Genomic DNA, 72,089 nt, shown 5'->3' with positions numbered 1-72,089 from the left:
AAACACACCCTTTCAAATTAATAAAACTTGATTAAGAGTAAAATTATGGCATAAACCAACTTTTATACAAAAATATATGAAAATAAACTCATAAAAGTGAAAATTCTTATAAAAAGTCTTAGAGTAACATTTTTTTGAAAAAAGCCAATATTTTTGCCCACTCTATTAAAAATTTCATATAAAATGTAATTTATTGCATTAAATACAAACTACATCCCCAGCTACTTGTGATACGAAAAACAATGTGGTTAACATGGTCAAATATGTAATTTACTTATATATATTTTTTATATAAATATAAATATTTTTTTTAAAATGTGCCTTAGTATTGTAGTTATTTTCTAGTAATAACTTATCAAAAATAGAAAAGCAAACTTGGTACCTTATTGTTGACTGCGTTTTTAGCCAACGACGTGAGAACGTCAAATACGACGAACCTTCAAGAGAATGTAAACGACAACAGACGGTATAAACAAGAAAAGTAAATAACACAGAATTTTTATAGTGGTTCAGCCCCGATTGTCGGTAATAGCCTAATCCACTTAGAGTTGTGATTTATAAATCTATACTGAAGATCAGATGGACTATGCCAACTGAGTTTCTTCAGTATAAATTGTGAAAATACAAGAATTCTCTCTAATTTCAGCACTTTCTCTCTCTAGAATAGACAGACCCAATTTTATCTCTCTAGAAAGAATAAGCAGAAGGGGTCCCTCTCTCATCTCATAAGCTCTCTATTTATAGAGATGGGATCCTCAACTGATATCCCCTTATAATAGGGATATTTTACTATATTTATTACATTTATATTACAAATAAACATTCAAAATTCAAAATGTAACAAATTCCCCATTTGCAGGAAGAATGAGAGATTCCCGCGCATGTTGTTGAAGTTGTGTCTGACTTAGTCTCCTCTAGCTAGTTGGTCCACCTCCTACTCACTACCCATGCAAGTGCTGGTTAAACATGCATGGTGGTAGGATATGCATGGTGGTAGGACATGCTTTGGGTGGGTTGAACGTGCATGGTTCTCCTCGAACATGTACTCTCCTCTAGCATGCCATGTTCCTCCTTGAACCAATCTCCTTGGCTTCTCCTCGGACCAAGGTGGTTCGAGGCAACTTCCTTGGCACCTCACCTTGAACGACATTGAGGCAACCTCACCTTGGACAACATTGAGGGAACCTCACCTTGGACAACATTGAGGGAACCTCACCTTGGACAACATTGAGGGAACCCCACCTTGGACAACATTGAGGCAACCCCCTTTAGCATCTCCCAAACATGTCCGATCGAACATTGTATAGACTTTCCTTATGAAAGTCTAAGTCTCCATTCTCTTGCATGAGACTCCTCCTCCTTAGCTATTTACCTTGGGCACGTTCGAGCCAACACTTAGAAAACCTTGGGAGGCTTACCTCCTACACACCCTTGGGGTCTCCTAGGACCACACCCTCCTTGGGGTCTCCTAGGACCACCCTCTTAGCCCTCCTAGGAGGCACTCTCCTAGATGCATTCTCCTTAGCCTCCTAGGATGCATTCTCCAATTTTTGGGTATAACACTTATGTTTTCAATAATGCACATTTGATATCATGTAATTTAAAATTATACATATATAGTACCCTGAACTCAAATTTGATCGATAAAATTTTATCAATATGACAAAACTGTCATCAATTATACGTATTTAAGTAATTAAATTTGAATTTGAAACCTATATAATTGAGAAAAGTTTGGTCATATTGCTAAAATTTTATTGATCAAATTTGAGTCTAGGGTACCAAATATGTACGAGTTCAAATTACAGGATACAAAATGAGTGTTATTGAAAACAAATGGTACCAAGTCTGTATTTTGATAAAACACAAGGTACCAACTTAGTATTTACTCTACTATTTATCTACACTTTCGAGGCCATAATTATATATATTAAGACAAAGTGGCAAGACATATCGGTTGCCACCAGTCACCACAAGGAGTGGCCCTCGCCACTCTCCCAACACTTAAGATGAGGCAGGTCTCGCAAGAACCAACCTACCTCTCCCATTGCGTGAAGCCAAATGATCCCTAGATGGTTGCACTGACACCAATTGTAAGAAGAAAAGGCACTATCCAATCGCCATAGTCGATCACACTAGCCAAACTGATACACTCCACAAGCCCCAGCTAAGTCGCCAAGAGCCATAGCTGGTCGCCAGAGACCCTCCTCGATAGCTAGGGGTGCTCGCCGCTCGCCGGTGACCCTCGCCACCAGAGCCTTCTTCCGCATCAGAGTGCGCCTTCAATCTTTAAATGAACAAGACACGTCGGATTACCATTTTTGGTGAGACAAAAACATGTCATCCAAGTGTACCGAAATTTAGTTTGGTCAAGAAACAAGTTGCCACCATCCGCTCTTCCCATCTCCGCGACTATAAATACTGCAAATCGAAATGTAACAAGGATCGAAAAACAAGTCAGTAACAGTTCATTTTTGGAGAGAGCTCATACTCTCTATTACTATAACAGTCCTAAGAACAAGATCAAACTTAGTGGAATTGTTCTTGTGGGCAAAAAGTTCATCACAAATAATACTGACTAAAGTGAACGTAGGTCAATTTTTTTTTTGCCGAAATGCTATAAATCTTTGACTCTTATATTTATTACTGCATTTATTCTTATTTTCTTTGGCTCATTGTTCACCATTAAGTTCTGCTTTAAAATTTTACACACAATAATTTTTCATTTAACGTTTTATACAAATTGACGAAAAAACAAGTCAACATTTGCAGTGGATGATATGAATGCAGTTTAAAAAAAAAGTGAGGATGATAGCTTTAAATTAAAACTACCATTGCCTCAAACCATTTTACATCAAGTAGGGACACAAACTCAACAATGTTGCATTTTAATTCAAATACCATATTTTCTATATATATATACACACAAAATATATATATTTAAGGACCATAATTTTATTTTTCCTTTAGCCCTAATATCAAAGGACCAACCTTGTTATTAGGAGAACATTGGGTGAAATTGTAAATTTTTGGATATAGGTATGGAATTTTGGACAAGTTCAGGTACCTTAGGCCTCATAGTCTTAAAAAACTCAACAAAAAATCAAGACAGATGAACAACACATATACACACATATTTAAAGGCTAATATTACAAGCACATATATATATATATATATATATATATTCAAAAAATGAAGTTTATGTTAGTAATTGTCATATATATAAGTATAGAGAAACCCTGAGAATAAGAGGATTATACTCGATCAAACCTGTAAAAAAAATTTATTTTAAAAATAAATTTGTTTAAAAAATAAATAAACATAATTCTTAAACTAAACATAAATAGCTGGCTGTAGCTATTTACAAGGAAAGCATTTCCCCCTCTTTTTCATTGATAATTTTTTTTGATGTAATTATTTTTATATTTTAGTCATTTTTCAACAAAGTTTTATAATTATGCTTCAACTAAATTTATTCTTAAGTATATTTACATGTAATTTTTATATAGTAGTCCTCGTTATGTATGTATTTATAATACTATTTCTAGATTTTTCTTTATGATTATATATTTTATATTATTAATATAATTATTTAGTTTTCATCAATATTGAAAAAATTCCTCAGTCTCTCACTATATATCCTTGTCCCTCTTCCCCCAATTGCTTTTCAAAAAATAATATAAAATTGCATACTATTTTTTAAATTAATCTATTTTTTACTTTTCCCCCCTTAAATTAGAGTTGTCTCTCCATCCCAGATTATTCAAGAAACTTTTTATGCTTTCTTTACATAGAAAATAAAAATATAATTATTAAGAAAGAGAATATATTTTGATTATAATTCAAATTAAGAATTTTTAGCAGGAGTTCACCCACAAAGAAACATTCATAATATTATTTAAATCACACATTTATGATTAAAGAAAAAAATTGTTTATTCTTGATAGAAGATAAATGTTATTCTATTTTCTTATGTAATTACACAATCATACTATTTGTACACATATGACATATATACATAATATATTTATAATATTTGTTGTTATTTAATTATCAATTATTTTCTATTTAACGCAAATATACTTTTTAAATAAATAAACAATATCATGTATTATAAAAAAAATTGACATAAGCATATTAAAAAAATTAAACCGCCAAATTATTATCTATAATTTTAATAAAATATATGATGATTTAAAAAAAAAATTGAATTCCCAACAAAAATAATATGAATGATATAATATAATGGTACATGCTAGTTGACATTACTATTAATTTTTATTAATATATTTTAAGAAGGTTTTAGTTAAAATTATATTAGCAACAAGTTGTGGTAAGGTATTACTTTTCTTTCACAATTAATTTTCAGTTTTATTTAACTAAAATTAAGAACAAATACAAAAATGTTGTAATCACTAAATAGTTTTTTTTTTGGGTATGATCTTCATATTTACATATGTTTAAAAACAAATTATTGATAAATTTAAGCTTCGTTAGAAGTCAAGTTATACAAAATAATATCCTTATTATTCATGGAAATTGGGATAGAGATTTTAATGATAATGTAATAACTAAAGAGTGTAGGTCTTTCAAAACTACAATTTCACTTCTTGGTTTCTTAATAACTTCAAGGCAAGTCAATCATATTTTCAACTATTTTGTTAAAATATAAGAGCATCATCAGCCAAAGTAACTTGGATGTTGCTTAGAGATTTCATAAATAAGACAATTAATTAAGGTCTTTTTTAGCATTATTTATATAAATATATATATAATATGTATATACATAATTGAGTCAAGCTAGCAAACTAAGAATCGCCATTGAAAAAAAATTCTCTACAAGTACAACTTTCTTATCATAAGATGAAGATCATATATACATATAATTAGATTCAAATATAATTAATTTCAACTTATTAAATTGCTGCACGTACGTATAATAATAATAATAAAGAATTCCTTGGAAAAATGACATATTTTTAAAATTATTTTTCACTCAAAGCTAGTTTTAATAATTTTTTACAAAATTATATCTCATAATTTAGATAACTAGTCGAAAATTTAGACACGTGGTCGAAAATTTCAAACAGCCCGTTGAAAATTTTAGACAGTTGGTCTAAAAATTTAGACAACTGGTCAAATATTAGATAGATGCCATTTTACAAAAAATTATAAAAAATAGATCAGAGTGCAAAATCACTTAAAAAAATATGTCACTTTTACCATTTTCTCTAATAATAATAATAAGGGTTCCTTGGCAAAATAACTTATTTTTTAAAATCATTTTGCACTCTAGCCTAATTTTAATAACTTTTTGCAAAACGACCTCTCATAATTTTGATAACTAGTCGAAAATTTAAACAAGTGGTCAAAAAATTCAAACAGCCGGTCGAAAATAATAAACAGCTAGTCGAAAAATTTAAACAATTGGTCGATTTTTAAAAAAAATTATTTTACAAAAAATTATCAAAAATAAATCAAAATACAAAATAAAAAAAAAAAGTAATTCTCACAAATTTATCTAATAATAATAATAATAATAATAATAATAATAAAGGTGTCATATATGGTTTAGAAAAACGTATGCAAATGTGTAAAACGTGTCGTAGAATAATTTAATGGCTTCAAAAGAGAGAACACGTGTTGAAAGGTATTTGTTTAGTTTTTGAATTATTAATAGAATAATAATATGAAAAAGTAGAGGAGATAATAAATATTAAGGGAAATATATATAAATAGTAGGTGGTAGTTGAGCTAAAGAAAATATATTTTCTTCACCTACTTCCATTTTGGCTGCCTTGTAATCTAATCTTCCTTAAAAAACAGCTACTCCGGCAGTCATGCATAGTAAGTTAACAAACTAGCTAGAACCAAATAGTTGAAAAAATAAACACAATATAATAATTCATTTCTATTACTCATCGATTAATGACTATCTAGATAAATGTGCAAATATGTTGATATCACATATGTCTGACTTAGTAGAATAAATTAATATCAGGTCACTAATAAAGTGAAGATTTTTTGTTTTGGCATAATATTAATTTCGAATTTCAATTTTTTTATTTACTTTTACCATAAGAAATGACGATTCCAACTAATAAGAGATAAACTCTCTTTTCAAGTTTTGACTTAAATGACTACTGATAAACGAGGTAAAATAGCTAAAATCTAAAAATGTAGCTAAAATGTGGTAAAATAGTGCCCCAATGGATGATCTTTAAAATTACCTTAGAGTTAGACTACCATTCCTTAGTTAAATGTAGGATGAACTATTCACTTAATTTTTTAAACTTGCGCGTATTCTCTCTCATTCCCTCTCTTTCTTTCTTTCTTATTAATGGGTGTGCATTTTTTATGTGTGTCTTTGAGTATATATAATTTTTTTTTTACGTATTTTCATGTTAATTTTTAGGCTATTTAGGATTTTTGCTTCCCAAACTATAACCAATACATTATTGTGCCCTCTTATTTTTTCGAGCCGTTAAAAATTATCCTCGAACTATTTACAGTGTTGTAAATTGGGACTTCTGTTAAGTTTTATCTTATGGCTAACGGATTGCTCTCTTGTCATTGTCACGTCAGTGTCATATGTATAATTTGAAATAAAAAATAATTTAAGAGTAAAAAATATATATTTCTTATAAAATATTAAAATTAAAAATATTTCAAAAATTAAAAAAAAATATTCTTTTTCTTTTAAATTCTTAAAATATTAATTAAATAAAATTTTCAAATATTAAAAAAATTAACCAAAAATGATATTTTTTTTACAAAACTTAAACTAATCTAATTTAAACTTTACTAACTCCATCATTATTAAAAATAAATAATTTAATTTTTTCAAACAAAAAAAATTAGATGAGTTTTAGTTTATTTTTTTAATATTTGGAAATTTTATTTAATTAATCTTTTAACAATTTATTAAAAAAATTATTCTTTTAAGAATTAAAATGAAAAAAATATTTTTGTATTTTTATTTTTAATATTTAATAAGAAATATATATTTTTTAAATTTATTTTAAATTATACACATGGCGTTGACGTGGCAATGACAAGTTATCAATCTGTTAGCCACATAGGATAAAACTTAACAGAAGTCCCACTTTACAACGCTGTGAATAGTTCGGGGGTAATTTTTAACTGCTCGAAAAAAATTAGGGGCACAATAATGTATTGGTCATAGTTTGGGGGGAAAATTCCTAAATAGCCTATTTTTTATGACTCATTAATTAGTTGTTTTGTTATTGTACGCCCTGATTTTCCAACGAGCTATTAGCGAGCTGAGATACGGCCTAAATTATAGTCAGCCACGTGGATTCCCCATGACCGGAGTTGTTGTCGTCAGGTCCTACCTCGTTAGCTTGGGGTATCCAAAGGTTCACCAAGATTACTTAAGGACTGAGTTTGGACTGTGAAGGCCACAGGTTGAGGGGAGCATCCAGCTCGTGGTACGAGCTAGAGTTGGAGGCTATGACCTTTTATAAAGTCAACCACGCAAGGTAAATGTGCATATATCAGACATCACGTGTCTGATATATCCCTGACTTCTCGGACACGCAGCATGAACGTGCGTATTCAGACACCCACGACTGGGTTGGGCCGTGCGGCCCATTACCCCCCTTACCTATTGATTAGACCACACTTCATGTGTCAGGTTTTAGGAATTAATCATGAATGTCACAGAGTTGACATGATAGGTAAGAAGGTCACGGGATGACCTTCTTACCAACTCCCAGGTGCCCTCTCCTATAAATATGGAGACCCTGGGAGTTGCAAAGGGTTGGATTCTATTGTGTGAGGAAATACCCTGTAAAAGAATACCAAGCATATAACAATAATATTGGCCGGTGGAGTAGAAAGATTTTAACCTTTGAACCACCTAAAAAACGTGATTGTGTCACCAGCCCATTTAAGAAGATCATTCATCTATTTCGGTTCATAGTTAAGCACTAATCCCTTCCTCTTATTTTCTTAATTATCTGTTGGCGAAGAACCGTGTCAACAATTATTTAGTTATTTAGTAAATTATAATGCATTATTTTTTTTTGTTATTACAATATTTAGAATGAATATTCTTATAATAATTTTATTATCTTTATATTTTTTTTATTAATTTATACTTTAGATTGTTTTAGAACGAGTTTGGAAACATCAAATGTTTACTTTGTATTGAATGGTAAACCAGGTTCTGGGCGAATATCAAGCACGAGGACCCAAGATGGCTGCCTACTTGGCAAAAGTAAAAGTTGAGCTGTCCGCAATTGGGCGAGGCTCAATCGAGCAGATACCTCGGGAGCAGAACGCTAACGCAGACGCTCTTGCTAAGCTTACCACCTCCGGGGAGACGGAGGCTTTGGGGTTAGTGCCGGTAGAATTCTTGGAGAAACCAAGTATAGAAGAAGTCAGGGCGGAGGTCGAGATGATCGACGCCAGGCCGACCTGGATGACCCCCATCCTTGAGTATCTCACCGAGGGGGAGCTACCTGAAGGGCGTAATGATGCGCGGCGGGTACTGTACTAGGCCCCAAGGTTTACGGTGGTAGACGGGGTGCTATACCGGCGTGGGCACTCCCTACCTCTCCTACGATGTGTTCTTCCAGGCGAAGCAAAGGCCATTCTGCAGGAGGTGCATGAGGGTTTTTGCGGGGATCACACTGGGGGGCACAGCTTGGCCCTAAAGGTCTTAAGGCAAGGATATTACTGGCCCACTCTGTCCAAGGACTCGTTCTCGTATGTCAAGAAGTGCGACAAGTGCCAGCGATTTGCCACAGTTGCCCGAGCTCCCCCAGTCGAGTTGAAGATGATCTCTTCCCCATGGCCATTTGCAGTCTGGGGCATCGACTTGGTTGGCGCCCTCCCTACTGGAAAAGGCGGGGTCCACTACGCCGTGGTGGCCATCGACTACTTTACGAAGTGGGCTGAGGCAGAACCTTTGGCAACCATAACTTCCAAAAAAGTCCTCGACTTCGTGGTTAAGAGCATTATCTGCCGATTCGGGCTGCCCAAGAAGATCGTTTCCGACAATGGGACTCAGTTCGACAACGACCTATTCACCGAGTTTTGTGAAAGGTATGGAGTTGTGAAAAGCTTCTCCTCCGTAGCCTATCCTCAGGCGAATGGCCAGGTCGAGGCCGTCAATAAGACCCTAAAGGCGAGCCTCAAGAAGAGACTAGACGAAGCCAAGGGGGTTTGGCCAGAACAGCTCCCCCAGGTTCTGTGGGCATACCGGACCTCGCACCGGACTTCTACGGGTCATACTCCTTTCTCCCTGACTTTTGGGAGTGAGGCGGTCCTCCCTGTGGAGATTAAGGTACCTTCGCATAGAGTCCAGGCATATGACAAGGACCGCAACCACCAGCTACTTTGCGCTTCCCTTGACTTGGTTGAAGAAAGACGAGAAGATTCGCAACTCCAGCTCGCACATTACCAGCAAAAAATCACTCGTTATTTCAACTCAAAAGTCAAAAAGCGTGCATTTAGCATTGGCGACCTGGTCCTCAGGAGGGTTTTCTTAGCCGGTAAGGATCCCAAAGATGGAGTATTGAGACCGAACTGGGAAGGGCCATATCAAGTCATCGAGGTCATTAAAGAGGGAACTTACAAATTAGCTCAGCTCGATGGAGGGGCAGTCCCACGAACTTGGAACGCCATCCATTTGAAGAGATATTATCAATGACCCCCTTGTAAGGCCTAAAAGGCCATTTTTTATGTATTAAGCAATGAGAATTAACTTTTCGTTTATGATTGTACATGTTTACAAGTGTAATCTAAAGTAACCACGAAAGACCATTTCCTAGTTACTTGGGGGGCAAATGGTGCCTGGATATAACCAGGTCGCCTTAAAGACTTAGAAGTTAATTCAAATTGATTGATCGTTGTTTTTCTTAAAAAACGCGAGATATTGATAAAGGATTAACGCGAACTAAGCTCTACCCTGGATATAACCAGGTTTTAAAACTTAGAAGTTAATTTAAATCGACTGATCGTTGTTTTTCTTAAAGAGCACGAGATATTGATAAAAATTAACACGAACTAAGTTTTCAAACTAACCTCCTGGACATAACCAGGTCATAAAACTTAGAAGTTCATTTAAATCGATTGATCGTTGTTTTTCTTAAAGAGCACGAGATATTGATAAAAATTAACACGAACTAAGTTTTCAAACTAAGCTCCTGGACATAACCAGGTCATAAAACTTAGAAGTTAATTTAAATCGATTGATCGTTGTTTTTCTTAAAGAGCACGAGATATTGATAAAAATTAACACGAACTAAGTTTTCAAACTAACTTCCTGGACATAATCAGGTCATAAAACTTAGAAGTTAATTTAAATCGATTGATCGTTGTTTTTCTTAAAGAGCACGAGAAATTGATAGAAATTAGCGCGAACTAAGTTTTCAAAATAGTAACTAAAATGCGTAAAGGCAAAAGGAAGTAAACCAATCAAAAGTAAAAATTGATAAAACCGATTGTCTCGAGGTAGAAAAACCTCATGCAAAGTTACACAAAAAAATGAGAATATTAAAGGAATGGGTGCGAAAAAGAAAGGCCCTAAGCTCCACCAGGCTGCCCCGTGGAGGTCGCCGTCTCGCCCTCTTGCTCGGCTACAACGGATGCCTCCCCGGTTTCAGAAGGTGCCTCTTGCGGGAGGCGAGCTTTGAACCCCTCCAAGAAGACCTCCTCGTCCGCTCCTAAGAAGGATAAGTCGCCATCCGGGTTATAGGCCCAGCAGTGGTAGAGCATGTCCTCCATGGCGGTGCTGGAAGCTGCCTTCTCCGTTTCCAAGGCGGCCTTAGCCTCCTCAACCCCGGCCTTCGCAGAGTCTAGCTCGACCAGCGTGGCAACAAGGGCGGGTTTGGTAGCCTCGGCCTCTTGAAGCTTGGGGCGGGATTCTTCCAGCTCGGCCTGCACGGTCGCCAGGGCATCCTTGGCTTCTTTTTCTTTCTGTTGGGCCGTCTGCAAGGAAGTTTGATGGGTGGCCACAACCGCCTGATGCTCGCCCCTCATATCCTCGAGCTGGGCCTTGGTCCTGGCTATGCTCCGGTGAAGGGCCAAGACGCTCTGCAAAAACGGAGAGGCAACTGCCTAAAAAAAAAAAGGAAAGGCAAAACAGGGCAAGGCATGATAATCAAAAATCATAAAAGGGTAAGGTCAGCTTATCGTTAGGGCCATGCCCAATGAAGATTCCATTACGCCCACCGGGCTCCTTGTTTCGATGGCCCGCAACTCTCTCTCATTGAAGCGGTAGAAGTGGTTGACGGCGTAGCTCGCCGTCTCATACAACGACCCCCGAAAGACATCTGGAATCTTCTCCAGATCCTGGGGGTCCACCGGGATACGTACCTCGGGGGGCGCAGTTGCCGAGGACCCGAGCTCCGCCCCTGTATCCCGGACAAAGGCTGGTGTAACGCCCTGGCTATCCCAGAACAGTTACGGTGAACGGTGGACCGGAAATTTGACTCATTGCCTGAGTCCTTTGGTCAAAAATGTGCTCTAAGTATGATTAACAGGTTAAGGTACAAAACCAATAAAAAGGAAATGGAGATTTTATTACAAACTGCTCTGCAGAGCTAAACAAAACATTTACAAGAGGTTCTCAGTACAAAATGGTCACTAGTGTTTGAAATTTACAATCCCGCCGACCTAAGCGGCAAAAATAGGGTAAACCCCCTAGTTCCTCTGAGAACGCCTTGGCCGTGGTGGTCAAGCGGCCGCATATGTACACAACACCACATCAGCTCTCCACTGAAGGCTAGGTGAGCTTTTCTTTCCCTTTACCTGCACCACATAGCACCCATGAGCCAAAGCCCAGCAAGAAAACATAACATTTCTCATTAACATTATCAAATGATTATCATTATAATCATACTGAACATAAAGATTTCAAACAAGCAAATGAGCATCACATGATTTTAGCGGGAGAGTGGCTGTTGAGTAAGCCACTAGCCTCCAAGCTCTCTTTTCTAGCGGGAGAGTGGCTGCTAGGTAAGCCACCAGCCTCCAAGCTCTGTTTTGTAGCGGAAGAGTGGCTGATGGGTAAGCCACTAGCCTCCAAGCTCTGTTTTCTAGCAAGAGAGTGGCTGATAGGTAAGCCACTAGCCTTCAAGCTCTGTTTTGTAGCGAGAGAGTGGCTGATGGGTAAGCCACTAGCCTCCAGGCTCTGTTTGTTCATCGACCCTCAGGGTCGGTCAGGCATTAATGCTCCTTGAGTCATTCAATGCTAATGGTCGATTAGATCTAATCTCTGTTGGCTTGCATGATTCACGCTAAGGCCGTTCTGACAAGTAAGTCAGCGCTTCCTGACCTGTGTCCAGTAACACTGCCGAGCCTGACAAGTAAGTCACAGCCTCACAGCTGATACTAACACTTTTGTCGATTCTGTATTCAATCCATGTCCATATTTATACAATCAACATGCCTCACAAATATCCATGCATGTCACACTTTGGGTGCAGTTTTCTTACCTTTGATTCGAGCTAGAATGAACAAAAGAACAACCTCTGAGAGCAGTTTAGCTTTTAGTCCTTTAGCGGTTACCTAATCACAACACATTTGGGATACCATTAATAATCAAGATAATCAAGAGTCTCAAACCATTATCTAACCTCCAAGAGATCAATCCAAGCTAATCCAAGTAGCAAGGACACTCCCGAGGCCTAAAACTAGGTTTTCGGGGTCAAAACGAGCAAACGGGGCGAAAACGGGGCAAGGGCTGCGGCCCTAGCACCTTGGGCCGCGGCCCCCAGGGTTCCCAGAGGCTAGGGCCGCGGCGCCCTTCATCAAGGGCCGCGGCGCCCAGCAGGCACAAGGCCTCCACCTGCTTCTTCAAAGAAGGGCCGCGGCGCCTCAAGAACAGGGCCGCGGCACTCCACCCTGGGCCATTCCCAACCGCGTTTCTAACACTCCAAAGCCTCCAAAATCATCCCTAAACATTCCCCAATCATCAAGACAAAGTTCCCAAGCTTCCCCATGCATCAAAACCCTCAAAACCCAAGGCTCGAACAAACCGAAAACTCGACAATTCACAAAATCAATTCAAAGCTTAGAAACTCGGAAAAACTCAAAACTTAAACTTCGATTACCTTCAATTGGGTTGTTTTCTGTCGAATCCTTCGGTTAAGAAGCTTCTAATCTTCCCTAGGATCGCTATGCCTCGATCCTCACTCGATTTCGACTCCTAGAACTCAAGATTTCGTCAAAAAGGCTCAAACGGTAAAACGAACTTTGAAAAGGGAGAACGGAAGGTTTTCTATCGTATGTTCTATCTGACAAGCTACTTCAACCTTAAGTAACCTCAAATAAAACCTAATGCTCGGGGTCCCGAAAACACCCCCGGGGACATTATAGTCAAAACCTCCAAAATTTCACCCTGATCTCAAATATTCCCAATTTATCATCAAATGAACATTTCTATTACCCCAAAATTGACCCCATTATGGTAAAACCGCTAATCCACTAAAAATAACCGTCTCATGTTGCTTAGCTCGAATATATCTCCATAATAATAGAATCTCATTCACAAATCAAGTTATGCACCCAAATACACAAATTACCCTCAACGGGCCAAATTATCATCATACCCTTGTAATGGTAAATATGGACTCATATGCATGCATTTCACATCATATCATAATATAATCAACATATACATGCATTTAATCGATTAATAACATAATTAAGCAAGTATGGCCCTCCCGGCCTACTATTCATGCCGTTAAACTCATCGGGGAATTCGGGGCATTACAGCTGGAGCTCGCAGAGGGGGTGGGGGCATGTTCTCCACTACAGCAAGAGGTATAGTTTCCTCGGCCTGGGCAGCTGGGGTTTGCTCTTTCCCCTTTGCAGGGGATTTGGTTGGGGTCCCAGCGGCTTTCTTCGCCACCCGGAGCTTCTTCATTTTGGGCCCAGAGGCCCCAGCTGAGGGGTTCCCTCCGGTGAACATAGCTCGCAGATTTTTTCCCCCGGGCTGAGACATCTCCTCTGGCAAAACAAAGACAACATCAATATGTCAATAAGCAGTCATGAAAAAACAAAAACAAGGGGGGAAAAGGAGAAACTCAAGTATATATATATATACTAAAAGGAATCCAACCCCCGGAGCTAGAAGAGGAATCTATGGTCACGACCATCGGCCCCGGAGCTTCTGCAGAGGAATCTAAGACAATTATTTCCCGAGCTGGCGCGGGTTCTGGATCCGAGGCTGTCTCAGGACTAGACTCTTCTACGTATTGCCTAAGACCCGGAGCTACGACACCCTCCCGGAGTGATGGCCATGACCGAAGGTTGGTCCCATAATCCTCGAATAGGACCGACCTAAAGGCTAGGGTGTTGTCTACAACTATGGTACCCCTAGGGCGGCTACTTTCGTAATCCAACACGAGCTGGTCGACACAGTGGAGCAGGGTTACATCAAAGTCTGGGTCACTTCGATGGCGTTGGACGAGCTGTTTGGGATTGAACCTAGCTAGCCGGGGGTTTGCAGTGGCCCTATCTAAGTTCCTAAACATATATAGGTTGCCTTGGCCAGAGGGACCTGCAGCTGCTCCGGATCGGATCCTCTCCTCGTCCGTTCTTTGGGCGACCTCCAACCCCCGCTTCCTCGTCCTCACGAGGGACACCTCGTCCTCCTCATCCTCATCCCCCGCGGCCTCCTCCACGGGGATAGGCCTCATCTCGCCAGCTGGGGGAGGCACCCAGGGCCTCCTCAGATTCAGAGTCTGGCCTGGGGAGATCAGCTTGCAGGCCAGCATCGTCTCGTCTGCACGAGCTGGCGATAGTCCTTTTCACTGGGGGGCAAGCCCGCCAGTGTCTCGTACTGGCTCCCGAGGATCACAGACTTCTCTGTCCTCGCAAAGATAGCTGCAAAATTATTCTAAGTCAGAAATAGATACAGGGGGAGCTAACCGATACTTAACTTACGAGCTAGAGATGAAAGGTACTTGCGAGGACGGTTGAAGTAGTGCAGGTCGCAATTGCAAAACCCCTTGGACATAAAGAACTGGTTTTTGAAGTCGTTGGGGTGGCTAGGCAGCTCGATGACCGCAGCCGTATTTGGAAATCGGGTTAAGTAATAGAACCCGTCGCCTCGCCCCCGCTGCTCCGGGCTGGCTTTGAGGCAGAAAAAGTATAAGATATATGCCGGAGTAGGGACCTCCCACTCCTGTTTCAAGAACAGATATCTCAACCCTGCCAACAAACGATAGGAGTTGGGGGGGAGCTGGAAAGGGGCCAACCTCACATAATTGAGGAAGTCGGCGAAGTATTGATCCAGCGGGAGGAAAGCCCCAGCTTTGAGGTGCTCGTCACTCCAGGCTGCGAACTCCTCGTCGAGCGGTGCGCAGCTCCGCTCACCTTCTGCGGGAGGTCAAGTGATCAGGGCGCCCCTCCCCAGTTCGATGCAATGGGAAAGGAATATCTTATTCACTTTCCCCTGGTCAGTGATCTTCGAGATGATCCTTTTAGCCTCGAAGAAAGCATCAGGCGCCACCTCGAGCTCCTGCTCCACGGCCGGCCCGAAGGCAGGGATTGGGGAGTCCGTCATCACCTCTTTTCCCTTGGATTGTTGGGAGAACGAGCTGCCAGTGATCCTCTTTGGAGCATTCTTCTTGGGTGCCATCTGGTCGCCTAGCGAACAAAAGAAAAGATTTCAGAAAAGGCGACCTAAGCATAAGGAAGAATCAAAAGGAGTGTTTCTTTGCACGAGCTGAGGTAATCTCAACCCGTGGAGAGTGAGACCACGCGGTTCTATGAAAACGCGCCTGTGCTCCCAACAGATCTCCGATTACTCGGAATTCGTGTGTCAGGAGGGTCAGGATAGAATTTTGCCTTTGAATGAAAGTTTCAGTAGGCAAGAGAGGCAAAACTGCCTGTGAAGCGTGTCCCCTAAGCTACCCGGTTTTGCACCCAAAGTACTGGATATTTTAAACAAGCATACCAAAAGTCCTACCCAGAAAATGCACCCTATAAACCGTGTTCCTAAATGGTTTTCTACTACAAGAGATACCCTAACCTAAAGGCTTTCTCCCTTCATACCCACAAAAACCAACAAAACCTTGCATGCGGCTACAGTAAATATTTACCTAGGATATAGTGAAAAATAATCTCAAAGCATGCACGGTCAGGAGACTTACAGAGTGTTCTGGTTGAGAAGAGGATGAATGGGTCGTCTGGGTTGGGGCTTCGTCGGAGTAGTTGATTCCAAAGCTTCAAGGGAGCCCTTACACCTGAACTTCTTGAGTGCTGGGAATGGCGACCGAAGAGAAGAAGGTTTTTCTTTTGGAGACGAAGAAGAGAGAAGAAGAAAGAAAATTCTGAAAAATTTCAAATAAACAGGTGGCCCATGCGTAAGGTGGCCACCCCTTTTATATACGTGAAAGACCACATGAGGAGGGCCGTTGGATTGCCCTGATGTGGGATCCAAGGCTCTCCACTCGAAAGACGAAATGACGGCTGAGTATAGGCTAGGCCATTTAATGCGGTTCTCGGAAGACGTACCGTCACCAACCACGATGTTCCACGTATTCGGCGCCTGCGTACAGTGTGGAATATGAAGAGTTCATGGGGAAGCCTAAAAGCCCCTACTGTGGCCCTACACGACGTCGTGTACCACGAGCAGGGGCTTGGGGGGCAAATGTATGCCCTGATTTTCCAACGGGCTATTAGCGAGCGAAGATACGACCTAAATTATAGTCAGCCATGTGGATTCCCCATGACCGGAGTTGTTGTCGTCAGGTCCTACCTCGTTAGCTCGGGGTATCCAAAGGTTCGCCAAGATTACTTAAGGACTGAGTCTGGACTTTGAAGGCCACAGGTCGAGGGAAGCATCCAGCTCGTGGTACGAGCTAGAGTTGGAGGTTGTGACCTTTTATAAAGTTAACCACGCAAGATAAACGTGCATATATCAGACATCACGTGTCTGATATATCCCTGACTTCTTGGACACGCAGCATGAACGTGCGTATTCAGACACCCACGACTGGGTTGGGCTGTGCGGCCCTTTATCCCCCTTACCTATTGATTAGACCACACTTCATGTGTCATGTTTTAGGAATTAATCATGAATGTCACAGAGTTGACATGATAGGTAAGAAGGTCACGGGATGACCTTCTTACCAACTCCCAGGTGCCCTCTCTTATAAATATGGAGACCCTGGGAGTTGCAAAGGGTTGGATTCTATTGTGTAAGGAAATACCCTGCAAAAGAATACCAAGCATATAGCAATAATATTGACTGGTGGAGTAGAATGATTTTAACTTTTGAACCACCTAAAAAACGTGATTGTGTCACCAATCCATTTAAGAAAATCATTCATCTATTTCGGTTCATAGTTAAGCACTAATCCCTTTCTCTTATTTTCTTAATTACCTGTTGGCGAAGAACCGCGTCAACAGTTATTTAGTTATTTAGTAAATTATAATGCATTTTTTTTTTTTTGTTATTACAATATTTAGAATGAATATTCTTATAATAATTTTATTATCTTTATATTTTTTTTATTAATTTATACTTTAGATTGTTTTAGAACGAGTTTGGAAACATCAAATGTTAACTTTGTATTGAATGGTGAATTGGAGTCCTTCATCAAGGCTAATTACATCAAACTCAAATACACCACAACCATGTCTTCAAATGAGATTTAGCAATTAGCATAGATAATGTTACTTTTTAAAACTTGTTTTTTGGCATTTCTTCTTTTTTGTTAAAAATGTAAATTGAGTAGCATGGTCATCACAATAGTGAATGAGTAAATATAATTACTTGCTTTCCATATAGAACAATAGTATGTTAGTACATCAAGGTTTCTCAAACTACTCATTAATTGAAACTTTTATGCATTTAAACACCCTAATTTTGTATGTGAATTTTACACTAAAAGAATTGTTAAGGGGTACCAGTGGTGCCCAACACCACAAGGAGGTAGCATACCATTATTAGTGCAATCCAATATCGAGTCCCACTTATTTGAATTTAATAAGTATTATGAGGTATCGCTAATCAATTATGTGGTACCACCTTATGTAGTGTTGGACAACTTAAAGTGCCGAATATCAACACTCTTACACTAACCTTTTTTACCTATTTGGTAATTATCCGTTTCCATTCATTTATCTCTCAACATAAGAGTATGAAAACCATTTATGTCAATGTTGGAGAAATTTTGATAACTTTTTATGTAGGGCTTTGGAAACATGAGAAAAATGTACTATAATGATATTTGTACAGGGCTTCGGAAACATGAGAAAGTTCATATATATACTTTTTTTTTTCTTAAAGGAGATACATTCATGAACTCTTTTTTTTCTTTTCATTTTAGATATACTGTTTATATATATATTTTCCTTTAGTCAAAGAAAGAAAGCTAGCATAGGAGAAAAAATATGCTATCACATATTTGTAAAAAAAAATTAAGAAGAAGATAAAAGACAAACATTCTATCATTAATTGGTCATATATATTATCAATGATAATTTAATATTTTACATATTTTCCAAGATCTTTGCATAATTTCCAAGGCATTGTCAGAAAATAATATTTTTACGTATTTTTTTTTAAAGAAATACTAAATTGTTCCTACTTTGTCCAACAGTCTAGATTGTTATTGGTGCGTGTCAATGTCAAATTTCACATATTTCAATTATATTAATTTACAATTAAAATATGTGGATTCCGATATTGAATCATAACAATGACAATATGTCATGTTTATGTTAAGCACACTCTAATTTCTATTTATCATCAACATACATGATAGATATTATATTGTAAAATTGAAACTATTAATAAGATTGAATATATAATAAATTATGTGTATATTTTTCAAAAAAAACATCATAATCAATACAAAATACATCTATTAATATTTTCAATCTTAAAAGTAGGAAACTAAAATTTTCATCCTCGATAGTACAAATAATTTTGAGTACTTAGTTTTCATATATTCTTTATTCTTACTTGTGATTTTTTTTTAATTTTCAATAATTTGTAAGATCTGATTTTTTTTTTATTTGACCAATTAAGAGCAATCTATTATACATATATGTGGCAGAGTTAGAATGTTTGATTCCCTTGTTCTTGTCAAATGTCAAAAGGAGAAGGAGAAGAGTGGATGAGGGTGACCGAGAGAGCACCAGAAACTAAGAACAAGACATTGGAAGTTGAACTATGGAGACTCTAAAAATTGAATAAAAACAAAGGGGTAGCTATGACGAAAGCCACCCTAAGAAACAAACCACACTATGATGACGCAACGTAGTGTGGAGTCACCCGAACAAGAATTATGAACTTTCATCTAAAAATTAATTGGTGATTAGTGGAATTACCCGTGTTCTTATCAATGACTCAATATTCTTACACTTATTCTACGTTATTGGAGTATGGTGTCACACATAGAATAAGTATAAGAATATTGAATCATTAATAAGAATATGAGTAACTCTACTAATTACCAATTGATTTTTAGATGGCGTCTCATGATTCTTGTCATTGTATCATGAGTCAATTCTTTTGCGAACATTCGATCCACACCGATCCAAATAGTGAGTCAAGTCACACGAGATCCGCATAGTGCAAAATGACACTCGAGATAAAAAAAATAAAAAATAAACAAACTAAAAAAGAGTAATTTGTGATCAGGTTATTCAAGATTGGTGAGTAAAAAATCGTCACCATCTTGAACATGGGTAACCCCACTAATCACCAATTAATATTTAGATGGAGCTTCGTAATTCTTGTCGGACGTGAAAACAGAAAGTACACAAACCAATACCTACGAAAGAACACTAACTATAAGACATTGGAAGACATTCGATCCACACCAATCCAAAGAGTGAGTCAAGTCACACGAGATCCGCATAGTGCAAAAAAACAATTGAGATAAAAATAAAATAAAAAATAAACGAACCGAAAAAGAGTAACTGTCTAACTTGTGATCAGGTTATTCAAAATTGGTGAGCGAAAAATCGTCCCCATCTTAAACATGAGTAATTCCATTAATCACCAATTAATTTTTAGGTCGAGACTCATAATTCTTGTCACACGTGAGAATAGAAAGCACACAAACCACTACCTACGAAAGAACACTAACTATAGGCTGATATTGAGCTTCCTTTCCTAGGGGGAGAGCCCACTTGGCTTGGTTAATTGTGAGCACCGAAATTCGCATATAAATTGTCTGGGAAATAAGTATGAATAATTAATTAACTTTTTCTTAAAATAATATAAAATATTTCTATTATGAAACTAACATCTTCCTTAAGTAATTATTAATCATATTTTTAATTACTTTTTATTTCTAGAAACGGTAATATATATATTTAATTCCTTATCTTTTCCAAGACAATATAAGATTACAACTTTTTATATTTCCCATGTCGACGCAGAGATATATTAGATATTGATTGCAAAAATTTATTAATACAAAATATCAATAAAATTAATAAAGAGAAATGTTGGTGTGTAACACTACATGAAAGTAGCATACTGCGTGACCCATATAATTTAAAGGGTTTATATTTTTTTGGACCTTGTATTTTGTTAAATTACTTGTTTGGACCCTGTATTTTGACAAATTACTTTTTGGACTCTATATTTTGTAAAATGGTTAAAATAGAACCCTAAACTCAATTTTGATAAAGAAAAAATTGAATATAACAACACAATTTTTAAGCAGAATGATTTTATTTTTGTTCTTAGTTATTAGTTTGGTAAATTATTTGTGATTTTAGTTGAGAAATCATTGACCAAAATCGAGTTTATGGTTCTATTTTAACCATTTTACAAAACATAAGATCCAAAAAGTAATTTGTCAAAGCACAGAGTCCAAACAGGTAATGAGACAAAACACAGAGTCCAAAAAGGTATAAACCCTAATTTAAATTTAGTATGGAGTATCGTTAACTAATCGTGAGATTCATCTCATGTGGTGTTGGAAGGCTTAAGACACTAAATAACAACACTATTTAATAAATTATGTGCATATTTCCCGTAACAAAATATCATAACCAATACAAAGTACAATTATCAATATTCTCTATCTTAAAAATAGAGAGTTAATTAAAGCCTTAAAAAAATTCATTATTTCAACCAATAACAAAATTTGGTAATCAATGAATTACCAAAATGACTTAAAAAAAAAATACGTCAATTTTTCTATTTTTTCTTTATATATGATTATTTGATGACTTAGAAAAAAAATTATAATATGCAATTTAATTTTATTAAACTGATCCTAATTTTGGACTAATCTTTTTTACAATTACAAGAAAATTATTCTAATATTTTACGAACGTTTTACTTTATATAATATTGACCATTATCAGTTTTTGTAAGTAGGGAAATTAAATTTGTGCTTTTACAGCATTTTCATCACTATATCGTAACACATACATTTTTTTCATACATAATATTTGTAAGTCAATAAGAAAAAAAAATATTGCACATCTCCATATCTTTATATATTATAAAAGTGAGATTAATAAAAATTGTTCTTTTTCCAGTAGATTTAACAATTTTTTTTTCTAATATTGTTAGTTTTAAAATTATCTAAATAAGATAAATAAATTTTAAAAAATAAAAAGTACAAAATTTATCTAAATAAGGTACATAAATTGAAAAAATAAAAAAATTAATAAATTAGCCATAAAAGTTTCTTATCACGTATTTTAAATTTTCATATTAAAGTATTTAAATTGCTCTATCAATTATATATGTTTTTAAAACTATGACACAAAATATTTATGTGCTTAAATTTATTATTTTTATTATTTTATTAATTATTTATTTTATCATTTAATGTATTTTGTTTATCCAAATATATATGTAATTGTGAAATAAGACATAAGTTGTAACGCCCCAACTCCTGGGACTATTACGGTGTGCCTTGTAAACAGTGCTAAACTCGCTAATCGAGTCATTTGGCCAAAATCGTGAACTAAGTGTGATTAGCGGTTTAGGGATTAAACATCTTGGTTAGGGTGTAACGTTTCACTAGAACGTTTAATACATATATTGGGATCCCGAAAATATAAATTTCAGAGTTTATTACAGAAAATATTTACAACAAGCCGTTCTAAGCGGCAAAACAGGGTTCAACCCTAGTTTCACTTTAAACCTCGGCCGTGACGGACGAGCAGCTGCATATGTACACGTCATCACCTAAGCCCTCCAACTCAAGGATGGTCTAGCTTCCTCTTGCCTTTACCTGCACCACATAACACCCGTGAGCCGAAGCCCAGCAAGAAAACATAACATTATACATAAGCACTATCAAATGATTATCATCATAATCACACTTAGCGTAAAGCTTTCAAACCAATGAGTGAACATCACACGATTCAAGAGGGAGAGTGGCTGCTAGGTAAGCCACTAGCCTCCAAGTGCTTATTTCATTCATCGACCCTCGAGGTCGGTCTGGCATTAATGCTCCTTGAGCCATTCAATGTTGATGGTTGATTAGATCTAATCTCCGTTGGCTTGCGTGAACCACGCTAAGACCGTTCTGACTAATGAGTCAGCGCTATGTGACCAGTGTCCAGTATCACTGCCGAACCTGACTCATAAGTCACAGCTTCACAGTTGATACCAACACCTTTGCCAATTCTGACTGATGAGTCAGTGCAACGTGACCAGTGCCCAGTACCACTGCCGAACCTGACTCATAAGTCACAGCTTCACAGCTGATACCAACACCTTTGCCAATTCTGACTGATGAGTCAGTGCAACGTGACCAGTGCCCAGTACCACTGCCGAACCTGACTAATGAGTCACAGCTTCACAGTTGATACTAGCCCCTTGCCAAATCTGACTAATTAGTCAGTACCATGCACAAGTAAGCAATGCTATCAATATGTATCATATGCCAATTATCCAAGAATAGGGCATTTAGCATGCTTACTAAACAGTTGCCAGCATAATCATGATCATGCACAAATTCAGAGACTCAAGCTCTGGCCAATCTCATATTCATCACTCATGGCATGCCCTAATCATATGTTCCTCGTGCATCACATGCATCGCACTTAATCATCCAGCATGCCTCAATAATAATCATATGCAAATGGGCAAGATTGCCAGGCATTCATTATGCTATCAATGTTTACATTTAAACATCCAACATGCATCAAGAATAGCCATGCACGTCATACTCAATAGCCAATCAACATGCATCATAATAGCCATGCATGTCATGCTCAATAATCAACCAACATGCATCCATAATAGCCATGCATGTCACATATACACAGGGTGCAGTTTTCTTACCTTGGGTTCGAGTGAGAATTAATAAAAGAAACGACCTTAGAGAACGATCAACCTTTAAGCCCCTTAGCGGTCACCTAGTCATAACCAAATATAAAACCTTATCAAAATGAGTAATTAAATACTTCCAAACCCAACCCAAGCCTCCGGAACATCGAATCCCACTCAACTAAGTAGTAGGATCGATTCTAGGCCCTTAGAGTTAAGTTTCCATCACAAAAACACATTTTTGGGCAATTTTTCCCTTAAGGACCGCGGCCCTACATGGACCATGCCGCGGCCCGCCCCCCTGACAGAGCCTCCACCACCTTCTTCAAGCTAGGGCCGCGGCGCCCAAGAACAGGGCCGCGGCCCAACTTCGCACCAGCCATTTTTCTTCGTTTTTCCACTTCTAAAACCTTCCAAAAACCCATCTAACCATCTCCAAATCACCAAACCAAAGTTACCAAACTTCCCAATGGTCCAAAACCACCAAAACCTGAAGATCAAACCAACCAAAAACTCAACAATTCACAAAGTCCAATTCTAAGCTTAAAAACTTAAGAAATTCAAAACTTAACTAAAAAACAGAGCACACCATTAAATTTATAACTGGAACTCACCTCAAACACGGTTTTGAATCCCCTTTAATGGCTGTGGCAAGTTCCCTAGCTTCCCCCTTTGATCTCCATGCTTAACTCCTCAAGGTGGCTCTCAAAATTCAAAGAGAAGGATGAAGGAAAGTTTGTACGGGAGAGAAAGGAAGAAAGGACTCACCCCGAGCCCCGAACTTAAACCCATTATGACTAGACCGAACTCTTACATCTCATGATCGTCTCAGTTCAAAAAGCTCGAACCAATCCACCTTAATATGTGGCTATATTAATTAATCACAATCATGCACCCAAAATACACAATTATGCCCACAATGGCCAAATTACCAAAATACCCTTATAATAACAAATACGCCCATATGCATGCATTTACTATCATATAATAATATAATTCACGTAAACATGCATATATTCATTAAATATCATAATAAATCAATTATGGCCATCCCGGCCTCCTAATCAAGGTCCTAAACCTTATTAGGAAATTTGGGGCATTACATAAGTATACATATTTTCTTATTTTTGATGTTTAGTTTTTTTAATGATAAATTACTTATTTTAATTGCTCTATCCATTTAATTAAATAATATATATTTATATATAATTTTTTGTTGGCTTTAAATTTTTTAAAATTAAATAATAAATTTTGATCAAATAAACTTTTTGAATTCATAGTTCCAATTTAGAATTTTTTTATATTATTATATTGAAATTCATAAGTATTTTTTAAAAGAAAATTAAAAAAAATATTTAATTTTAAAACTAAAATTTACTATATTTTTATATATAAAAAATGTATATTTAATAGATTCCTGATTTAACGATTTTTTATTTTTTTAAAAAAAGAAATACAATCTTATTTTTTATTAAAACTATAGACAATATTTTGCTTTAATTTATTTTTAATATGTTTTTATCATTATTTTATAATATATAATATTATTTATTTATTTAAAATTTATATAACAATTAAAAAATGTAATAAAAATAATTAATATATTTTTAAAATAAAAACTAAGTAAACGTGCATTGCACGTTGGTTTTACCTAGTGTATATATAAATACTAGATACAAACAACGTGCAATGCACATTTACTTAATTTTATTTATAGAATTTATTAATATTTTTATTAAATTTGTATCAATGTCATATAAATTTAAAATAAATAAACAATATTATATATAATTATTAATTATGTCTTGTATTATATATATTATTAAATAATAATATTTTATAACATTTGAATGTGATCAAATCTGAATCTGAATTTAAATTTAAATTAATATAATTATTAAATATGTAGTCTTATATTAAAAATTATTATAATAATATTTAAATTTATAATAATATAGTTAATAAATATTTATTTTTTAATTAGTTTTAATGGTATATTCCGTTAAATATTTAGAATATTTTGCTAAAATTAATTTAAAAAAATCATTAAAATTAAGAATTTTCGTTATCTACCTACTTTTTATATAATAAAAATATATATTTCCATTTATATATGTTGGAAGAAGATTTTTTTAAATATTATTAATGTAATAATTAATATTAATTGTTATGTATGACCTCTCTTAAATAAACCCTTTTTAAGGATTGCGAAATAAAGACTAAAGTTCTAATAATGATGCTCATTAATATTTAAAAAATAGTGAATAAAGATTTATATATATATATATATACTAGGAGAAGGATAATATATAGTTATATGATGCTATAAGTAATTAAAACAATTAATTGTTACCTTAATATAATTATAAACAATTTATGATTATACATGAACATGCAAATAAATTTATTAGTTAAATTAAAAGTTGAAGTTTGTCCAGTTTGATTGAGCAATGATGGGAATGTCAATATAATTTTACTAAATTTCAAACAGCTTTGACATTATTGTTTTTCGGTCTAAGAGAGATGTCTGTGTCCGAATTTAAAATATATAATTAATTATATATTCATATAATTTTAATCCCAAAATAAATAAAAGTTTAGAGTTTACCAACCAATATATTTATTTTTATATATATATATTATATGATGGTAATTGTTTTTCTGAAAACAAATTTTCTTTCTATAATATTAATTTATTGATCAAATAATTTTTGTCGAAATACTATCCTTTTTAATAACATACATATTAATTAAATATAATTTTTCATATAAATTGCTTGTTGGTTTTATTTATTATATAAGTAATAAAATAAAACATATTTATTGAACAACTTTTATGTAATATATAGCTTGTTCTATCCACATAGTAGTGTATATTATTCACTTTGTTTATTTTAACAATTGAATGACAAATTTTTATTAGCTGCAACAAAATTTTGTGATATAATGACTAAAAAGGAACATTTACTACAAATTTTTTGATGAAGACATAATTATTATATGGTAACCTAAAACTATAAGAATATTTGTTACTTTAGATCTCCTATTAAAATAAATTAAAAATTAGTGAAAGGAAAATGTTAGATTTAAATAAGTGTGTTTGGACAAAAAAAAATTAAAAAATTGCAAAGAATGACCATTCCATGATATGGATTTGATTTTTGGGAAGCTTCTGATGTATAACTAGAAGTCAAGTCAAATTTCATACATTAAATTTTTAAATATTGGAGTATTGGTGGTGACATTAAATGAATTTGCTCAAATAAGTTGAGTGGAATATATATGCAAATGTCAAAGGCCATCAATATATTATTATTAAATATATAAATATGTATTGTGTATAAATATTTATTATAAAATATAAAGGGATCTAAAGTTAGGTCTCGTATTCAATCCCACCCAACCTTTTTTTTACTTTTTTTTTTCTCTTTATGCAATAATCAATTTGGACCATGGTTCATTGGTTCCTAAATGGCATGACTAGGTGATAATACAACATTATTACATAAACAAACCCAAAGAAAAGCTAATCAAATAGAAAAACTAAAACAAAACTAAGTAAAACTAAACCAAATTGACGCGTCCATACATCGGATTGACTCATCGTGCACCATTTGGTCACCCCTGACCAAAGTTACAACTTGAAGAACACCATTTGGTCGCCCCCGACACCACCAGCCACTTGAGATAATCACGATCCCAGAGTTGCCAAGCCAACACTGGAGCTACCAACACGACACCCCGTAGCCGCTTGAGCAACCCATACACCACCTGAATGGCGTCGAGTTGATTGCCAAATCTAAAGCCCAGGCAAGAAGCCCACCATTGGAGAACCAAGGAGAAGGTGGAGTGGTAGAGATGAACCAAACGCAGAGCACGAGCAAAACCATCACGACCTTAAGCATCGAGTTGCAAGGGGGATGGCCCCTTGGCCGAAGCACCATTGATGCACATGCTAGCTGGCACTGACGACGCTTTGGCCGAATAAAAACCAAGGGAACTAGGGTTCCCTAGTGGAGAGGTCATATCTTGAAAAGAGAGAGTGAGAGGTTTTTTCAGGTTGAAAATAGTAATTCCTTTTCTAAAAAAAATAAAAACTTTATGGTAATTCTAGTAATAAAGATAAATTATTTTGTCAAAATTAAAAACAAATCTTCATATTTATTATAAAATTTTCTTTTTAATATTTTTTTCTTTTGTAATATAATTATTATCAAATCATTTTATATGCATAATTATGAGAAAATTTGTGCAAAAATAAAAACATGCCATTAATTTTTTTTAAAAATTCAAAATATATTGATGCATCTTACATAAAAAAGTAACATTTTTGAACCAACGTATATGTATGAACACAATACACTATTTCTCTGCTCACACAAGAATCCTCTCAATTCTTGCGAATGAACTCTTTCAAATCTTTCTACAATGAATCCAGTGAAAAACACCGCAGTCTAACCTAAATCCAATCTGACTTTAGGCTACATATAGTAGAAGCTGAGTGTTGGAGAGCTTGAGAATCTTCTAACTGACTTCTAGTAGTCATAACAACTTTGTTGACTGTTGAGACTTTGAAAGATGACTCAGATCTCACAACAATAATAATAGAAACTTCAAACAAAAAGCAATCTATAATACAAATTAAATAAGAACAAAGACATATTCATTGTGCTAGACAAGACTTAGAATCTGGCATCATACTTGATGGCAATTCCAATGATGCCATAAGCCAAACCTATGGCATCGAATAATGACACGCCACAGGACCTACATAATTAGGCATTGCCCGATTTAGAAGTTCTAGTGTGGCATGAGGTAATGTTTGTGTAACGCCCTACTTCCTTAAAGTCGTTCCTAAGTGAGTTTAGAATGTGCAAATAACTCGCTAATCGAGGTTTTAAGACAAAAGTGTAGCTAAACCATAAACAAAAGTCATACAATTTTAAAATATAATCATATATTGAAAATTATAAAGCGATATACATTTTGGATCCCAAAATACTATTTAGAAATGTTTACAACTCAAAATATAATTAAAATCGACTAAATGACAAAATCTGGTTTAATACAAGACATCTCCTAAAAATACCCCTGGCCGTGGAAGCCAGGTAGGCCAAACATGTACACGTCGCTTCACGCTCTCCGTACTAATGGTTGGTCGACTTTCCCCTTGCCCTTACCTGCACTATAGAGCACCCGTGAGCCGAAGCCTAGCAAGAAAACTCAACACAAGCAAATAACATATGCATAACCATCATTCAACACATAACAAAACCGCCAACAGGCTAAACACATATCGGCCATGCTGTCTCAGGCGCTTTACCAGGCCCTGGATTCACGGTCTACACCGTGAGGATATCCCAGGTATCCTATAGGGGTCTCACCCTAGCAACTCGCACGTCGCGTGCTTAACGCTGCTCCCGGTCCCTTGCCGTACTCGGCCCTCGTCGTTCTCGACCTTCGCCGTTCCCTTGCCCTTACCTGCACCATAGAGCACCCGTGAGCCGATGCCTAGCAAGAAAACTCAACACAAGCAAATAACATATCCATAACCATCATTCAACACATAACAAAACCGCCAACAGGCTAAACACATATCGGCCATGCTGTCTCAGGCACTTTACCAGGCCCTGGATTTACGGTCTACACCGTGAGGATATCCCAGGTATCCTATAGGGGTCTCACCCTAGCAACTCGCACGTCGCGTGCTTAACGCTGCTCCCGGTCCCTTGCCGTACTCGGCCCTCGTCGTTCTCGACCTTCGCCGTTCCCTTGCCCTTACCTGCACCATAGAGCACCCGTGAGCCGATGCCTAGCAAGAAAACTCAACACAAGCAAATAACATATGCATAACCATCATTCAACACATAACAAAACCGCCAACAGGCTAAACGCATATCGGCCATGCTGGTCCAGGCGCTTTACCAGGCCCTGGATTTGCGGTCTACACCGTGAGGATATCCTATAGGGGTCTCACCCTAGCAACTCGCATACCGCGTGCTTAACGCTGCTCCCGGTCCCTTGCCGTACTCGGCCCTCGTCGTTCTCAACCTTCGCCGTTCCTAGCTCTTGTCGTTCATTCACATATATGCACACATAACATAATTAAAAAAAATACTTAAACACATATAAACATAGTCAATGGGGGCTACGCCCTGCAACACAATCATATAGGGTCGTGCCCTGCACCACAAACTATAGGGCCTCACCTTACTCTATGGGTACAACAGTTTTCTTACCTGTATCCCGAGCTTTCCGAGCACCGATATCCCAAGCAGAATCCCCTAGTTTAAGCCTCGCTGAAAACCTAGTTACAACGCATCGACAACATCCATCCCTCAAGTTCTAATCCATTAAATAACTTTGGGTTATAATTCTAGTCTCTGGGACCTTGAATTCCATCAATTCGGGTGATAAAATTCATCCTGAGCCTTAACTTTTGGATTCCCGAGCCTAAAACCTCCTTGAAGTCCAAAAACTCACTAAGCGCCGCGGCCCCAAGAACCCATGCCGTGGCCTGTCTCAACCAGAAACCCCAACCCCCAAAACAGGGCATGCGCGCCGCGGCCCAATCCATGGTGTGTCGCGGCCCGCTCTTCATCCTGGCCTCCCAAGTGTTCTAGAGGGCCGCGACTCAGCAAGAACAATGTCGCGGCCCGACCCTTCGAACCCAAAAAAATCCTCCATTTTTACCTCCAAAACTAAGCCATTTACCCCAAAATCATTCCAACAACCCAACTTAATCACCACAGTAGCTCTACTATAGTCTCAGCAACAAAACCTAACAAGAATTAACCCCAAACCTCATCTAAAACCCAAGAGTGATTCTCCACCTAGCTCACATGCACAACCTTGAAACACCAGCATAAATTCAACATAATTCAGATAATTAGGTGCTAGAATCCTTACCTCAACTGATAACTTGGCCCTGAGCTAATCCTCAATCACAGCCAGCTTCAATTCCCTTGATAAACAAGCCAAAATTCTCCTATAGATCAAAGTCTCCAAGCTTCCAAAGATAGAGAACTCCAAGATAGAGAGAGAGAGTCGGTTTCTCTAAGGTTCTGAATGTGTTCTTGGTTTTGTTTTACTTAACTTAGGTCCCTAAGATTATCTCAAAAGCTCGGGGTACCAAAAACGTCCACGATGGAAAAATGGTAAATTTCTCCGATATTCCCTCCTAAACATTCTAACTTCAAATATATTTCCAAATATTTATTTTCATAACCCAATAACCCCATAAAACGTCTAATACCCGAAATACCCCTCGACTCGCCCCGAGTCGGGTATTCGACCATGTTGTGACTTTCTAGCTAAACCGCTCCCTAGGACTATCTTAGATCGTGCAACACGAATATACCACAATATTCACAATTATTACATTTATGCCCTTAACGGGCTAAAATTACAAATATGTCCCTAATAACCAAATGGGGTCCACATGCATATTTAATTCATATAAACATGCATTTCTAATTACATACTCAGCAAATTCACATATTAGCATAACAAATCACTTATTGCCCTACAGACACGCTAATCACAGCCCTAAGCCTTATTAGCAAATTTGGAACGCTACAGTTTGATATGGTTGGCTGTGCTCGATCAATACCCTTATAAAGTAATGCCCAATTTCACACCTAACACTTTTTTTTTTCTTTTTTTTCAAAAATAAAATTAATAAAACTATGTAAAATCATGCACAATTTTGTATATTTATTAAAAATTTTTGATAATATCTCATCCTATAGAATAAAAATATAGCATCAAGCATTGCATGCAATGCATGGCACTACAACAAATGCAGGTAGTTGCGGCGAGGTCATTAGCGGCGGGCTCAGTCCGCCGCCATTGTAGAGGTTATTAGCGGCGGACTATGCTATTCCGCCGCTATTAATATTTAATAAAAGTAAAATATAAATATGGATATTTATATTTTATTAGCGGCGGATATACGATTATTAGCGGCAGACAGTCCGCCGCCAATACCCAAAATAAAAACCCCGGGAATTTTTCATTTATTATTAGCGGCGGGTAATTACTATTATTAGCCGCGAACTACCCGCCACTAATAATATTAGCCGCGGGTATTTACTATTATTAGCCGCGGACGGCCGCCGCTATTATTATTAGCGGCGGGTAATTACTGTTATTAGCCGCGGACTACCCGCCGCTAATAATAATATTAGCCGCGGGGGAATAATAATAGCGGCGGGCCCCGCCGCTAATTCTCTTGAGCAGTTTAAATTTTCCATGCATCCCTTCTTCTTCCCTCGCGTCTCTCATCCCTTCGTCAACCGTTCTCTCTTCTTCATCTCCAACGATTCTTCACAGTTGCAGAGAAGAATACATCCGAGACAAGTAAGTTTCTTGATAAAACTTAAACCATTTTCTTCTTCGTTGAGTTCTTCAATATGATTATGAGTCTTACATCTTCTCTTAATCATTCTTAGTCTCATTGTCTCTGTTCTTGCTTTCTCTGTCAAATATGTCCAGGTTCAGGGCTCTCTGCTCGCACTGCAATCTGATTCTCTCTGGTTTAGCTGCTTTCTACAAAGGTAAGCAAGCAAACTCCATTTCCATTTTCATATTCTAATTCTCAGATTAATTTGTCTCTGTTCTTGCTTTTGCCATGGAAAATGTGTTGATATTTGCTTACTTTTTACGTTCATATTTCTTGTTCCACGTATTAGTGTTAGATTTTTTATTTGGTGCTTCTTAGATTTTTTTTAAAATTTTGCTCATATATGTTAGTGAGACAGCTATTGACAGATTTAGGAAATGTCTTATTCTCCTATCTCTTGCACTATATTTACAAAAAGAAGACAGGAAAAAAAAAAGTTTTTGGATTGAGATTGTGTGTGTTGTTTAAGGTCGGGGGATTGAGATTGTGGGTGGACCGGGGGCATGGGTTTGGGGTTGTGATGTCAGGAGGTTTCGAGGTTGGGGTTGTGGCTGAGTGATGAGGTTGGTAGGGTATTAGATTATTATCTGTAAATTTTGTGTATAAGGTTTTAAATATTGTATTGTGGAAATATTAATTATATTTCATAAAAGTATAAAAAATTAAGAATAAATATAGAAATTGATAATTATATTTCATAAAAGTATAAAAAATTAAGAATAAATAATTATATATATAATAAATTATTTGTTGATTAATTTTTAATAATTTAATGAATTAAATAATAAAAGTTTGATATAATATTATCTAAATAAATAATTTAATTTAATTTGTTTATTGAATAATATTGTTAAATATAAACTACATGAATATAGAAATTGATAATAATATTTAATAAAAGTATAAAAAAATTAAGAATAAATAATTATATAAATAATAATTTAATTTTTTATTAATTTTTCATAATTTAATTTATTAAATTATAAAAGTTTGATATATTATTATTTAATTAAATAATTTAATTTAATTTGTTTATTGAATAATATTGTTTAATATAAATTACATTAATATAAAAATTGATAATTATATTTAATAAAATTATAAAAAATTATGAATAAATAATAATTTATTTTTAATTATTTTTTATTAATTTAATTAATTAAATAATATCTAATTAAATTATATAATTTAATTTGTTTATTGAATAACATTATCCAATATTAAATAGTTATAAATTACATGAATATAGAAATTGATAATTATATTTAATAAAAGTATAAAAAATTATGAATAAATAATTATATAAATAATAACTTATTTATTGATTAATTTTTAATAATTTAATGAATTAAATAATAAAAGTTTGATATAATATTATCTAAATAAATAATTTAATTTAATTTGTTTATTGAATAATATTATCTAATATTAAATAGTTATAAATTACATGTAAATAGAAATTGATAATAATATTTAATAAAAGTAGAAAAAATTAAGAATAAATAATTATTTAAATAATAATTTAATTTTTGATTAATTTTTAATAATTTAATGAATTAAATAATAAAAGTTTGATATAATATTATCTAAATAAATAATTTAATTTAATTTTTTTAATTTAATTTCTATTCATGTCAAGTTTTTATTTCATATATTTGTTGGTAGCTTTGATTTATATCAGCAATAATAAATTTCTTTATATTTTTTTTTATGTAACTTATCCATATCATATTTTATACTTTCATAAACTTAATTCTTAGAATTTAGTTACTCAATGTAATTGATTTTATTATTTTAATTTAAATCAAACAAGTGCATGCAATTTAAGCACTTGCAAAAGTTAGATTAATAAATTGACTAAAATAAATATACTTGTTTATGTCATTGTTGTAAGTGGTATAGAAACACTTGTTTTATACTAGCTACTTTTGTGCTCTCTCCTTTTAATCATCTTCAATGGTGAATAATGGTGTATTTTATACTAGCTACTTAGTTTTATATTATTTTGGTTTGAATTTTTTTCGTGTATCTTTTGGTATTAATTTTTTTTTTATCAGGACAGCGACACACCTACGACCCCGACACACACACGACCTTGGCACACCCTCAACAGGTGTGGATATATTTTTTGTAATTAATATCTTTTGTATTTTTTGAATAATTTATTTTGTATTTGTTTAGTGTATAATATTTGAGTTTTGAGTCCTTTAGTTAGTATCCTTGGTATGTAAATCTTGACATCTATTGTTAAGATATATGTGTTTGTTCTTACTTTATTTTTTAATCTTGGTATGTAAAAAATTATAGGACTGTTTTGGTTAAAAATAAAATTTAAGTGATAATTTAAATTAATTTATAAAATATAATAATAGATGATTTATTATTAAGTAAAATATATTGTTTTTGTTAATATTGAATAAAGAAGATTTAAACTTGATCAATCAGATTATTAGCACCCATATTTTCTTTATCACCATTTTATTAATTATATAATATTAATTAAACTAAGTGCTAGAAAAATATACAAATTCAATTAAAATTAATTTAAATTTTAAAATATTTTTTTAATGTTTGAATCATTTTTAAATTTTAGTAATAAATTTTGAATTATTTTTTATTTTTAAAAAAATTGTAATTATTTTTTAAATTAAAATTGAAACAAACTAATTATATCACGTCTGTGTTACTCCATTGCCATTATTAACGGCCACACCAAATTTTTTGATCTACTTGTTAATTATTGTAAAAAAAAAATGTATTTAGTCAAATAAGTGAAAGCTTTTATACTACTAACTAACTTTCACCGCAACTTGATATTTTTAATAGGGAAACTAATTTTGTTTAGATTGTGAAATTTTTTGAAACAAATTTAAGATAGTTTATTTAATAAAAAAAGTGAGTATAGAAAAAAAAAACAACAATAAGTGCATATTATCATGTTATTTTATTCTTTTTTCTCCTTTTTGCTTGAACATATATTATTATTATTATTATTTGTAAAAATAGAACAAAAAAATTAATTAGTAGTTAATTTATTTTCTTAGTATCGGTATGTTTGTGATTGATGGTTGTTGACTACAACCATCAATTACATGGATATCGGCACATAAATGATAAGTTTAAAATATTATTAATAAAATTTATGTAATTATTTAAAAATATAAATTAGTCTTAAAGTCAAATAATAATTAATTTATAAAATCATTATTATTATTATTACAAATTAAAAAATTATGAATAAATAATAATTTATAAATTACATGAATATAGAAATTGATAATTATATTTATTAAAAGTTTAAAAAATTAAGAATAAATAATAATTTGTTTTTTAATTAATTTATAATAATGTAATTAATTAAATAATAAAAGTTAGATATAATATTTAATAAAATTTTAATCAATAATAAATTAGTTTAGGAAAAAAAAATTAATTTGTTTATAAATAACATTATCAAATAAAACATCATAAAATAGCATAAGATATTATAATATTGCATAAGATTTCAAAAATGATAACAAATCGCTTTTGTTATCCATTTCCATTTACATTACTAAAACTCACACTCTTATAACACTTTAGATGGCGATTGACAAGACTTGGACAACATTGAGAAATCGTGGTTGTCAAGAATATTGGAATGGTCTGCAAGCTTTTTTGAGGATGGCGTCGGAACATAAAGATTCTGATGGAAGAATTAGGTGCCCGTGTGTGAGATGCAATAATAATAGATTTGAATCTTTGGATGTAGTTCGGGCACACGTATTCGATAGGGGTTTTCATCAAGCTTATGATAAGTGGATTTTTCATGGTGAGGTGGAAGAAATTGTTGCTGATGAGGTGGTTGATGAGAATGAAGACGATGAGATGATTCAAGTTGTGGAAGACTTCCTTTTACCGACAACTGAGGAAGTAGAAAGGGATCCCGGTGGGAGTCCCTATTATGACGAGTTATTTGAGGAGATTGAAGCGGAGTTGTATCCTGGCTGTGATTGGATTTCATCCCTGAACTTTTTAGCAAAGTTATTGCATCTAAAAGTTAGAGGGAAGATGCCTAACAACATATTTGATGAATTGCTAAAGTTGTTAAAGCTTGCATTTCCTAAGGAGAACAAAATCCCCGGATCGTACTACGAGGCGAAAAAGAGATTGAAAAAATTAGGGTTGGGATACGAGTCCATTCATGTGTGTCAGTATGATTGCTGCTTATTTTACAATGAGCATGCATCTAAAGAGACATGTCCAGTATGCGGAAGTAATAGATGGATTACTTCCGAAATGACGAAAGGAAAAAAAGTGCCACACAAGGTGATGCATTACTTTCCGTTGACCCCTCGGTTGAAAAGATTATACAGTTCAAGGATTACAGCAAAACACATGATATGGCATCACGCCGGGAAATCAAAAGATGAAGGGGTGATGCGACACCCGGTAGACGGCTCTGCGTGGAAGGACTTTGATGCCAAGCATCCTGATTTTTCAAGGGATCCCAAAAATGTTCGTCTGGGCTTAGCTGCTGATGGATTTAATCCATTTGGCAACATGAATCTTGCATACAGCATGTGGCCTGTGGTGTTGGCAAACTATAATCTGCCACCTTGGTTGTGCATGAAAGACAATTATTTCATGTTGACCCTCCTTATTCCTGGGCCAAAATCACCCGGTAAGGACATGGATGTATTTCTGAGACCATTGGTGGATGAGTTGAAGGATCTGTGCGTTAACGGAGTTGATACAAGAGATAGTATGACCAACAGGATGTTCAAGATGCGGGCAGCCCTTTTGTGGACAGTGAACGATTTTCCAGCTCGCAGTAGTTTGTCTGGATGGAGTGGTCAGGGATACAAAGCTTGTCCTACGTGTAATGAGGACACAACTTCCATCCGAGTGATTGGTAAAACTTCTTACGTTGGTCACAGAAGATTCTTGCCAAGTACTCATCGAATGAGAAGAGACAAAGAGTTCGATGGAGAAGTTGAGAGAAGACGTCCTCCGAGACGGTTTACTTGTGAGGATATACTAGAACAAGTTAATGCTCTTGCAGCACAAGTTCCAGGAAAACATGTCCAGTTTGGGGGTGTGAAACGTAAAAGAGGAGTAGATGAAGGTAATTGGAGGAAAAAAAGTATTTTTTATGAGCTTGAGTATTGGTGTACAAACAAATTAAAACACAATATAGATGTCATGCATGTTGAGAAGAATGTGTGTGATAGTCTCCTTGGCACCATCTTAGACAGTGATAAATCTAAGGACACCACTAATGCCAGACATGATTTGAAAAAGATGGGTGTGAGAGAATCATTGTGGATTTATGAAGATGAGAATGGGAAGCTGATGAAGCCGCACGCTCCTTATGTATTAACTCCGGCGCAGAGGCAACAGTTTTGTCAGTTTATAAAAGGAGTTAGATTTCCAGATGGTTTTTGTTCAAATTTGAAGAAGAAAGTGTCTGCGAATGATACAAATATTCTTGGGTTGAAGTCACACGATTGTCATGTGATAATGCAACGATTACTTTCGCTCGGTGTTCGTAAGTTTCTTCCAAAATCTATATCGACCACTATTGCAAAATTGTGCAATTTCTTCAGGCAAATATGTTCGAGGACTTTAAATGTTAAAGATATGGAGGAAGCACAAAATGATCTTATTCAGATATTGTGCAAGATGGAGTTCATTTTTCCTCCAGCTTTTTTTGACATAATGATTCATTTGGTATTGCATTTGCCAGAAGAAGCAATATTGGGTGGTCCGGTATTTATGAGGTGGATGTATCCTTTTGAAAGATACATGAAAAAATTAAAGAATTATGTGGGAAATAAAGCTCGCCCTGAAGGGTCGATCGCCGAAGGCTATGTTGCAGACGAGGCTTTGACCTTTTGTTCAATGTATTTCAAAGGCATTGAAACAAGATTTAACCGTCTTGATCGAAATGAAGATGCAACTTATATCCCACGAAATCTTGCAGTTTTCCAATCTCAATGTCGTCCACTCACAAAGGGAACTTTGAAGACTCTCGATCATAAGACTCGTGAAATAGCTGAGTGGTTCATACTTGAGAATTCTCCTGAAATTGAGCCTTATTTAGAGTAAGTTTATTCTCTTATAAATTAGAACATGTGTGGTTATTATCATTTTTTTGTTATCAAGAATTGTAACACTATTCTAATTAACAGTGAACACCTACAAGAGATTAAACAAAAATACCCAGATGGTGATCATGATCGTTTGCATAGGAAAAATTTTCGTTCGTGGTTTCATAAAAAGGTAGCTTTGAACTTTGAACTTTGAACAGTGATTTTATTAATGATATATTTTGTGAATCTAATATCATTCTATGTATTTAGATATATGACCTGCACAAGCTTGGGTCTTTGGATAACGGTGATGAACTGTTAGCTTTAGCATCTGGGTCAGATCATTTGTCAACATTTTACCAAGGTTGTATAGTCAATGGTGTTCGATTTATTGCACACGATCGAGACAAAAAGCGCACCACACAGAATAGTGGAGTGTCGGCTGCCGGAACCGAAGGTTTTAATTTTTACGGCACGCTTGAAGAAGTGGTGATACTTTCTTTCACTGGTGCATATTCAGTGGCATTATTTCGGTGCAAATGGTTTAATACAAATCCAAGAATGAAGAAAACAGTCATTGAAAATAATGTCACTAGTATAAACGTCAATGGCGAATGGTACAAAGATGAGCCGTACATACTTGCTACTCAAGCTAAGCAAGTTTTCTATCTCGATGATTTACTTAGAGGTCTTGATTGGAAAGTTGTAGAAGATGTGAATCATCGACAGATTTGGGACATTAAGGACAATTCTGATGAGGTTAATGATGTTATTGATGTTGTATATGAAACAAGTTCATCAAATTTTTTGTTGACTGTGGACCTCGGAGAGTTGATTATGCAATCTGATCAACCTGCTGCATATGTTGGAGCTGATGAAGATGGTGACGACGAAGTTGATATGTCAGAACATGAGGACATTGCAGATGCAGAAGATGAATTGGTTGTTGAACTTTGTGAAGATGAAAATGTTTCTCCGATTACTGATGGAAATGATAGTGATTACTCTGTTTAGTTTTTTTCTATTTGTGTAACAGAACTATGTATTTAAATATAATGAAGTGTTTTTTTGTAATTATAATATAAGATATTTGAGCTTTGTGAAGATGAAAATGTATCTCCGATTACTGATGGAAATGATAGTGATTACTCTGTTTAGTTTTTTTCTATTTGTGTAACAGAACTATGTATTTAAATATAATGAAGTGTTTTTTTGTAATTATAATATAAGATATTTGAGCTTTGTGAAGATGAAAATGTATCTCCGATTACTGATGGAAATGATAGTGATTACTCTGTTTAGTTTTTTTCTATTTGTGTAACAGAACTATGTATTTAAATATAATGAAGTTTTTTTTGTAATTATTATTATTATGAATTCAATGTGATATACTTCTCTTTAATGCTAATTACTAACTAATAAATTTTAAATTGAAGTATAATGTCAGCTGATATAGCTACTTATCATGGCGGAGATGGTGGGGGTCAAGACCCGCCAGATCCTTCTAGGGTACCAACATCTTGCGAGTCAGGTTAAATATTGCATATCAAAATTATTTTTAGAAATTATATTGTTAGATAAATATAACATCAATACTAATACTGATTATTGTTAATAAATTTTAAAGCCCCGTCGACGAGAAGAAAAGGTTGTGGCCCTGCTAGTAATAATGTTCTTGAAGAACGAAGGAAAAAAGCTGGGAAACCATTGGATCTAGAGCTTGATCCTGTGACCAACAAAGTGGTTGGGCAGGAGGATCAAGCTTTTATTCGCATGTTGGGAACTCTAGTTTCCATGTTGTGTCCGGGGCATTATTTGGATTTTGCTGATGTACCTCAACAGTTTAAGGATCAAGTGCTTGATCGTATGAGGGTAAAAAAATTACAAATCTTGTACTTTTCATTATTTAATTCCATTATTTACAAGTTATCTAATATTTTTTTTCCTAATGCAGTATTACTATAATATAGACGGTCATCCACAACGTGAGTCAGTTCTGGCAACTCTCAACAAGGAGATGGGGGAAAGATATCGCGAGAGAAAGAACTATAGACATAGACACTTCAAAAATCATTATGCTGGACCAGAAGATTTGGAGAATGTCCTCTCTAAGCCACCTAACCATTGCACTAAGGAGGCTTGGAAGCTTATTTGTGAAATGTTTTTGAGCGAAAGATTTTTGGCTCGTTCCGCTAAAAATCAAGTAAACAGAAGACAAATGAAGTATGTAACAACACAAGGCACAAAGTCGTTGGCAGCTAAGCGTCACGAATATGTAAGTGAAGATGTTAATTTAATTTTATAAAATAACACATTCTGAAACATTTTGTTTACATTTGTATAGGAGAACCCGAATGCGCATGTTGTTGATACCTGGAGGGATGCTCATATGAGAAAATCGACAAAATCTTTTGTCAATGAGGCAGCTCAACAAGATTATGTAAGTGTATATTATTGTTTTCTTGTTTCTAATGTTTATAATGTTTCTAATTTTTGTTTATAATGTTATCTTTATACAGGAAAAAATGGCGGCTGAGGTTGAGAGGTCACAGAATGAGAGGCAAAGTCAACAGCAGAGTGAGGCATCTCTAAATGTATCTGGTGTTGATTCGTCCCCGGTCGATCAATACGAGATACTAAGTAAAGTACTCGGGGAGAGATCTGACTACCAAAGAGGAGTGGGTTATAGGGCGAAAGGGAAGGCAAAAAAGACATCCTCTAGCTCTACAGATCAAAGTCAGTCCCAAGCAAATACTGCTGCTTCGCCTAATGAAGATATGAGAGTTATGGCTTTGCTGGTGAAGGCAATTCGTGAGACGTTTGAGACTTCGACAACTGTGCATCCCAGTAAACTGTATAACCCAATGTTTGACAGTTTTCTGCAGAGGCATTTGCCACCACAATCCGAAGGTGCTTCGTCTTCTCAGTCTCCATCACAGCAGTATCAGCCTCCTTCACAGCAGTATCAGACTCCTTCACAGCAGCAGTTCCAGCCTCCTTCACAGTATCCGCCGCAGCAGCTGTACCAGCCTCATCCAATGTATCCGCCACATATGTCGTCGCAACAACCTCCTCAGTATCAAAACCAATACATATTTGGACCCCATTCTCAGTCTCCTCCACAATATTTTAGTTTTACCGATTTTCCAGGAGGATCGATGCAGCCTCCGCCACAGCCACAGCCTCGAGATCTGTTTGGGGACCTCACGCTCGGACGATCATCACAACCACCATATATTCCTTCACAGCCACCGCCACGGCCGCCACAGCCACCGCCATCGTCACAGCCATCGTCCTCACAGCCAGACCAAAATGTTGAAGATGAGGACAATTTTAATATTAATCTTAATGATTTTCTTTAGTTACTAGTTTATATATTTGGACTGAATTAATACTTTATTTATTTTTAATGACTATAGTGATATTTAATAGGTTGATAAATATTAAAACTATTTATATTAATTTTAATGTTAGTTATGTTTAAATTAATTAAATGTTTATTTTTATTAAATTATATTATAAATTATTTTTAAAAATAATTAAATTTAATAAATATTAATTTATTAATTTATTTAAAATTTAATTTAAAAAAAATTATAAATACAATAATAGCGGCGGACCCCGCGGCTAATACTAATGCATCGGACATAGTTATTAGCGGCGGGATCCGCCGCTAATAATTGATTATTAGCGGCGGGTGCGTCAGTCCGCCGCTAATAATCATTATTAACGACACCATTTTAGGCGCGGGGTATTAGCGGCGGAGGCCCGCCGCTACAGTATATTAGCAGCGAATGTGGCATTTATTAGCGGCGGAGTCCCCCGCCGCTAATAATAGAATTTGTTGTAGTGTGGTGCATGTTCACTAAAGATGTAAAAAGTGCTTTTTGTAGTAGTAATTGTACATTAGAATGAATGATACATGTCTAGTGTATAATATATATCTTTTGTTAAAACACACATATTTATAGGATCATAATATGAGTTAGAAAAATGCTTTATTAATTAGATTGAATTTATAGATAAAGATGATTAGTGATGATTTTATTTGTAATGATTTATAATAAATGCTATGAATTTTATAACACAAGTACCTACCTCCAACACAGCCAATTTGGGGTTGGTAATGGGACGGTGATGATGACAATGATACGTATGAATTTTTATATTAGGTTCATTTTCTATATTTTTTTTCTTCATACATGTATATATAATAGAGATAATTACGGTAAAAATATTAAATTTTTGTTAATAGCTTCACTTAAGTACTAATCCTTTTATTTTGACGGTAATATTATCAAATATTTATTAATAGTTGCACTTACGAATTCTTTCTTTTTGTCATGCCAATAATACCTAATATTTGTTAATTTTAAAAGTTAATTATTTCAAATATTCTTTGAATAATTTTTAAAATATAAAATTTTAAATTATTAAAATATAAAACATTAAATGGAAAAATTAGAAAGAATAAAAAATTGAATTTATATTTACGGGTAAATATTAATAGAGATTAAGTATTATTATTCTAAATATTCCTTAAATTATTTTGAAAAAATATATAAAATCAATTTTAAAATATAAAAGCATATAAAAAAACGAATAAAAATTAAAGAAATATAAAAATTTAGAAAAAAAAATGAATATATATTTAAGTGCCACTATTAATAGAGATTTAGTATTATTGTCATATATATATTTCTTAAATAGTTTTTATAAAATATATAAAATCAATTTTATTTATAACAAATAATTATTTTAAAAGATTTAGTACTCAACTACAATTATTAATAAAAATTTAATATTATTACCGTCAAAATATAAGATTTGGTACTTTAGTGAAACTATTTACAAAGATTTAATATTTTTGCTGTCTAAAAAAATAATATATAAGTAAATCCATTTGAAAATATTTGATATTTTTATCACAATTAACCTTATAAAATATATATATAGTAAATTATATGTACAATACGGTTAGACTAATAATGTGGATTTTCTGACCAGTTTTATTATATTATATGTTGAGTAATAAAAGCAAGTGATATAAATTCTAACATGAGATCATGAATAGAAATTCTCTGACTTAACTAGTTTTAGTATTTTTCTCTAAGTTGTCTCACTCTATCATCACTTAGAACTTTCTACTTCTTATATATTTAAAAGTTGTTTCATTACTTTCTTTTGAGGAATAATGCTAAAAAAGTTAGTTAAGTTTTATTTTTATTTTTTTTTAAAAAGAGAGAAAAAATTTCACCTATTTATAACAAATAAAGTGCATTAATAGACATGAATTTCACCATAGTACAATTAAAGAAAGATATCGTTGAGATAAACTAAAAATTTGATGAACTAATAATAGCTTTTTCATTAAAGATAATTAATCAACATTTATAAGAATGAAACATGTTGGAAAATACTAGATACTTAGTCTTTTAAAGCATCTCTAATGGAGTGCTAAAAAATTGGTGCAGTGCTATATCTAACACATCTTACGAAAAATATAACTCCAACGGTGTTCCAAAAAGTGTGCTAAATTTGGCTAATGCTAAAAGTTGTGCCGAATTTAGCACAAAATATAGTATGAGTCAATTTTGGCATATCAATAAATGCTACTTTTTTATTTACCATATTATCACTAATTATAATAATTGAGTAGTTGAGAATTAATGACCAACCATATATCATTTTTTTAATGACAAATTTCTTAGAGTACATAATTTTAATAATAAAAAATAATAAAAAAAAAATTAATTTTTGTATGTTCTTAATAAATATTAAATGAATTATTAATTTTTTTGTGTTAATTTGCATCTTGTGCATTATATCACAATTATAAATATTGAGCCAAATATAACATTAATTCATTTTTTTGTGCTAAACTTGGCACAAAATTTACATCTTGCATTAGAGATATTAGAGATGGTGTTATTAGAATTAGAGGGATTTTTTTTTTCTTCTTAATTGTCACAGTGGTTTTATTTAACAACCAAAAGACTTTGGGTAGCTAATAGCCAAAATGCAACCCCACCTCAAAGGTAATACTTTATTCATTAGCCAATGCAAATATATATATATGATTTATATATTGGTTAAATATTTTAATTTATTATGTCATTAGAAATGGAAATAAAACAATGTAACCAAATTCACCAACCCACTAAACATTTACCAAAATTATATTTTTTGGAAAATTAAAATTTTAAAAAAAAGTGGGGTGGTGGTTTATAATTATATTTGACTTCTTATTTTTAGATGATTGGATAATTGTATTGTGATATTGGAGAGGAGATTGAAAAAAGTAATCCAACAACTTAAATAATCTCATTAATACATGTAAAAACTTAATCACATTGAAAAATTTAGGAAAAATTAAAACTTTACATTTAATTTGGTTTCTCCCAATTTATTGTTAGAATTTATTTTTCTCTTATATCTAATCATACCACTCAATTTGATGATTATCTCTCAATTTATGACATAATAAAATATGGTCTCAAACCCAATAACCAAATTTACATTTGTAGCTATTATGACAAAACTACTGCCTCATGCACAAAATGTGTTCCTATAGAACTTGAAATGAGAACATCTTAAACCAAGTGATTTTGTTTTGGTCAAAAAAGAAATATGTCAATGTGATTTTATTGAGTGGTGTGAGTTGAATGCATAAAGTGGATTCATATATATTATATGAGTAATGATATGTGTACCCAAAATATGTACTCAAACATTACACACAGTGATTTTGTAAATTAGTGGGTCCCAGTTTTAATAAATATAATTAGTTAGGTTAAACTGTCATATCACTGTGTATAATATTTGAGTGTATATTTTAAGTGCACATATCATTACTCGTAATATATTGAAGTAAAAGAATTGCCAAATATGAGAAGATAAGATGTTTTGATTATAACATCACTCTTTTACCTTTGAACATATATTAATGTATTCATATATTAAGGTAAGTCGTTAATTAATGGATATGCAAAGAAGAAAAAAAAAAAAAACCTTTTTCAAAAATTAAAAAGAAATGGAAATAAAAAACTCATTACCTTACCCCAACTTGGACGATGGACACTATCTTTCGTCGAATGTGAACGTTAAAATAAATAAATAAAATTATGTCAATTAATTTACATTATTTTCTCTTTTGAAATAAAAACAGAAAAAGTCACTTAATTTGACCAGGAAAGAAGTTTAAAAAAAAAAACCGAAACAACAAAGAAACTGATGTCTCAACTCAACTAATGGCTTATCCACTTGGAAATTGGAAATTTTTACGGTAGATGCTTCAATAAAGAGAATTGCTAAGGAACATCCTTGACGTCCAACACCACAAATATGTAGTATATTGTTATTGGTGTAATCCAATATCGAGTTTTACTTATTTGAATTTAATAAGTATTATGAGATATCGCTAACTAATCATAGTTTGACACCTCATGTGGTGTTGGGTATCTTAAGGTGTCAAATAACAACACTCTTCAACAAAAGTCCTACCGGTAGTGTTTTTTTGTGTTCTCAACCTGTAAATAGTTTTCGGCGAAATTTTTTTTATGACCGTGTATATTGTAATTATTTAAAACATCTTGTAAATTTTTAAAAAATTCTGAATAATTTACGGTGTCGAAAATTAATTTAAAAACATGTTGCATGCTTCTAATTTTTTTTATGCGCATGAAAAATAACATATTTAAACCTAGTTTTTGACACAATAAATTATTCAAAATTTTCTAAAATTTTTACAAAATACTCTAAATAATTATAATAAAAAAATTACATCCGTCCAACAATCATAAATACAAAAGATTCCCACCCACCAATGAGTTGAGTCTTTTTTTTAAATCCCTACCAAAGATTACTCCTATCCTATTAGTTAAGTTTACCTTAGCCTCTCTTTTAACCTACGAGTTGTTTATTAAAATAATAATATTAATTTTATTATTATTATTTTATAATATTAAAAATAAAAAGAGTTTTAGAGAGAGAAAGTAGAGATAGAGAGAGAGAGAGCGCGGGGGTAGGTGTGAGATTGACCGAACCACCTACGCACACGTACCATCTCTATTCCACAAGACTTGTCTACTACTCTCTCACTCACTATATAAACCCTTCTCGACTGACTCTCCTTTCTCAGCTTGACGTTCCCTTCTCCAAGAGAACAACAAGCTGGTACAACCCAAAAACACATAACAAAATTCAAAAACGATTTTCGAAGATTAAATTCGAAAACCCATTCTTCTTTTTAGGCTTTTTTTTTGGGTGTGTTCTTCTTAATTTTAGATTCGGAGAATTCGGTATTCCGTTTTTGAATTCGGTTACAGACAGAGAAAGAGAGAGAAAACGAAAATGAAGGCCATAACGCCGCCCTCGACTAACAGTCTCAATCCGCTAATCCGGTTCTCTGTGGCGACCACCCGGCCCAGTATCGTACGGGTCTACCCGACCCGAATCTCGGTCCAATGCGCTTACCGTTCGGAATCCATGAGCTTCCCCAACGGCGTCGGATCTAGCCGAGCCGACTGGCAGAGCTCCTGCGCTATTTTAGCCAGCAAGGTTGTGAACCAAGAACAGCCGACGGAGAAGGCTGGTGGCGCCGACCATGTTGCCGCCGTGAACGGCCACAAGACTGCCATTGATCTAAATCTGGTTCCGATTGAGAAGGTCTGCGGGGACAACAGCGGCGGTAGTAACAACAACAACAGTAACAAGCCGGCATCGAAGCCGCTTACCATAACCGACTTGTCTCCGGCGCCGATGCACGGCGCGCAGCTCCGCGTGGCTTATCAGGGGGTTCCTGGCGCGTACTCGGAAGCGGCTGCTGGTAAAGCTTATCCGAACTGTGAAGCCATACCTTGTGACCAGTTCGAGGTGGCTTTTCAAGCGGTGGAGCTTTGGATCGCCGATCGAGCTGTTCTCCCTATTGAGAACTCCCTTGGTGGCTCGATTCACCGCAACTACGACCTCCTCCTCCGCCACCGCCTCCACATCGTCGGCGAGGTCCAGCTACCAGTTCACCACTGTCTTTTGGCCCTCCCTGGAGTCCGCAAGGAGTACTTGACGCGCGTGATCTCACACCCCCAGGCACTCGCTCAGTGCGAGCTCACCCTCACCAAGCTCGGCCTGAACGTGGCGCGTGAGGCAGTCGACGACACGGCAGGAGCTGCCGAGTACGTCGCCGCCAACAATCTGAGAGACACAGCAGCGATTGCTAGCGCACGCGCCGCCGATCTCTACGGCATGAACATCTTGGCGGACGGGATCCAGGACGATTCGAGCAACGTGACGAGGTTCGTGATGCTGGCTCGGGAGCCAATCATTCCGAGGACCGATCGGCCGTTCAAGACGAGCATCGTCTTCGCTCACGACAAGGGGACTTCGGTGCTGTTCAAGGTTCTCTCGGCGTTCGCTTTCAGGAACATCAGCCTGACCAAGATCGAGTCTCGACCACACCGGAACCGTCCGATTAGGCTGGTGGACGACGCCAACGTCGGGACGGCGAAGCATTTCGAGTACATGTTCTACGTGGATTTCGAAGCTTCAATGGCGGATGTTAGGGCTCAGAACGCCCTCGCTGAGGTTCAGGAGTTCACGTCGTTTTTGAGGGTCTTGGGGAGTTATCCAATGGACATGACGCCGTGGTGCCCGTCACGGGGAGATTAGCAAAACTCTCTCTCTTTCTTTTATCTTAATAAATTAAAAAAAAAAGAGTAAAAATTGTTATTATTATTATTATTATTTTGAACACCAAGAAAATTTAAATTAAATTTTCTTTACTCATTCTCTTTCTTTTTTTTCATTTTAATTTTGAGAATTTTTAATTCATATGTTGATCAGAAGAATCTTTCTGCAATTAAGCAGAAAAATTGGAAGTTGTTGCTTTTGGGGGTAAATATGATAAAAAAAATTAGTTGACAATGTCCATAAGAAATTTAGTGGTTGTTGCGTGTATGATTATGAAATATTGGAGAAAAAAAAATTGCAATTCTCTCTTACAAATCCATGTCTCTTAATCATCTTTATTTATTTTTTATTTATATGTAATTAGAAAAATATTTGGAAGACTTGGCTTGGGCTAATTATAATTAGGTTTGGAAAATTAATTATGCCCAAGTTAGATTTTTCTCAAATGTCAACTATATGTGTACCTTAATATTATTAGTTCATTAAAATTTGGTAATGGGTTGCTCTCACTCATATGAGACATTATTATTATTATTTAAAATAAGTCCAATTAATATTTGAAGAGATGGGCTTAAATCAAAAAAGTTTTTCATGATGAAGAGTTAGTGTTGATTTTACCTTTATATCTATTTATATTAATTTGCATAAATGGTATTGAAAACAAAAATCTAACGTTATATATTGAGGAAGATTCCATTTCTATGGTTGTGTAACTAGTTGTCTCTAGTGGATTGTATTAGGTGAGTTTTGCTTATAATTAAAGCTCTTTAGTCACCAATAATATCTTTTTTTCGAGAGTAATGATATTGACACTTAAAATATGCACTCAAATATTATACAATTTAGTTTAACCAATTATATTTATTAAAATTGAGATCTACTGTTTTAAAAAGCAGTGACACGTTACTGTGTGTAATGTTTTTGTGTATATTTTAGGTGCACATATCATTACTCTTTCTTCAAACGCTATAAACTCACTTGAAATATATTTTTTTTAATATATATACAATTATTTTTTATGGGGTTTTATTTGATTTTTTGTATTGGTATTTTTGTTTCTTGCAATTGTGCAACTTTTCAAGGGCAAAACAAAAGGTAGTTTTCAGCTTTCACAAGATTGGTTTATTAAATGATATTTTGCATATTTTGGGTTGATGAAAGCAACAATCTTGCTCTTTCCTTCACTAATGGAGACATACATGGTGATGGTCCCCCACAACACAATGCATTAAATCATTTTTAGGTATCTTTATTATGTTGACATAATTCCATATTGTTAAATGTGTTTTTTTTTTTTACTTTTTGTTCCTTTAATACCCCTTATATTTAAAATATTTGGGATTTGCAGTATTATTTTATTTGTTTCAATTTTTGTACTCGAGTGAAAATATCACATATGTAAAGTGTGTAGGTACATTCAACGATACATAAGAGTGTGAATTACTCAACTCATCACCAATTAATTTTAAGATAGAATCTTATGCTTCTTACCATACACCTCATTCTACTTCTAAACTCATATTCCACATTCTAACATAGTATCGCGAGCCACTTGTGATCGAAAATATCTCACATGGAAAGTGTGTTGGTACATTCAACAATACATAAGAGCATGAGTTACCCCACTCATCACTAATTGGTTTTGAGTTTGAACCCTATGCTTCTTACCGTGCACCTCATTCTACTAATAAACTCATATTCCACGTTCTAACAAGTAGTGATATGTGCACACAAAATATATATCAAAATATTATACACGATGACACGAGTGCATGAAATAAGAAAAGGATTCGAAACTTTAATTAGGATGATGAACAATTTATTAATTTTTTTTAAATTTAGTAAAGAACTAAAATACTATATTTTTTTTCTCAATTTTAAGGAATTTTTCCATGCTAACAAATTGAGAGGGAGCTCTCATGTTGCTGAGTACATGTCCTTAAACATTCCATGGTCACAACTACTTTTCATGACTCATATCACTATATGATTTTCTTTAGTTTTCTTGTTGTTTAAATTAATACTAAAAAAAAAGTTTGGGACATTCTACAAGTTAGAGATAAAATTGAGTTCAATTATTGTTTTTTTTTCTTCCTTTCTTATAAAATTATTCACTTTCACCCATTTAGTTGGATGAAAATAAAAAAATTTATAGGTTTAAAATCATTGAAACCACAATATAATTTAGCACTAATTTCAAATTCCAATGTCATTTTTTCTCATAATTACAATGATCACAGAAGAAAGATATTTACCATCTGATTTTATTATAGTGGACATAGAAAGAAAATAAAATAGAATTATTTATTTTTATTTTTTTACTTTTTGTATAATATATATATTTTTAATATGTTGCTAATGTTTATTTATTTATTCCTTATTATTGATTGAACGGATCGTTTGAGACATCGTGGAGGCATGAGTCACATGCTACTTGTTTATACAAAAATATAAATATATATATTTTGTGACTAATTAATTAAATGATTTTATTTAAATAAAGAAATAACAAATATGTAGTAATTAATGTTAAAAGGGTACAATTTTTTTGGGATTTTGTCCAACCAAAATGATACTTACTACATAGATTTTGGAGTGTGGTTATGAACTTATGAGTGTCATATATTAATAATTATTTTAAATCTTTAACTTATCTTTTTTTTAAAACACAAACTTTGTAATACATTTTTCAATAGTATTATTAGGTGTCCAACACCACATAAAGTGATTTTTTATAATTGGTTAGCGATGTTTCATATTTATTATTAAATTAAATTTTGTGGGTCCTACTATTGAATTGAACCAATAACAGTGTGCCAATTTTATATAGTGTTGGACACCACTAATGTTCTTAATATTTATATTTTTTTCGAGATCAATGCGTATATGGTAATAAGTATATAATTATTTAAATAATATATATAATATTTTTTTTTTGAAGAGTCAAATGTGACCACCCTTATGATTGGCACGAATATATTATAATGTCACTTTTATTTTTATTTTCAGTAGTATACCTCATTATTACATATCATGAACACACATGGTATGGTCATATGATTTGATTTTTAAAATATTAATTTAAAAAAAAAAAAAAATTGGGCATAGAAAATTAGAAATTAATATTTCTTAAATTGGGTTTTGTGGCTCTATATTTATGATGTCAATTTATGTGGACAGTGTTTGAAAGGGGGTAGGGCTACCTAGCTGTATTTTATTTTTAATTTTTTAACATAATTAATTATTATTTATTTATTTTCAACCCTAGCTAGATATTATTTCATGTCATAACACAACAAACCAACCTTTGTGAAAACCAAGTTAGGACATCACGTGCTACCTTCTTCTTCTAATGTTTTCGAAGTTAACTTTGCCGTAGATTGAGATGACAAAGCACGTGAGGCTATATATTATGTATAATAAGTAAAGCAATAGATACCTAACTTTTACAATTAATAATCAACCTTAATTCTTAATTACTCTATCATTTTAAAGAGTAATGTCACGTTTAGTTTGAGAGAATAAAAATAGAAGAATATGAATGGAAATGAGGAAATGAATATGAATGGAATTAAATAAAAATTAATATTAATAAAAAAATTATTAAATTTTTTTAATTATGTATTAGAATAGTCTTTCCTCTCATTTTTAAATGGAATAGTCATTCCACCAAAATGCTGAAAAAACTATTCAATTGGAATGATATTATAATAATCTAAAATGCAACCAAACAAAGGAATAGAATAAAAACTGATTCATTTTCATTCCATTCCATTACCCAAAACCCAACATCACCTAAGATTTTTATTGTGAGAATAGCTAAAACAAGTTTAAGAATGAATGGTTAAAACTCAAAGAATTAAACAACTCAAGTAATAATAAAATAAAAGTAACAAACCATAATTACATATATAGTTTAGTTATTAAAAATGACATGTAGTAAATACTACATATTTTTAGCATCAAGCACTAATATAAATAAATTTTATAACATTAAATATTGTTCGACATCATATGTGTTTTTTTAGCCTTATTTTTATGAGAATATATCAAAGTATAGTGTTTCACATGAAAAATATTTGAGAATATTAAACTATTTATAAGAGTTTGAGTTATTCCATTATCATTAATTGATTTTTAAAAAGAAAATTCATGATTCTTAATATGTTATCAAGAGTCTAATAACATTATTTTTTTTCTTCCAAATATCAAGTCAAAATATTAAGTCCTTTGAGATTCACTTGTGATATGGGTTTAAAATTAGGGAGCAAAAATAGTGATCATTTTGAAAGAGAATATTGGAAAATAATGTCCCACGTAGAAAAAGTTCACTTATTATCAATTAATTTTAAAGATGAAATCAAAACTCTTAATATTGATGAGCAAAGTCATGTACAAATAAACTTTCACATAAACTTTCACATGTACTCAAAGTTTACTTCTTGAATATAGACAGTAGCCTGATTATTATTTTTATATAAAAAAACAATTTATATTACAAAACATAAAAGGAAAATGTAAATGTTAAGTGACAATAATATATATATATATATATATTAGGTAAGAGCAAGCATTTACTTAATTTTATTTAAAAAAAATGTATTAATTTATATTTTTTTAGTTTTAGATATAAATTTTAAATAAATAAACTATATCATACATTATATGAAAAACATATATATATATACATATATATAAATTATATTAAAATATTGTTTATAGTTTTAGAAAAATAAAAAATATGATAATATTTTTTTAAATAAAAAACCGATAAAACCAATAATTTGTTATATACACACTTTTTATATATACAAATATGGTGTATTCTAGTTTTGAATTTTAATATTTTTTTTTATAATTTTCATTTAGAAAAAATGCTTATGAATTTCAATCTAATAAATATTAAAACTATGAATTGAAAAAGTTTATTTGATCAAATTTTATTTATTCAATTTAAAAGAATTTAAAGCGAACAAAAAGTTAAATATAAATGCATAATATTTAATTCATGACCAGAGCAATTAAAATAAGTAAATTCTCATTAAAAAAAGTTAAATGAAAAAATAAGAAAAATTATATATTTATGCCTTATTTTACTATTACATATGTTTAAATAAACAAAATAAGTTGACAAAATAAATAATTAATAAAAGAAATAGAAGAATATATTTAAGCACATAAAAACAATTCGATTATAATTTTGAAAACATAATTGATTATTATAGCTCATTTATTATGCATTAAATCATTAAATCATTTTTAGGTATCTTTATTATGTTGACATAATTCCATATTGTTAAATGTGCTTTTTTTATTACTTTTTGTTCCTTTAATACCCCTTATATTAAAATATTTCGTATTTGCAGTACTATTTTATTTGTTTCAATTTTTGTCCTCGAGTAAAAATATCCCACATGCGAAGTATGTAGGTACATTCAACAATACATAAGAGTGTGAGTTACTCCACTTATCACCAAATGATTTTGAGATGGAACCATATGCTTCTTACTATGCATCTCATTCTACTTCTAAACTCATATTCTACATTTTCGATCCAAATCCAAAATCGGTCCAAAAAGATAACCAAAAGAGTCACTTGTGATTCAGGGACAGTGAGTCAAAGACCCAATTGTGATCGAGTCGTCCAAGATTGATGAGCAAAAATAGTCACCATCTTGAAGGGGATGTTAGGGAAAATATCTCACATGGAGAGTGTGGAGGTATATTCAACAATACATAAGAACATGAGTTACTCCACTTATCACCAATTGGTTTTGAGATTGAACCATATGCTTATTACCGTGCACATCATTCTACTCCTAAACTCATATTTCACGTTCTAACAAGTACTGATATGTGCACACAAAATATGTATCAAAATATTATACACGATGACACTCGTGCATGAAATAAGAAACGGGTTCAGATCTTTAATTAGGATGATGAACAATTTATTAATTTATTTTAAATTTAGAAAATACCTAAAATACTATTTTTTTTCTTCTCAATTTTAAGGATTTTTTCCATAATAACAAATTGAGAGGGGGCTCTCATGTTGCTCAGTACATGTCCTTACATTCAATTCAATGGTCACATATGACTATATGATTTTCTTTAGTTTTCTTGTTGTTTAAATTAATACCCAAAAAAAAAAATTGGGACATTGTACAAGTTAGAGATAAAAATGAGTTGAATTATTATTGTTTTTAAAAAAAAATAAATAAAAGGTTCGAGTTTTTTTTTTCTTCCTTTCTTATAAAATTATTCATTTTCACCGATCTAGTTGGATGAAAATAAAAAAAATTTGCCAAAAGATTCTAAATCCTAAGATAGGTTTAAAATCATTGAAACCACAATATAATTTAGCACTAATTTCAAATTCCAATGTCATTTTTTCTCATAATTACAATGATCACAGAAGAAATATATTTACCATCTGATTTTATTATAGTGGACATAAAAAGAAAAGAAAATAGAATTATTTATTATTTTTTTCATTTTTGTATAATATATATATATTTTTTAATATGTTGCTAATGTTTATTTATTTATTCCTTATTTTAGATTGAACGGATCGTTTGAGACATCGTGGAGGCATGAGTCACATGCTATTTGCTACTTGTTTATACAATTGTTATATATATATATATATATATATATATATTGTGACCAATTAATTACATGATTTTATTTAAATAAAAATAAAATATCAAATGTGTAGTAATTAATGTTAAAAGGGTACAATTTTTTGGGGATTTTGTCCAACCAAAACGATACTTGCTACATGGATTTTGGAGTGTGGTTATGAACTTATGAGTGTTATATATTAATTATTTGGCATATCTGTTTTTTGTAAAATATTATTTTGGTACTATATGTTTACAATAATGCTTATTTGGTATTCTGTATTTTTAAATCGTACATATTTAGTACCTTGTATTATTAAACCGTACATATTTGATACCCTAAATTTAAATTTAATTAATAAAATTTTACAAATTTAATCAAAATGCTCTCAATTATATAAGTTTCAAATTTATATTTAATTACATATAACTGATCACAGTTTTGTCATATTAACAAAATTTTATCTAACAAATCCAAATCTAAGGTACCAAATATGTATAATTTTAAAATACAAACTAAAATAATTTCCCTTATTTTAAATTCTTATCTTTTTTGAAAACACAAACTTTGTAATACATTTTTTTCAAAGTCAATGTGTATATGGTAATTGGTATATAATTATTTAAATAATATATATAATTTTTTCAATGAGTCAAATGTGACCACCCTATGATTGGCACGAATATATTATAATGTCACTTTTATTTTTATTTTTCAGTAGTATACCTCATTATTACATATCATCAACACATATGGTATGGTCATATGATTTGGTTTTTAAAATATTAAATTTAAAAAAAAATAAATAAATTGGGCATAGAAAATTAGAAATGAATATTTCTTAAATTGGGTTTTGTGGCTCTATATTTAATATGTCAATTTATGTGGACAGTGTTTGAAAGGAGGTAGGGCTACCTAGCTGTATTTTATTTTTAATTTTTTTAAATAATTAATTATTATTTATTTATTTTCAACCCTAGCTAGATATTATTTCATGTCATAACACAACAAACCAACCTTTGTGAAAACCAAGTTAGGACATCACGTGCTACCTTCTTCTTCTAAGTTAACTTAGGCGTAGATTGAGATGATAAAGCACGTGAGGCTATATACTATGTATAATAAGTAAAGCAATAGATACCCAATTTTTACAATTAATAACCAACCTTAATTTTTAATTACTCTATCTTTTTAAAATGTAATGTCACGTTTAGTTTAAGAGAATGAAAATGTAAGAATATGAATGGAAATGAGAAAATGAATAGGAATGAAATTAAATAAAAATTAATATTAATAAAAAAATTGATAAAAAAATTATTAAATTTTTTCAATCATGTATTAGAATGGTCTTTATTTTTATTTTCAAATGGAATAATCATTACACCAAAATGATAAAAAAACTATTCAATTGGAATGACATTTTAATAATCTAAAATGCAACCGAACAAATGAATGAAATAAAAATTGATTCATTTTCAATTCATTCTATTCTATTACCCCAAACCAAACATCACCTAAAAATTTTATTGTGAGAATAGCAAAAACGAATTTAAGAATGAATGGCTAAATCTCAAAGAATCAAACAACTCAAGTAATAATAAAATAAAAGTAATAACAAACCATAATTACATATATAGTTTAGTCATTGAAAATGACATATAGTATGAATTTTATAACATTAAATATTGGCCGACACCATATATGTTTTTTTAGCCAAATTTTTATGAGAATATATTAGACTATAGTGTTTCATGTGGAAAATGAGCGAGAATATTAAACTATTTATAATAGTTTGAGTTATTCCACTTATCATTATTTGGTTTCTAAAATGAAAATTCATGATTCTTAATATGTTATCAAGAGTCTAATAACATTATTTTTTTTTTCCAAATATCAAGTCAAAATATTAAGTCCTTTGAGATTCACTTGTGATATGGGTTTAAAATTAGTGAGAGCAAAAATAGTGGTCATTTTGAAAAAGAATATTGGAAAATAGTGTCCCATAGACAAAAAATTACTTCACTTATTATCAATTAGTTTGAAGATAAAATCACAACTCTTAATATTGATGAGCATAGTATATACAAATAAACTTTCACATGTACTCAAAGTTTACTTCTTGAATATAGACAGTAGCTTGATTATTATTTTTATAAAAAAAAACCAATTTGTATTACAAAACATAAAAGGAAAATGTAAATGTTAAGTGACAATAATAGAAATATATATGTGTATATATTATAGGTAAGAGCAAGTATTTACTTAGTTTTATTTAAAAAATGTATTAATTTATATATTTTTTAATTTGAGATATAAATTTTAAATAGATAAACAATATTATACATAATACGACAAATATATATATATACATATATATAAATTATATTAAAATATTGTCTATAGTTTTAGAAAAATAAAAAATAAGATCATTTTTTTAAAATAAAAAACTGTTAAAACTAAGTATTTGTTATATACACAAATGTGGTGTATTCTAGTTTTAAATTTTAATATTTTTTTTATAATTTTCATTTAGAAAAAATGCTTATGAATTGAAAAAGTTTATTTGATCAAATTTTATTTATTCAATTTAAAAAAATTTAAAGCGAACAAAAAGTTATATATAAATGTACAATTTTTAATTCATGGCTAGAGCAATTAAAATAAGTAAATTCTCATTAAAAAAGTTAAATGGAAAAATAAGAAAATATATATATATTTATGTCTTATTTTACTATTACATATATATTTAAATAAACAAAATAAGTTGACAAAATAAATAATTAATAAAAGAAAGAGAAGAATATATTAGGCACATAAAAAAATTCGGTTATAATTTTGAAAACATAATTGATTATTATAGCTCATTTATTATTTTTATTTTTAATTTATTTACATTATTTATATGGTTTTATTACTTTTTATTTTAATATTTTTTTTTATCTTATTAAGATAACTTTCAAACTAACGGTATTAGAAAACAATAAAAATTATTAAATCTAACGTAAAACAACAATTTCTGTTAAACTCACATTTATAATATATAAAGATATATTTATATATATATATTCTTCTCTTCTTTTCAAACAAAACAATTCATCCATTCTCCATTTCTCACTCCACACTATTCCATCCCTCTATAATTTAACGGTTAGTATTTGTAATGTCATACTAAAACCGGTCCGTTACAGTGTGTGTTTAAAATAGTGCTTAACTCTGTTGACGCCGTTTTTCGTCAACAGATAAAAGAAGAGAGCACGTAAACAATTAAAGACAATGGCCAAAAGAAACAAACGAATCAAACACACGGTTTTTTACGTGGTTCAGCAGTTAAATCTGCCTAGTCCACGAGTCTCTGTTATTAACCTCAAGATTATCTCTGAACAATTCTTTAGCATGAATTCTCCAGAGTTTTCTCTCAAGGATCAGAATTTCGGTCCTTTACAATGGTGCATGGCTTCTCTATTTATAGAGAAGGATGCAGAATACTATCCCACATATTTTGGGTAGTTACTCTTTTGTGAATAAAAATAAATGGCTTTAAATGCCAATAATCAGATATAAAAGGAAACGTCCCCCAAAGATCAGGGGGCGTATAACTGAATAAATAATATCCCACAATTCTTGGGGATTTACATCAATTAATGAGGGTTACATCTCATAGTTATAATACTTGTAGATATTCAAGGTGATTATAACGTATCTTCAAGGCTCCAGCATTTCAGGTTTCATGTCATTGTGCGAGCCACTGACATCTCCCGAGCTAACGTTGCTTTCGAGATGGGATATCGAGCTCAAGACCCATGCTCCGAAGTTCCTGAAGATGAAGGTGTTCTCGGAGCTACCTTTCGAGATCGAAATCATTTCGAGATCACCGCATTCGACATCATATATCATACTTTACAGGCTCGACTTACAATCCTAGATCACTCTAATCCTCACGAGACCATTTGCTGCGAACTCAGCTTTCGAGGTCATATTTACTATGGCTCGAAATCTGGGTATAACAAACTCATTAAGTAAGTTATTTGGACTTAAACATGTGATTAAAGTTAACTAATAGTTAAGTATTCAAAAATTTGGTAAAAAAAGTAATTCTTTTCATTAAAAAGTTTAAGTTTTATACACGGGATCCCCAAAAAGAGTTTATAAATTGGATATCAAAATGAACAAAGTACAAAGGTGGCTGCCCTAAATGGCAAAACAAAATGAAACCTTAGTTCCTCAAGAGAAATCCCGGCCGTGGTGGTCGAGCTGGCTGCATATGTACACACCGCCCCTAAAGCTCTCCAACTCATGGTTGGTCCAGCTTCTTTATGCCCTTACCTGCACCACATAGCACTCGTGAGCCAAGACCCAGCAAGAAAACTCAAATGAGGAGAAACAGTTAACCAATAGAATATAACTCATAGATAACAGGCTTAGCAGTTATAATCAACTTAACCAAACAATCACTTCATTTATGCGGCCGCGCTCCTAAAGTAGCCTAGTCATAACGGCCTGCATTCCATACATGTTATTGCCGACCACGGATTATAAGCTGAGCTTTCTTGACAAATACAAATAGACATGTATTTCAGGTATAACACAATTAAACACAGTCCAAAGACATTCATATTACACATGCATTCAAAGTGTGATTATAACCACGTTCAATAATCGCAGCCAATGCCCTAATCTCAGTGTAGGTGCGGTTTTCTTACCTCAAGTCATGCGCGAACGGTGAAACGACCCTGAGCGCGATTCTTGTCCCGAGCCTTGTGGAAACCCCAGTCACAGTGTAAGTACACACTTATCAGAACTCAACTCTAAATTCCGAGTTCCAATCAAAACCCTAACTCTTGAAACCATTATTCCCAATTAACGAGGTACTAGGAACGTCCCCCGAGCCCCCAAGTGGGCTCCCAAAATAGATTTTCGAGATCCCGAGCCTTAATCCCAATATTAAGAAAACCATGACTACAGGGCACCTGGTGCGGTCGTGCCCACATAAACTTTGGGTTTTTGGGGCATTGTCGTGGTCGCGTTCTTCCTAGAGTGATCACGCCCCTAGTCTCAGAACCACAATCCCCACCAAAATTATTTGGTTCCTCGCGCTAGGTCGCTAGAAACCCAAACATTGCCCAAAACTAAAGTGTTCTTCCTTAAACTTCAAACCCACGATTTCCCTGCATAACCAGACCCAGAAATCGACCTAAGGCAGCTTTTTCATCAGATTTGTGACCACAAAACACCTCATATCACTTAGATAATCTTAACCCAACATCATTTAACCACAAAAACGCACTTAAAACCCAACTGAACATAATTTGCCACAATTGAGTTTCAAACTCAACTTAAGCTCCAAAATTCGAATTTCAAACCACAAAACTATCATTTAGTATGCATTATGCTTACTCAAATCAACTAGGACCATTACTTACAAAGATTAGACAAGAATACTCTAAAATAGCTCAAGAAAAAACAAGCGAAGTTTACCTCAGACATGGAATTCGAACTCCTCTTGATTATTAATGACCCTAATTGTTGCTAACTCACCTCCTTGAGCTCAAAATCCTTCCTAGAATCCTCAAAATTAAAGAGATTTGATCTTAGCTTCCCCAAGTTTCTAATGCTTAGTTGTGCTTGAAGAAGAAAACTAGAAGAAGCTAGAGGAAGTGAACAAGCTAGAACGTATGGGAAGGCTGCCAACACTTAGTAGATTTTTCACTACTTTTGGGCTCAAAAGACCATTTTGCCCCTCCCACCAGGACCTTTCTTAACAAACATCAAGAACATTTTAGTCTTTTTGCTTAAAACTCTAATTACACCTCAAATTATATCTCTTATAAGCGCCTGACCTACATTAGCTTCGTCCCATCTACTTAATATCTTTGGTTTTAATTTTTTTTACATATTTTTTCCATATATGGATAGGTTGAATATTTAATATAACACATAAAATCTACACAACTTTTTAAACAATGAAAATATCATAAAATTAAGACTAGCCATTGAATCAACTTGCTATAATTTATTTTATAATATGTGAAAAAAATTAAGTAAAAATATAGTTATTTTTCTTTTTTATGTTTTATTCTCATTAATTTGTATGAATGCATTTCCTTTCTATATATATATATATCTATAAAATTAATTTGGAAATATGACTTATTATCATCAATATATATATATAATTAATTAATTAATTTAAACCAATTAAAGCATTTTTTTTTAACATTTTGACAAAATAGGGTGTCAAAAAATTAATTTTTAAAATAAATGGTCCGAACGAGTGATCGACTAAAATACATGATTAAAACTTGGTGTAAACCCTTACACAAAACATAAATTATATATATAATTTAGACTTGTTATAAATATTTTTTAACCTTTTGACAAAATATGAGATCTAAAATTTAATTTTTAAAAATAAATAGTCAAAATAGGTATTTGGCCAAACTACAAGACTCAAATAATTGTTCTACTTATTCTTATTTTTAACTTTTTTCACAAAACACTGGCCGGTCTAAAAGTATTCATCATTTTAAAAAATAAAAGTTCCAACGAGTATTTGGCCAAAATTACCCTCACACAAAAAATAAATTTCTTTATATATAATTGAGATATTTTATACAAGACACCTCTATGTGTTCATATAAAGATTATGTTGTATCAATAAAGTGAAAATGATTCTCTATTCTCAAAAAAAAAAAATTAAAAATATATATATTTTAATTATTACAAAAAATTGTGCGAATGATAATTATGTTTTTTTTAGTATTCTAATATTTTTCGTATAAAAGCATATGTTCGGGTATTGCTCCTAGCCTCTATCACGGGAAAATAGATTCTATATCCACAACTTTTTTAAGGCAAATTAATATTAATTTTGAAGTAGACATTGTGTCAAAAAAAATTGTGAAGTAGACATGTGTCAAATTTTTGTATACCCAAACTTTAAAAAAAAGTGAAAATAAAAAAAAAATTTAAAAATTTATTGCTTTAAAATAATTTAAGTCTAAATATTTTTGGTTTGACATACTTTGGTATATATATATATTTTGAATAATTTAATTACCTAAATATTTTTAGTTATACATATTCTTGACACTATTTTAGTATTGATGGAGTTTAAATAATTTAATTAATTGTTGAAGATCTCTATAATTATAAAAAGAGAATTGCTAAGGGGTACTACTGGTATCCAACACCACAAGGAAATGACATCTGCTATTGGTACAACCTAATTTCAAGTCCCACATATTTGAATTTAATAAGTATTATGAGGTATCGTTAATCAATCATAAGATGTCACCTCATACGATATTTGACACTTTAAAATGTAAAATAACAATACTCTTATAAAAATCTACAAGTTTTTTTTTCTTTTTCCAAAAGACAAATACTTGAAAATTTTGTACATTTAATAACTTAAAATTGATATATATTTTTTCCTTAAAAAAAAAGCTCGTAATGATCAAATGAAATAATTTTTTTTTAAAAATAAGAGTAATATTCTTCATATACCCTACCTTATTTTAGGATAATCCTCTCAAATGAACACATCATAACCAACTCAAGTGTAGGTGAAGAAAATTTCTACTTTTTAAAACTTGTTGGGTAGTGAAAGTTTCGCTTAATCCATTATCAAATATCTAAATTAATTTAATCATGTAAATTAATGGTTAGTTGGGGCTTAGTTGTTAATGTTAGTATTTTTTTGTTGGGGGGCTACTTTTTAATCTTATCATAAAAAAATTGTTGAAATTATGAACTTTATAGAATTATTATTTGTTAAAATTAAAAATATATATATAGTGTCATTTTAAAATAAAATTCAATTTTTAGGAAAAAGTTGAGATTTATTTGTTTTTTTCTTTCTTTCTAGAATTATGTCATTAAAAAATATATGCAAAAATAGTCGACGTTATTAGTGCCATATTGATGGTAAATTATTATGTAGCTACACATTTTATATTTTATTATTCTTTGTTAGAGCACTCGCAATGATTATTGTAAAATAAAGTTTTCTTCAAAATATATAAAAATGTATATTAAAAAAATATTTAACCAAATTTGTATTCTACAAAATTTTATATTTTGCTATATAGTACTTTCTATACATTTATAAAACACTATTTATTCTTTTTTATTTTATATAAAAAATAATTAATCAATTTCCCACTCCTTATCTTCCTCCTCTCTCGTACACTTATAGTTGATGTGTGATATATCTCTTCTATATAAAAAATGTGGAGATAACGAATTTTTTTTGTTTTCACAGTTTTTTTATTTTTTTCGTTAACTTTAACAAAATATTATTATATTTAATAGAATATTTTTATATTTAACGGTAGATTGTAAACATAACTTAAACTTAAATAAATAAATAATTAAAAAATAAAAAAAATTATTTTTTTAGATATTTTACAATGATAATTATTTAAAAATAATAAAATTATACATTTTATAACTTAAATAAAATTTAATTAAACTTAAACTTCACGTGTTAGAATAATATCATATTAAATGTATAATATAATATAATCTACTATCAACTAGTAACAAATTTAAACTTAAAATCCACGTATAATATTAATATTATATTAAACATAAAATATATAATGTCTTGTTCTCACTGTCAAATTTAAAATCTAGAACAAACATAAACTTAAACAAAAATTAATTAATTAATTAAAATATATTATTTTATGATAATTTAAATAATTAAATCATATTTATTTAAAAATAATAACGGCATGCATATCATTTTTTTTATCTTATAAATTTGTGTAATAGTTTGTTTTTTATCAAGTGATTGAAGTTTTTTCTTCATCAAATGACATTACGAGATATATTATAAATTAAAAATAGTTTGTGCATGTATACTACTGTCTAGACTATGACTTTTTCAATTCTTATTTTATTTCTATTAGTAATTTCTTTTTAATATTGTTGTAATTTATATATATATATGTCATATAGCCATGTAAATATATATCTATGTCAATGTTGTGTTTAAATGTCATATATGTAGAGATTATTTATATAAATATTTGTATATAGTATAGAAATATAATTCATTCTATTATATATATATAAAAACAGTGAACTCATTTTTATTAAAATTAACAATATTTACAACTTTAAAACTAAGTAAATGTGTACTGCACGTTGTTTCTACTTAGTATATTATAAAAGTCGTTATGTAAAATGAAAAAAAAATGACGAAATATTTTAAAATAAAAAAATAAAGAAATTCCATTGATAATGCTCTTAGTATTAAAGACTTGGAAATTAATGTGCTTTATCATAGTGTGGTCTTCTCTAAATATGGTATAATCAATAGTTTTGCTTTTCATTTTATATCTCAGCATCATCAATATTGAGAGCTAATGACAACTAATTATTGCATAGTGTTATATATATATATATTTATATATATATATATATATAAATGTTGAGTACTAGGATCGTTATTTTACATAGTTGAAAGTGATGATGTGAAAATGAAATTTTGGTTGATTTTAATTTGCATTTAATTAAGAGAAAGAAAGAGAGTGATACCAACACTTGAATTGTAGTGGGTAAAGTAAGTACTTCTTGAAGTAAATGTATATATATATATATATATATATATATATAAGTACTAATCAAACTAATTATAAGGCCATCCATCCATGGTGGTAGTTGAAGAAACCCTTTTAGGCATGCTCTCTCACCAACCAAACCAAGTTATGAGAGAAAGCTTATTATCACTCCTTTTCTTAGGTCTAATTTCAAGCTTATTACCTTTGATTGTGAACAAGTCAACTTTTCCTCAAACTACTAATCATATATATATATATAGTGCTCTTTGATTTGTACTCCTTTCATTCCCACCAACCAATGGTTTGAAAACCATGTCAAAGCCCTCTAATTAATATTTCAACTAAAGATAATTTCTTATCTTAATTTAACCTAACCCCATCTTTAATAGTATCAATAAAATAATTAAACAAAATAAATAATAATAATTAAACATATTCGATCTTATCCTTATACAAAAAGAACCCACTTTGATCTAAGTAATATATACACAAGGGACATCCATGTTAATTCAAGAGATCTTGATAAATTGATTGAAATACCACACATGAACTAGTTTAAAGGAACTACAATACACCTATTCATGGTTAAAACATTAACACACTAATTTTTCACCTTTGATATTACTAGTTAAAACATTATTACTTTTTAGACATGTATAAATTACTAGTTCAACCAATAGTAATTAATGACATTGATATTAAGCCAAATATTATTATAGTATGAAAAGGGAAAAAGAGTAGTGATTTGAAATTATACTCGATAGGGTTGGAGAAAAATAATATATATATATATATTAATAATTCATGATTATATATTTATATATATTAGAAAAGGGTTAGGAAAGAAGAATAGGGTTTGGTGAGGAATGCATATTGGGAAGAGGTAGGTGAAAATTGGGGTTTGCCGAGTAGTAGTTGTTGAGAGCTACTACTAATGCCTTTTCACACACTATAAATATAAATATATATATATATATAAATATATACTATTATTATTATATATAATTAAATATACATTAATTATGATTATGTAATAATTATATGACGCTTTCCTAACCTTTGCCTGACGCAGCATATAATAAGTTGGCATTTCCACCCTAATGGTCTTTGTTTGTTCAATCAATTACTATAATTATATCATTTCATTTGTGTTCATTTTTTTTTCAAAGTTAATAGTCAAATTGCATGCATCTAAGTTACTTGTTTGATAAGAAAAGAAAAGCAAACAATGTTGTAGTATTAATTATTTAGATCCCATAGGGTCAAATTATGTTTGCATTTTAGGGGACTACAACGGTGATAGGTAAAATTTATAAGGTCACACATATTTGTATAAAGTTTAGGGAATTGGATTGGATACAATTATATAAAAAAGTATAAGAGAAAAAAATTAGATAAATGATTGAATTTATTATTTTTTAATAATAAATTAAATAAAATGGATATTGGTGGTGATAATACCTAAATTTTTTCAAAAGTTATACTTTAATACCTAATTTTTTTTTTGTAGTAATAATACTTAAATCTACAATTTTAGTGTAACCGTTAGTACTCACCGCTAACTGTCTGTTAAATATCCACGTGACACATTTTTATACTCGTAAATTTAAGTATTAAAGTGTAACTTTATAAATGATATGTGTATTATCGCCGCCAATATCTCTAAATTCTTTAAATATTATAAAAATCATTTTAAATTTTTAAATGTTTAAAAGATTATTAAAAACTAATTAACAAAATTAAAATTTACAAATTCGAAACAACCCAAATTAAAATTGAAACTCAAAATCATCCCAAAATCCATATTATTAATTAGTTTTTAATAATCTTTTAGATTTTTTAAAATTTTAAATAATTTTTATAATATTTAAAGAATTTTAAATAATTTATTCTAAAATCATCCCAAAATCCATGTGTCACGTGGATACTTAACGGTGAGCACTAATAATTGCACAAAAACTTTCGATTTAGGTATTACCGCAAAAAAAAAGTAATAAAGTGTAACTTTTGAAAATATTTGGGTATTAACACTGCCAATTAAACTAATAAAAATGTGTCACGTGGATACTTAACGGACAATTAATGGTAAGTACTAACAAATGCATCAAAATTATATAATTAAGTATTATTACCTCAAAAAAAATATTTTGATATTAAAGTGCAACTTTTAATTTTTTTTTTTTTTGGGTATTATCGCCTCCAATATCACTAAATAAAATTATATGATAAAAATTATTTAATCATATCCATATCCAACCGTGATTATAAGGTATAGTAATGTAGAGTTATTTGTGCATGGAATTATTTTAAATATATTATATAATTACTTCATATATATATATATATATATATAGTTTAACAAATAGTGACTACAAACTATTTTTGTATTGTTTTGTTAAATAAAAGAGCTACCTTGAGATATAGAAGATTAATTTAATCTTAGATATAATCCCAATTTTATTGTGCTTTTTGTCGTGGAACTTGTCTCTAACAGTATGTTTGGTTTGGTGGAATGCCTATGCAATTTGAATGAAAGTTCATATTCTTTGTTTGCTAAATGACTTTGATTGATGAGATTGTGAGAACCAATATGCATACGCAAAGAGTTATTTAAGAGACATGTGTACATACATAAAACAATATATGACAATTTTTTGAAAAGAGTTTTATTTTAAGCTCTACCGGTGGGGCTCTTCACTGTTATCGACATGGAACAGTTTTCGGAGTGATTTTTTTATGACCGTGTATATTGTAGTTGTTTAGAGCATCTTGCAAATATTTAAAAAATTCTGAATAGTTTACAGTACCGAAAACTAAGTTCAAACATGTTACACGCGTAACCAATTTTTTTTATGCGAGTGGAAAACAACATGTTTGAACCTAGTTTTCGGTACTGTAAACTATTAGGAATTTTTTGAAAATTTGTAGGATGCATTAAATAGCTACAATATACACGGTCATAAAAAAAATTGCGCCGAAAACTGTTAACGGGTTGAAAATACTGAGAGCCCTACCGATAGAACTTAAAATGAAGCCCCTATAAAAAAATTGTACTACATATAATATATTGGGAAAATTTGTGGTAAGACCACTTTTTTCGATGCACACGCTGATTTATTGTTTTTAGTGTTCCGAGAAAGTTATAATTCATTTTTTTTAATGTATAATCGTATAAAATAATTTATTTCACACGTGTATAAAATAACACAAAATAATTTAATATGCATGCCCCCAACTAATTTTATGATTTAGAATTCGAAATTAAATATCTCATTCCCTTATTTTTTACCATAGAGCATAATATAGTTCTATATCAAATAAAAATGCTATTAAGTTAATTACTAATAAAAAGAAAGAACGTATTCACCAAAAATTCCAAAAAAAAAAAAATTGGTATAACAATAATTAAATCGTGATGTAAAAAAATTATGAATGTACTTAATTACCAAACTTATCAAAAATAGAAAAGATATATTAGAAATGAGTAGTGGATACAAAAAAAAAAGTGCTATATTTCAAAGTCACCAATAAAGCATAATCATTGGATATCCATGATCAATTTAATTGGCCGAATGTCCTACAAAGCCTGACAAATTCCCTCTAGTTTTTATTTTATTATTATTTTTAAAATTATTTATTAAAAAAAGAGACCCAATTGATTTTATCTTAAGGGGGACCCATTTTTTTTTTATTAAAAAATGGTATAGTATCCTCACTTTTTTTTCTCTCTCTTCCCATGAGTTTAGTCCAAACTGAGATCAACAACGAAAATCAAGATTATTTTTTAGTTTATTATTAACTAAATTTGAGAGGAGGGTACTATTTTATTTAAATTTACAAAATAGATGATTCTATTTATAATTGTGATTAGTGCTAAAAATTGTCAATCTATTAGTTTTAAAGTATAAAATGAATTAAGTTTTAATTAATATTTATTTTGGATTTATTGTGATATATTTATTTTAATTGAAAAAATTAATTTTAACTTAATTTGTGTTAATTTTCAGGAAATTTTTTTTTTTTGTACACAAAGAAAAATAAGAAAGAAACAAAGTTGAAAATAGAATGAAAAAAGTGGTAATTTTGAGGAGAAAAGCCCAAAAACGTAGGCCCAAAGCACTCCATGCCCACTGGACTTTCTCTTTCTCCTCCGTGGGTCCCAGCACCACATGGCGCTCTGGCAGCTCGCCATGCGTCACCCAAGCTGCCTAGCTACTACCTCCACCCTACCCGCGTGCCCATTTGGTGACTAGCACCCGAATCTGCCTGCCAATCCGCCTGCAGCTTCCCGAACCGCCTAACGCGCCAGCTGCTACGACTCATTTTTGTGCACGCCTCAGTCTCTGTGTGAGCCACTTTCAGCACTCGAAGCCTCCTAGCAACCTACATGCATTAGTTTACAACCTAATAATAATCATAACACTAAAACTAATGTTAATAATAATAATTTTGATTTTTAAATCAGATTTTATTATTAATATTTTAGTTTTATTTTGTAAACCCCAAATTTAGTTAATTTGTGTCTTAACCCCTTCTAAGAATCTATAAATATGAGCTTATTTTCTTAGTTTTGGGTGTAATCTTTTTGGAGTAGAAAAACTATAAAAAAATTTCCTCACTTTTCTTCTCACACTACTACAAAAATTACATGATAAATTGGTTAAAAACCGACTTCTGTGTAACGCCCTGGTTACTCCAAGACCGTTACTGTGGACTTTAAACAATACTTAACTCGTTGAACGAGTCATTTGGTTATACATGTGCATCTAGGTGTTATTAATAGGTTAAGGTGAAAAATATTGATCAAAATGAATGGTTATATTTTATTTAAAACATAAAACTGTACATAGGTCCACAAAAGTGTTTACAAAGTTATTTACAATCTAAAATGGTCATTATAGTGTAAAAATTATAACCCGCCGACCTAAGCGGCAAAAATAGGGTTAACCCCTAGTTCCTCTGAGAAACACATTGGTCGTGGTGGTCACGCGACCACATATGTACACATTGTCACCTAAGCTCTCCACTCAAGACTGGGGGAGCTTTTCTTTTCCTTTACCTGCACCACATAACACCCGTGAGCCAAGACTCAGCAAGAAAACTTATTAATGCATGTATGTATATCAATAAATGATTATGGTAATCATTCTGGGGCTTGCAGCCCTAATCAGATAGTGAGTCACACTTTGGGTTCCGCACCCTAATCGGATAAGTGACTATTAAGTCATACTTTGAATAGATAACTAATAAGTCTGTCTCTGGTTAGATGACTAATATCTCTAAATAGATGACTAATAAGTCTATCTCTAGAGCTCTGCACCCTAAGCCATGTGACATTCAGTCACCTGAGCCTTTTGGCTCTGACTCTATGTAGCTAGCCATTAGACTAGACAAGCGCTTTTAGATTTCATCGAACTTAGGGTCGTCAAGCATTTCATGCTCATGGTGATTAGATCTAATCATTTCGGCCTGTGTTAAACACATTAATGTCGTTCTTGACTCTTAAGCCAATACCATACAACCAATGCTCATATCACTGTTGAACTTGACTAGTAAGTCACAGCTTCAGGATCAATACCAAACACTATTGTCGTTCTCTGATTGATAAGTCAGTACCATGCACAAATAAGCAAAGATGTTATGCATTTAGTATGCAATCAATGTCAATATATAGAGCACTCAACATGCTTCATGAATAACCATGCATGTCACATACTGGGTGCAGTTTTCTTATCTCTGGTTCGAGTGAGAAATAATAAAAGAACGACATTTGAGAACGATCGGTCCTTAAGTTCCTTAGCAGTCATCAAGTTATAACCAATATGAAATTTCATCAATAAAAAAATAAATAATAAAAGGTTCATAATTTAAAACCTCGCTCCCGGGGCCTCGAATCATACTAAAACGGTTAGTAGATTCGGTCCTGAGCCTTAGAAAATGAAACCCCGATCCTAATCCCTTGAAAAACTCCTCCCTGGCACAAAAGGAAGGGGCAGGTCGCGACTTGGCCTAGTGAGTTGCGGCGCGCCCCCAAGACAGAGAGCAATATGTCTGGAGTACTAGGGGCGAGTCGTGACTTGGCCTAGTGAGTCGCGTCTTGCCCGCTTCACAGAGCCCAGGGGAGGCTCTGACTTGAGTCCAGGTCGAAACTTGGCTCAGTGGGTTGCGATTTGACCCAGCGATCCGAGCTCCCCTGCCCATTTCTCAATTCAAACCAGCCCAATCCTTCATCAAATCAACCCCGAAATCATAACCAACCATGACCACAATATATACACCAGTTTATTAGCAAAACCCAAGCTTTAACCCACTAAAAACTATACCAAATAGTTACTTCAAAGATCAAACCTCAAGCTCAATAACTAACTTAAAAATAGAGCAAGAAACCAGAAAACATGGCTACAACCTTACCTTAATCACAGGTTTGAATCCCCTTCAATGGTTGATGACTAGCCTAATACCTCAAGCTTTGATTCCCAAGTTTGAATCCTCAAAGTAAGCTTCAAAAATCCAAAGAATATAGAGGAAGAGATATGATTGTGAGGTAGAGAAAGAGAGTTCTCTGTTTTGCTGCCTAAAGCTTCTACAATATTCTAACTCAACATATAACCCTTGGTCAAAAGACCAAGATGCCCCTATGTCCATTTAATTCTTTAACAACCACCCAAGGGCAAAACAGTCATTTCCCACTTATCCTGCTAATTATAATTAACGTCCTCCAATTCTCGTTATTCCCAATATTCTCAAATAATAATTAAATCATATCACATTACTCGTTCATTCCCATTAATGTACTAAACATCAAATTACCCCTAGATTTACCCCGAGTCTGAAAATTAATCCTGTTATGACTAAACCGCTAATTTACATTTTAAGATCGTCTCATACCGTATATCTCGAACAAATCTACATTATAATGTGGTCTCATTCATAAATCATAGACATGCACATACATATACATATATGCAATTATCATCATATATTTCACATAGTAATGCATTTAATCACATAATGGCATAGTAAATCACTTATGCCCCTCCTGGCCCCCTAATCCAAGCTTTAAGCCACATTAGGGATTTTGGGACATTACATTCTGAATGTTCATAAGTCGGTTGGGAACCGACTTCCCATGCAGTGAGTTATGATGTAAAAGCATGGTAGGTCAGTTGGCACCAAAACCGACCTTTAGTGTAAGACATGGTAGGTCGGTTGCACATCGACCTCTGGTGTAAAACAGGGTAGGTCAGTCAGCAACCGACCTCTGGTGTAAATCATGGTAGGTCGATGTGACACACTAACTTGTAGTGTAAAACATGATAAATCGGTTCTCAACCGACTTATGGTGTAGGCATCTATTGTCAATTTTAGTAGAACCGACTTATGGTGTTTTTTTTATTAAAAAGTGTATTATGCCCAAAACAAATTCTGTTTTTTATACAAACAAACTGAACAAAACAAAACAAAACATATATCACAGTAATATAAAATACTAGAATTTGAACTAAGTATCCAAAATAACGAGTCTTAAGTTAATTACAAAATGACTGATATAAGCATTGTAAACTACAATTAGACAACAAAAGTGTGTATATCTTCAAGAAAGTCTAAGTTAACATTGTAAATATATCTCCTTAAAAGTCTAAGTTAACAAAAGTGAGTGTACCTATGTAGTACTCATCAAATGTACATTTCTTTTTAGTATTTTTGTGAGAATGATTTGCATAATGACCCAATCTTCCTTGGAAGTTTATGGATGATCTCATATGCAAAGTGGTGTTATTTATATTTTTTATTCAATATATGTGTCTTCAAAGTTCATACATTTGAGTATTTATGTTCTTCTGTCATCTTCTTCATCTTTACTTATTGTTGTTAATATTATATATAGAATTAGTCATGCTTTTTCTATGTATTTAAAGTTAGTATAAATAATATCGATGCTTAGTTTTATGTTCAATCTTTTATTGCATTATAGCCTAATGGTATATTGTCATTCTTAGATTTTTCATAAGATATTGCTTCCAAAGTAAAAACATATTTTCTCAAATATATTGTTGTGAAACAATCATGCACTTTAATGTTAAATCCTCCAAATAAGTAGTTGAGATGTGAACTATGTGTTTGTGTAAATTTTACAAATTAAAGATCTAAATAGCTAAACAATGCATATGGGTGACTCTTGATACCTTTCTATTCTATAATATTGGATTACATCTTATTTTTATTAGCCTTATTTTACCATCAAATTCTCAAACCAAAAATCATAAATCCATTTCCCTTACTTTGTACTAATACTTTTGTTCTTAGTTACCTCCTTGTGGAATCAACCGCACATCTACACTATAACTACTGCTTAGTGGATGCGCATTTTGGACGTAAAACAAATTGTTTGACATTAGGAGTCCAAATTTAGTATTAAAAAATTATTTATAAATTTTGGGACCATGTGTTTGTAGGAAAAATCTTGCTTATTAACGTGTGA

The 72,089-nt window shown here is 32.3% G+C and overlaps 2 protein-coding genes across 2 annotated transcripts; both read left to right on the top strand.

Moving 5' to 3' along the window:
- Positions 1–37,117: 37,117 nt before the first annotated feature.
- LOC133792621 (uncharacterized) lies at positions 37,118–41,043 on the top strand. The gene is made up of 4 exons (XM_062230527.1): positions 37,118–37,736; positions 37,824–37,914; positions 37,995–38,181; positions 40,973–41,043. The coding sequence occupies exons 1-4, from the start codon at positions 37,153–37,155 to the stop codon at positions 41,041–41,043; spliced, it is 933 nt and encodes a 310-aa protein (XP_062086511.1). The 5' UTR covers positions 37,118–37,152.
- A 4,815-nt stretch (positions 41,044–45,858) lies between these two features.
- LOC133789155 (arogenate dehydratase 3-like) lies at positions 45,859–47,726 on the top strand. The gene has a single exon (XM_062226909.1). The coding sequence runs from the start codon at positions 46,077–46,079 to the stop codon at positions 47,388–47,390; it is 1,314 nt and encodes a 437-aa protein (XP_062082893.1). The 5' UTR covers positions 45,859–46,076; the 3' UTR covers positions 47,391–47,726.
- Positions 47,727–72,089: the final 24,363 nt, after the last annotated feature.

Source organism: Humulus lupulus, chromosome 7 (assembly GCF_963169125.1).
Source record: "Humulus lupulus chromosome 7, drHumLupu1.1, whole genome shotgun sequence".
Lineage (NCBI taxonomy): Eukaryota > Viridiplantae > Streptophyta > Magnoliopsida > Rosales > Cannabaceae > Humulus > Humulus lupulus.
This window is presented reverse-complemented; position numbering and strand designations above follow the sequence as displayed.

Coding starts and splice junctions, on each gene's coding strand:
- LOC133789155 (XM_062226909.1), top strand. CDS start 46,077: ATGAAGGCCATAACGCCGCCCTCGACTAACAGTCTCAATCCGCTAATC.
- LOC133792621 (XM_062230527.1), top strand. CDS start 37,153: ATGCAACGATTACTTTCGCTCGGTGTTCGTAAGTTTCTTCCAAAATCT. Junction 37,737..37,823: donor GAAATTGAGCCTTATTTAGA/GTAAGTTTATTC, acceptor TCTAATTAACAG/TGAACACCTACAAGAGATTA. Junction 37,915..37,994: donor GTTCGTGGTTTCATAAAAAG/GTAGCTTTGAAC, acceptor CTATGTATTTAG/ATATATGACCTGCACAAGCT.